The 58,679-nt window shown below is 43.0% G+C and overlaps 5 protein-coding genes across 8 annotated transcripts; 3 read left to right on the top strand and 2 right to left on the bottom strand.

Moving 5' to 3' along the window:
• The first annotated feature begins 32,262 nt into the window (after positions 1-32,262).
• On the top strand, positions 32,263-35,198 carry LOC123428426. The gene is made up of 7 exons (XM_045112629.1): positions 32,263-32,432; positions 32,695-33,030; positions 33,814-33,994; positions 34,105-34,324; positions 34,487-34,623; positions 34,723-34,758; positions 34,857-35,198. Exons 1-7 carry the CDS (start codon positions 32,359-32,361, stop codon positions 34,938-34,940), a joined length of 1,068 nt encoding a protein of 355 aa, XP_044968564.1. The 5' UTR covers positions 32,263-32,358; the 3' UTR covers positions 34,941-35,198.
• A 261-nt stretch (positions 35,199-35,459) lies between these two features.
• On the bottom strand, positions 35,460-37,695 carry LOC123428425 (50S ribosomal protein HLP, mitochondrial-like). Its single transcript, XM_045112628.1, has 4 exons — positions 37,556-37,695; positions 37,356-37,410; positions 36,603-36,706; positions 35,460-36,165 (listed from the first exon to the last, which is right to left on the bottom strand). The coding sequence occupies exons 2-4, from the start codon at positions 37,387-37,389 to the stop codon at positions 35,791-35,793; spliced, it is 513 nt and encodes a 170-aa protein (XP_044968563.1). The 5' UTR covers positions 37,390-37,410; positions 37,556-37,695; the 3' UTR covers positions 35,460-35,790.
• A 141-nt stretch (positions 37,696-37,836) lies between these two features.
• LOC123428424 (OVARIAN TUMOR DOMAIN-containing deubiquitinating enzyme 7) lies at positions 37,837-43,244 on the top strand. Of its 4 annotated transcripts, none has more exons than XM_045112625.1 (12): positions 37,837-38,038; positions 38,135-38,241; positions 38,335-38,410; positions 38,581-38,730; positions 38,905-38,969; positions 39,064-39,148; positions 39,282-39,431; positions 39,536-39,679; positions 39,787-39,904; positions 42,189-42,310; positions 42,425-42,522; positions 42,748-43,244. In XM_045112625.1, exons 1-12 carry the CDS (start codon positions 37,970-37,972, stop codon positions 42,881-42,883), a joined length of 1,320 nt encoding a protein of 439 aa, XP_044968560.1. In that variant the 5' UTR covers positions 37,837-37,969; the 3' UTR covers positions 42,884-43,244. The 4 variants fall into 4 exon arrangements, with proteins under 4 accessions (XP_044968560.1, XP_044968559.1, XP_044968561.1 ...); XM_045112624.1 differs by having other exon boundaries at positions 42,171-42,310; XM_045112626.1 differs by lacking the exon at positions 37,837-38,038 and having other exon boundaries at positions 38,159-38,241; positions 38,328-38,410; positions 42,171-42,310.
• A 1,047-nt stretch (positions 43,245-44,291) lies between these two features.
• LOC123428423 (calreticulin) lies at positions 44,292-48,135 on the bottom strand. Its single transcript, XM_045112623.1, has 14 exons — positions 47,956-48,135; positions 47,205-47,312; positions 46,837-47,029; positions 46,499-46,757; positions 46,364-46,420; positions 46,124-46,171; positions 45,954-46,040; positions 45,810-45,867; positions 45,624-45,691; positions 45,447-45,542; positions 45,310-45,357; positions 44,808-44,846; positions 44,639-44,722; positions 44,292-44,534 (listed from the first exon to the last, which is right to left on the bottom strand). The coding sequence occupies exons 1-14, from the start codon at positions 48,056-48,058 to the stop codon at positions 44,523-44,525; spliced, it is 1,260 nt and encodes a 419-aa protein (XP_044968558.1). The 5' UTR covers positions 48,059-48,135; the 3' UTR covers positions 44,292-44,522.
• Positions 48,136-48,928: 793 nt separating this feature from the next.
• LOC123428917 (beta-1,3-galactosyltransferase GALT1-like) lies at positions 48,929-54,722 on the top strand. Its single transcript, XM_045113016.1, has 9 exons — positions 48,929-49,073; positions 49,777-49,868; positions 50,408-50,465; positions 51,853-52,379; positions 52,581-52,862; positions 53,281-53,409; positions 53,537-53,716; positions 54,076-54,183; positions 54,361-54,722. The coding sequence occupies exons 1-9, from the start codon at positions 48,929-48,931 to the stop codon at positions 54,547-54,549; spliced, it is 1,710 nt and encodes a 569-aa protein (XP_044968951.1). The 3' UTR covers positions 54,550-54,722.
• The last annotated feature ends 3,957 nt before the right edge of the window (positions 54,723-58,679 follow it).

Below are 58,679 nucleotides of genomic sequence, written 5' to 3'. Positions count from 1 at the left end.
GCTTCTTGTGATAACAAGTTCTTGACTTGGAGTTTCTGTTTTGGTCTGGGAGCTAGGGGGTTGGGGATGAATCAGAATGGAAATGGGTGGAATTGAATGTTACTATCTTTGTTTTGTATTTTTTAGTGGAAGTGGAAAACGAACATAGAAATTGGGAAACAAATACGAATATGTCATGGATATACAATAGGGTACAAATTTGCACATAGGTTTCTGATTTTGGCGACATAATAAGGTATATTGATAAAGAATGGGATGGAAGGAGGATCACAAGAGTAGGGGGGTCCGTCTTTTGGTGGTAGGATTGGGTTGGGCCAAAAGTGTATATCTTGTTGGGTTGTAGTAGGATATGCATATTATACCAAAGAAATAAAATGAAAGTTTTATATGGGCGGATACGAACAATCCATCTCCCCTGGTGTTTCACTACATACACTGTTCCGTTTCCGCATCCATGAGTAACTCTCCGTTTTCATGTTTCGTAAAATTTTGTTTTGTTTCTATGTATTGCTCTATTTCCATATATTATTTGGAACGGACATGAGGTTCTCATTCGGATGATGTATGCTCGCACGCCTAGGTTACACACCGTGTTAAGGTTATTGAAGATGTTGTGTGGTAATGAGTGAAACATAAGTGGCACACAAGGGTGAACCCTATTTCGTTTTTAGATTAACAAGGAGGCTCTCCCCGACTCCACATTGATATGAAACCAAAAGGTTGAAACTTATTACAGCCATCTCGCTAAGAGGAGCAGTTTGATGTTTTTTGCAACATAAAACTAAACCTAAGAATACAAGGGATGCAGCCATCAAACACAAGGGATGAAGGCTAGAGTTTTTGTTCCATGATGTATCCCTTGTGGGGTTAAAAGATATTTAGGACTAGCTCGCAGGCCATCAAACACAAGGGATGCAACCTCGAGTTTTTGTCCGCTCGCTTTCAGAACATGACGATCTCAGAGCCCTTCCTGCACTTCATCGGGGGCATTGTGGCTCCTTGGGGAGACCAGCACGCCATGAGGATTGACACCGGAGTCATTGTTCCAACCTTGCCTTCAAGAGCCCCTTTCTTGATTGGCGACTGGAAGTTGTCCATGTCTCCAGTTATCTTGAGCTTCATCCACTGATGAGCCACTCTATCTTGTGTGCAATGTTTGCACATCAGCCACCCAAGATCAGCAGTGTTTTTTGAGTGAAAATTGTGAGAGCCTTGAGAAATCCCTCCATCCTCTCCTTGCTCCTCTCTAGAGCTAGGATCGCCCAGGTTTTGAGGGTGACGAGGATAGATCTCCAGACATATGTTAGAGACATCCATGGGGTGTTGTTAAAAATGATAGAGTTCCTATGTTGCCACAAACAACACATGATGGCAGAGCTAACAATATTTAAAGTGGAAAACTTCTTACTATAAATCCAGAGCCTAGCTACAAATTTATAATCAACTCCAATGGCAAGGTTTAACTGATCACAAGTGAAAGGCCATATGTTCCTAGCTACAGTGCAACCAAAAAAATAGGTGAGAGGAAGTCTCATCATCATAATAGAAGACACTGTATAGTGGTTTGATTATCTATCTCTTCCTTAAGTTGTCTCTGGTCATCAGTTTGTTGTTAGACAAAAGCCAAAGAAAGACATGGCTCCTAGGAGGCACAAAAACCGGTTGCACTACTCTTGAATTAATCACATGGTACAAAGAGCTAGAAGAGTAGACCCCTTTGTTCTCCAATTGCCAGACTAGGGAGTTTGGGTCACCAAGGAACACTATGCTCTTGGCTATTTCCTCTAGTTGATACCCATTTTTCCATAAGCTTATCACTAAAGTTTTCTCCTGAAGGACAGCATAAGTGTTGTGCCATTCCAAACTTCATTGATGCACTTAGTGTGTTCATTACAGATCTCATACACATTCCAGTATTTGACAGGTACAGGGGATGTGCCAAACCAAGTGTCCTCCCAAAATCTTATTTTTTTCTCTTTCCCTACGTTCCATTCATAACCAAACTTCACTGCTTGGGTATAGATCTTACCCCTTTACAAAATCTAGAGGTGCTTTGGTTGGGTTTTTGGGCAAACAAACTAGGACAATCCCTAATATATTTTTGGTCTACTATATTCCTCCAAGGTTTTCCCTCCCTCTCATAGTATCTCTTGATCCAAAAGGCTAGGAGACACAGGTTGACTTCTTGGAGGTTTGGGATTCCAAGGCCACCAAATTCTCTTTTATGCAAACCAGTTTACTAGGTGTATTTTCCTATGCCCACTACAGGAATAATCTTCTTTGCCATCTGCCATAGCGGACGGCAAAGGACCATTCCACGGACGACAAAGACCCGACGAACGGCAAACAATATCTTTGCCATCAGCCAGTTCTTTGTCGTCAGTTTGTTGGCAGTTGAAGGACCAGCCTTCCTTTGTAAGGGAGAAGCTTTCCCCTCCAGCCATCAATCTTCTTCATGATATTGTCAATGAAAGGTTGGATGTCTTCCCTTCTAAGTTTAACATAGTGGACAGGCACACCTAGATGTCTAGGGCTTCTGAATAACTTACAAATTAAGAGGCATCAATATTGATGGGGATCAGCTCACTTTGCACTAATTGATCCTCATCCCAAATACTTGCTCAAAAAAGCCAAGGACCATTTTCTAGTTAGTGGCATGGCCTAGGTCCTTATCTAAAAATAAAATTGTATCATCTGCATACTCAAGGCATGTGATTCCTCCAGGGCAGACTTTGGTACATAGCCCCTCAATCAACTGGTGACATGAGGCTTTCATCAACATCCTGGTGAGGACATACACTACACAGGAGATATGGGATCTCCCTGCGTGAGGCCTTTACCGGTGATGAAGAAGTCACTTTCCTTTCCATTGAGTTTGACACCAACAGAACCACCATGCGTGATCTGTTGTATACAGCTCAACCATTTTCCTCCAAATCCTCTAATAATAAGTAACTCACTAAGGAACTCCAAGTTAACCTTATCAAAAGCTTTTTCATAATCCGGCTTGAGCACCAGACCCTGTTTTTTGCTAGAATAAACACTAGTGCAAAAAATCCTAGCTATGGCGTGGCAGAAATGGCCTTGCTGTTGTAGACACCCGATGCCACCAATATGGCGCCACCGTTAGAATTTAGTGGTGGCGTTGGAGATGACGCCAACAGTATTTTAAATACCTATGGTGTTGGACAGGGTTGCACGACGGCACTGTCATATTTTGCTAATAAAAAATATGCCGATTTCACTAACTAAATGTGTTAGCAATTCACAAATGATCATACCATCTTCACAAACTAAAGTGTCAGCAATTCACAAAAGATAGTACCAGCTTCACAAACTAAGCGTAGTATACCAAATTCACAAAAGAGAAGTAGCAACTTCACATGTATTGATTTGCCCCTGCCGACACTACCTAGTTTCGTCTAAGGACTAACTTAAGCTCACAGGGCTTATTCCTATTCATCTGCCCCTCCATGAGATAATGGGCTTTCTCCGTCTTCAGTTGAGTCTTCTCCTTCTTTAGGACTTGTATTTCCTTCTTGAGCTTGCTTATATCGAGGTTCACGACCTGATGTTTCGAAATTGAAAATATTATGGTAGACAATTGCATTGTCATTGATAATCTTATCCTTATCCTTCTTCAGGGAGTCATTCAACTCCTCTAGGGCCTTGATGGTAGACTGACGTGACGCGATCATCTCGTGGTTGAGCACGTACACCTCATGTGCCTGCTACACAGCGGGTGCTAGAGAAAGCGGCCAACGGGTACGTATGCCTCGCAAGGGTTTCAAATTAATTAATGGTTAGATATATGGATGTTTGCAAGGCTCATGCATGTTTTTGTAACCGTAATTACATGGTTGGTGCTCACGTCGCCTTTATCTTCGGCATACCCCGACCAGTGGTCAAAGGAGCCAATCCAGATGCTAGAACCGGCCATGTTGTAGCATCAAACAGAAAACAAGCAATTTAGTTTAGTTAAGTTACTACAAAAAACAACTAAGCTACTACAAAAAATAACTAAGTTACTACAAAAAATAACTTAGTTTGTGGAGCAATTACTTTTCAACCTATTGGGATACAATTACATATTACTTGTAAAACTATAGTTGGAAACTTCTTAGAAAGTCACAGTTGCCAAATAAGATAGTACCAAGCCACACTAGGGACACACATTACATACACACTAAAAGTTTGTCAAAGGTTGCCACACTTAAGGTTAGACAAATTTGACCAATTTAGATGGATATTTGGTTCAAGCCACACATTTGGCAAGCCAAACTAGGGCCACACATTACATACACACAAAAAGAGTGGCAAGATTCCTGAGGCTTGCCAACTTGTGGCACTCATTTTGTTGAACTAACCTTATGCAAACTTGGCAAAAAAGTGTGGTTAACATGAGTTGTTTGGTTCTACAATGGCAAATGTTCCATGGTTTTATTGTTCCCATTCATTTCAAGCATCATCCTTGAATATACATGTGTGCAAGTGGTATGTGATTTGTGCTTCTTCGTACCTGCCATGGTTCTAATTAACGTTCTCTCACGGTAGCTGATACGTCCATTTTGCATCATGTTTTCATGTTGATATTTGTCGCTTCTTTGGCTGTTGTTTCACTTCACAGTACAATTCTTATGCCGTTTCTCTCTTATTTTGCAAGGTTTACATGAAGAGGGAGAATGTCCGCAACTGGAATTCTGGCCTGAAAGTGGAGCAAAGTTGAGATACCTATTCTGCGCAACTCCAAACGCCGTAAAAATCAACGAGGATTTTTTCCCGATTTATCAAAAATACTGGGCCGAAGAAGTGCCAGAGGGGCACCAGAGGGTGCCCACAAGCCTGCACGGCGCGGCCACCCCCCCAGGCCGGACCATGAGGGCTTGTGGGTAGCCCACTGGCCCCCCTCTTTTGCTATATGAAGGGTTTCGTCCAGGAAAAAATCAAGGAGGAGCTTTTTCGTGGTTTCGCCGCCGCCATGAGGCGGAACTTGAGCAGAACCAATCTAGAGCTCCGGCAGAACGATCCTGCCGGAGAAACTTCCCTCCCGGAGGGGGAAATCGTCGCCATCGTCATCACCAACACTCCTCTCATCGGAGGGGACTCGTCACCATCAACATCTTCATCAGCACCATCTCATCTCCAAACCCTAGTTCATCACTTGTAACCAATCTCCGTCTCGCGACTCCGATTGGTACTTGTAAGGTTGCCAGAAGTGTTGATTACTCTTTGTAGTTGATGCTAGTTGGATTATTTGGTGGAAGAGTTTATGTTCAGATCCTTGATGCTACTCATTACCTCTCTGGTCATGAATATGATTATGCTTTGTGAGTAGTTACTTTTTTTCCTGAGGACATGGGATAAGTCATGCTATAAGTAGTCATGTGAATTTGGTATTCGTTCGGTATTTTGATATGTTGTATGTTGTTTTTCCTCTAGTGGTGTTATGTGAACGTCGACTACATAACACTTCACCATTATTTGGGCCTAGAGGAAGGGATTGGGAAGTAGTAAGTAGATGATGGGTTGCTAGAGTGACAGAAGCTTAAACCCTAGTTTATGTGTTGCTTCGTAAGGGGCTGATTTGGATCCACTAGTTTAATGCTATGGTTAGACTTTGTCTTAATTCTTCTTTCGTAGTTGCGGATGCTTGCGAGAGGGGTTAATCATAAGTGGGATGCTTGTCCAAGTAAGGGCAGTACCCAAGCGTCGGTCCACCCACATATCAAACTATCAAAGTAACGAACGCGAATCATATGAACATGATGAAACTAGCATGACAGAAATTCCCGTGTGTCCTCGGGAGCGTTTTTCCTCCTATAAGACTTTGTCCAGGCTTGTCCCTTGCTACAAAAGGGATTGGGCCACTTTGCTGCACCGTTGCTACTTTTGTTACTTGTTGCTTGCTGCGAATCATCTCACCACACAATCACTTGTTACCGACAATTTCAGTGCTTGCAGATATTTCCTTGCTGAAAACCACTTGTCAGATCCTTCTGCTCCTCGTTGAGTTCGACACTCTTACTTATCGAAAGGAGTACGATTGATCCCCTATACCTGTGGGTCATCAAGACTCTTTTCTGGCACCGTTGCCGGGGATTGAAGCGCCTTTGGTAAGTGGAACTTGGTAAGGAAACATTCATATAGTGTGCTGAAATTTATTGTCACTTGTTGATACGTCTCCATCGTATCTACTTTTCCGAACTCTTTTGCCCTTGTTTTGGACTCTAATTTGCATGATTTGAATGAAACTAACCTGGACTGGCGTTGTTTTCAACAAAATTGCCTTGGTGTTATTTTTGTGCAGAAATCAAAGTTCTCCAAATGTCCTTAAAATTTACGGGTAGCGGTTTTGTAAAATATAAAAAATATCTACGCCAAGTTCCACCTCACGGGGTGGGCTAGTGGGCCACAAGCCCTGGCTCCGCCACCACCCCCCTGGTGGCGGTGGGCAGGCTTGTGGGACCCACACGGCTATGCCGCCCCCAACCTCAGGTCTATAAGTCCCCTTTCGTCCCAAAAAAATAAAAAAAGAAGTTTTCGTCGCGTTTGCGATACGGAGCCGCCGCCACCACCTGTTCTTCATCTGGAGGGCAGATCTGGAGTCCGTCTTGGGCTCCGGAGAGGGGAAATCATCACCATCGTCATCATCAACCTTCTTCCCTCTCCAATTCCATGAAGCTCTTTGTCGTTCATGAGTAATCTATTCGTAGGCTCGCTGGGCGGTGATGAGTAGGATGAGATCTATCATGTAATCGAGTTAGTTTTGATGGGGATTGATCCCTAGTATCCACTATGTTCTGAGATTGATGTTGCTACTACTTTGCCATGCTTAATGCTTGTCACTAGGGCCCGAGTGCCATGATTTCAGATCTGAAATTATTATGTTGTCACTAATATATGTGTGTTTTAGATCCGCTCTTGCAAGTTGTAATTACCTACTATGTGTTATGATCCGGCAACCCCGGAGTGACAATAACCGGAACCACTCCCGGTGATGACCATAGTTTGAGGAGTTCATGTGTTCACCAAGTGCTAATGCGTTGGTCCAGTTCTTTTTTAAAAGGAGAACCTTAATATCCCGTAGTTTCCTTTTGGACCCCGCTGTCACGGGAGGGATGGACAATAGATGTTATGCAAGTTCTTTTCCCTAAGCACATATGACAACACACGGAATGCATGCCTACATCACATTGACGAACGGGAGCTAGCCACATATCTCTCCGTGTTATAGCTGTTGCATGATGAATATCATCCAAACAAATCACCGACCCATTGCATACGAGTTTGTCCTACTGCTGCTGTTACTTGTCTTGCTCTGCTGCTACTCTTGCTACTACTGTCGCTTGCTACTGTTGGTACTACTGTCGCTTGCTACTGTTGCTACTTGCTACTGCTGTCACTACTGATGTTCCTTGCTACTGCCGTTACTCGCTACTTTGCTGTTACTACTTTGCTTGCAGATACTAATCTTTCAGGTGTGGTTGAATCTGACAATTCAACTGCTAATACTTGAGAGTATTCTCTCACCTCCCGTCGTGCGAATCAACAAATTTGGGTCGAATACTCTACCCTCGAAAACTGCTACGATCCCATGCGCTTGTGGGCCGTCAACAACATTCTTCTAGTTTCGATTGCCGGAGAGTGCTAACAGCATTCTTCTGGTGCCGTTGCAAAGGGGAAGAACAGTTGACATCAAGCATTTTTCTGGCGCAGTTGCCGGGGATGTATTGCTATATTCTCTGAGTCACTTGGGATTTATATCTGCTGATCACTATGAAGAATCTGAAGGATCTGAAGACCAAAGTCTTGCCCTCAACTACAAGGGGAGGTAAGTAATTGCCATCTAGCTATGCACTTGATTCACCTTCAGTTATGAGTAAGTTTGCAACATCACCTCCTGCTAGAAATCTTGATATGTCGCCTATGCTTGATGATGCTTATGATGCTATGCGTGATATTGCTAGAGATGCTATGCTTGATACTATGCGTGATGATGCTATGCTTGATACTATGCCTGATGATGCTATGCTTGATACTGCTAGAGATGTTATGCTTGATACTGCTTTGCCTGATGATGCTAGAGATGCTATTTTGCCTGATGATGCTATGCTTGATACTGCTAGAGATACTACTTTGCCTGATGTTCAACTAGGAGAGTTCCTTGATGCTCATATTGCTAGAGTTACTGTCAATGCTCGTGATGCTTCTGAAACTGCCGATACTATTGAGATAGAACCTGCTTTTGCTCCTGCTAGATCTAGCTCTCCTAGATATGAATTGCCTGATATACCTGAGGGTTACATTATGGAGGGAGAGATAGCTGAGGATTTTCTTGCGTGTAAGGATGCCTATGACGCTGAGAAATTACTTCTCAAGTGGAACGAAAAATCTCGGGAATCTAGGATGAAATATGACCCGAAGTTTGCCACTTCACCTATCTTTATCACCGATAAGGATTATGAATTCTCTGTCAACCCTGAGATAATCTCTCTAGTCGAATCTGATCCTTTTCACGGATATGAGTCTCAGACGGTCATAGCCCATCTTGCCAAACTACACGATATAGCCAACATTTTCACTAATGAGGAGAAGATCCGCCACTACTATATCCTTAAGATGTTTCCTTTCTCTCTAAAGGATGACGCTAAAGCCTGGTTCACCTCTCTTGCTCCTGGATGTGTGCGTAGTCCCCAGGAGATGGTCTATTACTTCTGTGAGAAATATTTCCCTGCCCATAAGAAGCAAGCTGCCTTGCAGGAAATATACAACTTTGCTCAACTCCAAGAAGAGAGTCTCCCGCAAGCTTGGGGGAGGCTCGTCCAGCTACAAAATGCTTTGCTTGATCACCCTCTTAAGAAGAACGAGATACTTGATATCTACTATAACGGACTTACCGATTCTTCTAGAGACTACCTAGATAGTTGTGTCGGTTGTGTTTTTAGGGAACGAACTGTAGAACAAGCTGAGACCCTACTGAATAACATCTTGATCAACGATAATGCTTGGACTATTCCCGAACCACCTCCTAAGCCAACTCCGAAGAAAAGAGGTGTTCTATTCCTCAGTCCCGAAGATATGCAAGAAGCCAAGAAATCCATGCAAGAGAAAGGCATTAGATCTGAAGATGTCAAAAATCTACCACCTATCGAAGAGATCCATGGTCTCGATAACCCGATACACGTAGTAGAAGTGAATTATGTGCGTAGGTTTGATGAGAGTGATATTCCTTTTGGTAAACCTGCTAGCCTATGCTTTGATGAATTTGACAACTTTGTTGCCAAACAACAGAGTTTCAATGATTATGTTAGCAGACATTTGGAACAAAGTACTCGTATGCTTAGCCATTTAAGTGCTAGCGTAGACAGAAATGTCAACGATCTGAAGCTTCTGAGTAAACATGCCTCTATGATTACTAATCAGGTAGAACAAGTACTTAAAGCTCAGAATGACCTGATCAATGAATTAAATGACAACTCTGTCAGAGTCATTACTAGAGGAGGCAAAATGACTCGGGAACCTTTGTATCCTGAAGGTCACCCTAAGAGAATTGATCAAGATTCTCAAGGAATCGATGTTGATACACCCAGTCATCCTAAGGAGAAGAATAAGGATGATAGAAGCTTGCATGCCAGTTCACCAAATACTGTCACGCCTGAAGAACCTAATGATATTTCTACGTCTGATGAAGAAACACAATCTGGTGATGAACATGAACCTGGTGGCACATGGACAGTGATGTTCATAATAATGCTCAACCTAGCAATGATGAGGATGTGGAGATTGAACCTACGGTTAATCCTGATAACCCACAACCTAAGAAATACGACAAGAACGACTTCACTGCTAGGAAGCATGGTAAAGAAAGGGAACCATGGGTTCAGAGACCTATGCCCTTCCCTCCTAAGCCATCCAAGAAAAAGGATGATGAGGATTTTGAGCGCTTCGTTGAGATGATAAGACTCGTCTTTCTGCAGATGCGGCTAACTGATATGCTCAAGATGTCTCTGTATGCCAAGTACATGAAAGATATCGTGACTAATAAACGGAAGATACCAGATCTTGAGATCTCCACCATGCTTGCCCATTATTCTTTCAAAGGTGGAACTCCTAAGAAACTTGGTGATCCCGGAGTGCCCACTATACCTTGCTCCATTAAAGGAAACTACGTAAGAACTGCCTTATGTGACCTTGGAGCCGGTGTTAGTGTTATGTTGCTTTCTCTTTATCGTAGACTTGAATTGGATAAGTTGACACCCACTGAAATTTCTGTGCAAATGCCTGACAAATCAACTGCTTTCCCTATCAGCATTTACGAGGATGTGCCTGTTGTGGTTGCTAACACCACTATCTTAACAGACTTTGTTATCTTGGATATTCCTGAGGACGATGCCATGGCTGTCATCCTCGGAAGACCCTTTTTAAACACTCCATGGGCTGCTATAGATTGCAACAAAGGCAATGCCACTTTCCATGTCAACGGTAATGAGCACACAGTGCACTTTCCGAAGAAACGATATCAAGTACATTGCATCAATGCTATTGAAAAGACTTCATCGATTCTTTTGGAGCTTTGAATGCCCTATTCCTCGTGTCAAGATGAAGTATGATTTTCTTGTTGGGGAAATACATATCCCCATTGAGGTGATTTAGTGGCTATTCGAAAATTCTCCGTTCTCTCTTGCGATTCGAGAAGGTTTTGTCATAAGGACTTGATCAACCCCATTGACGGATTTCTTTCGATGACCATGAAACGGATGAATCAAAGAGTCACATACCTCTATTTTGAGCTTTCACTTTCTTTTGCTTAGAAGAAAAATGATAGAATTAGTTTAGTTTTTCCTGTTTTCTGTTTTAGCGTCCCGGAGAAAAATACCTCGAAAATAAAAGTTCTCCGATGGTCCTGAAAATTTAGTATGCTTTTTTCTGGAATTATTTAAAATTTCTGGGCCTAAGAGCTGGCCTGGGGCCAGACCAGTGGGCCACAAGCCCTGCCACCGCCACCTACCCCCTGGTGGCGGGGTGCAAGCTTGTGGGGCCCACAGGCACCCCCTCCACTCATTCCAGCTCTCAGCCTCTTCTTCCACCTCCAGAAAAAATTGTTTCGTAGCTCAAACCCGTGTTCTTGCTCATTTGTCTGTGATTTTCGATCTCCTTGCTCAAAGCACCATTCTCCGAACCGTTTTGGGGAAATTGCTCCTTGGTAAGTGACACCTCCATCGGTCCAATTAGTTTTTGCTCTAGTGCTTTATCCTTCGCGTATTCTTGCTACCTTGGTGACCCTATTCTTGAGCTTGAAAAGTTGATTTTAGCTGGTCCCAAGTAGTTTTAGCGCGTGATACGGTCTCTAGGCACTAGTAGGAGTAGTTGCTACAAGTTGGGTTAATCTTTATTCGCTTTTCTTTCGAAGTCTCTAAAAATTTCAGAAATTTTCAGAGCTAGAAAAAGGAAAAGATGAGGAGGTTCTTGAGAGGCTCCTCAAGCCGTAACCCCAAGGAGGATGAGAAGAACCACCCCAAGTACGTAGTCCCTCGAGTCACAGAAGTTCAAGCGTGCGAGTGGCCAAGTGATGAATTTTTGCGCGCCGCCGGACTTTATGAAGACTTTTATTACTTGGTGGAGAACGCAGGTCCTACTGCGTTCGTTGAGGATAAGTGCTCACAATACCTCCTCCTCACCAATATTTTCGTTCAAAGCTTCAACTTTTATCCGAGGAAGAATTCTCCCATGGTTGAGTTCATGATATACGATGTCCCCCAGTGCATGACGATGTAGGATTTTTGCAATGTATGAAAATTACCTTATGTTGGGGATATCCGTAACCCTCGTCCACGGGACTTGGAGGATTTCATTGGTTCTATTGATGTTGGAGAGGAGAGAGGAGTGTCTCGTGCTAGAATTGCTAGCATACCTTTTCCTGTGCTTCGGTACTTCTCACTATTTGTGGGAAAATGTTTGATTGGCCGTGGGGAGGCTGGATCACTTAGTTCTCCAGACCTTGCGGTGTTGCGCGAAAGCCTTTATAACGATAAGACTTATAGCTTGGGCGCTATAGTAGCTCAACGGTTGAACCTGAACCGTTCTAAAGGTGTCGTCTATGGAGGTATCTATGCTACCCGTCTTGCCAGACACTTTGAGATACCCGTTAGACTGGGAGAGGAAGGAGATATGCTTCTCCGTGAGAAATATCTGGATTATGACAGCATGGTTCGCCATGATTTTCTGGATAGAGATGCTAGTAGACGGATGATTTATAACCTGGTATTTAGTCAGGGTACTCGAGAGACTATTACTTTGCCTGCTCCTTCTTTGTTCGATCTTCATGCAGGCAGGTACACTATTATGCCCGCGGACATCTACGCATATTGGGGCTTGGCCCAACCACATGCGCCCGTGCCTGAGCCGCCAGTCGAGTACCAGACGCCAGTTTATCAGTGGGAGCCAGAGGAGCTCACACAGCAGTGGCATCCACAGTCTGCTCCGGAGTATCCTGGAGCTGGTTATTTCCCACCATGGGAGTAGACCAAGATAGGCCAAAAGCCTAAGCTTGGGGGAGTACGTGTTCTCACCGACTTTACATTCATGCTTATGATTTCACTTTGTTAACCGGTGTTTACACTTCGCCACTGTATTATCCATGCTAGTTTATTTTCGTCTTCTTGTTTTCTTGTTTTGTGTCCTTTTGAGAAAACCCCAAAAGATTTTTCTTTCTTCTTTTGCTTGTTGGGAGCTTTCCCGTGTAAATAGTTTTCTTTTTCTTTGTGTAAAGGTAGAAGATATTGGTTACAATGTTTATTGGTTCTTACATGCTTACCTGTTTAGCTTTCAAAGAGCCATATTACTTTGTCTTCTCCTTTGTGTTTGCCTGCAGATTCAGCTTAGTCCAATGCGCTTATTTTCGTTTTCATCGTTCGATCGTGCAAATGAAAGGCAACAATGATGATATATGATGAAGTGACTGAGACTGAAAAGCTGGTATGAACTCTATCTATTTTTTTTTTGTAAATATGACTAGCTTGTCGACCCAGATTTAGCTTTGTTGTGAGAGAACCATGTTTGCAATGACAACTTAGAGATCATAGTTTCTGATGCCATGCTTATTTAGCTGAGAGCTTATAATGGTTTGTCTTGAATGCCAACATAGATTTTGAGATGACTATGATGTAGTATGATAGGATGGTATTCTCCTTTGAATATTTCAAGTGGCTTGACTTGGCGCATGTTCATGCATGTAGTTGAAACAAAATCAACATAGCCTCTATGATGTTCGTGTTCATGGTGATTTATATCCTGTTCATGCCTGCATTTAATGTTAGTCAAACTCATTGCATCTTGATGACTATTGTCGCTCTCTAGTTGGTCGCTTCCTAGTCTTTTGCTAGCCTTCTTCACTTGTACTAAGCGGAATACTGCTTGTGCATCCACTTCCATAAACCCAAAAGTTTTTCCATCAGAGTCCACCATACCTACCTATTTGCGGTATCTACGTGCCGTTCCAAGTAAATTTGCATGTGCCATTCTCTAAACCTTCAAGAAATAATCTGTTTTGCATGCCCGAACCGCTCATGTGGTGACAGGGGGCTATTGGTATCTTCCATGCTAGGAGTGTTATCCTCGACATGTGTTTATTCACAGTCACTCACGAGAAAGGGGCCAGTAATTGGAATGCCCAGTTCCATGCTTAAATCGAAAACATAATTGTAAAACAAGACTCCCCCCGGATTGATGTTAGTATGGACGGTACCCGAGGATTCGGCTAGCCGTGGAGTGTGATTGATTGGTGGAACTTTACTTTTCCATTTGGGAACCGCCTATAGCATGAGTAGCATGGAAGATATTGAGAACTCTTGGTCATTGCGTTGACAATGAAAGCATGCCACCCAAAATTATTATCTCTGTTTTTAAAGCTTGAGCTCTGGCACCTCTGCAAATCAATGCTTCCCTCTGCGAAGGGCCTGTCTATTTATTTTCCTGTTGAGTCATCCTCCTCTTATATAAGCACCAATTAGAGAGCACCTCTGTCATTTTTATGCTTTGCTTTTGATTGATATTGACTATGACTATGACTGGATCTTCGTTGCTATGAATTACAATGTTTAGTCAGCCCTTGATCTTTGAAAGTGCTCTGCATTTATGTTTTGCAGTCTCAGAAAGAGCTAGCGAGATACCACCTATTCATATTGCTTCATGCTTGTTTTGATTGAAGTGTTGGTATTTGAAACTCATTATTATTTGCTCGTTAGCTGATTATGCCATTGATATTAGTTTACCGTGAGACCTTTGTGTCATTTGCTTATGTGGTTAACTTGTGATCTTGCTGAAATTCTGGTTATGAGTTAGACATAGTTGCAACAACAAGATCAAACAGAGTTTGTCAAAGTTTTTCTTTCTCTCTCAGTTTGTCAACCGAGTTGCTTGAGGACAAGCAAGGTTTTAAGCTTGGGGGAGTTGATACGTCTCCATCGTATCTACTATTCCAAACTCCTTTGCCCTTGTTTTGGACTCTAATTTGCATGATTTGAATGAAACTAACCTGGACTGACGTTGTTTTCAGCAGAATTGCCTTGGTGTTATTTTTGTGCAGAAATCAAAGTTCTCCAAACGTCCTGAAAATTTACGGGGACCAGTTTTGAAAAATATAAAAAATATCTGCGCCAAGTTCCACCTCAGGGGGTGGGCCAGTGGGCTACAAGCCCTGGCTCCGCCACCACCCCCCTGGTGGCGGTGGGCAGGCTTGTGGGGCCCACACGGCTCTGCCGCCCCCAACCTCAGGTCTATAAGTCCCCTTTCGTCCCAGAAAAAATAAAAAGAGAATTTTTCATCGCGTTTGCGATACGGAGTCGCCGCCACCACCTGTTCTTCATCTCGAGGGCAGATCTGGAGTCCGTCTTGTGCTCTGGAGAGGGGAAATTGTCGCCATCGTCATCATCAACCTTCTTCCCTCTCCAATTCGATGAAGCTCTTCGTCGTTCGTGAGTAATCTATTCATAGGCTCGCTGGGCGGTGATGAGTAGGATGAGCTCTATCATGTAATCGAGTTAGTTTTGATGGGGATTGATCCCTAGTATCCACTATGTTCTGAGATTGATGTTGCTACTACTTTGCCATGCTTAATGCTTGTCACTAGGGCCCGAGTGCCATGATTTCAGATCTGAAATTATTATGTTGTCACCAATATATGTGTGTTTTAGATCCGATCTTGCAAGTTGTAGTTACCTACTATGTGTTATGATCCGGCAACCCCGGAGTGACAATAACCGGAACCACTCCCGGTGATGACCATAGTTTGAGGTGTTCATGTGTTCACCAAGTGCTAATGCGTTGGTCCGGTTCTTTATTAAAAGGAGAACCTTAATATCCCGTAGTTTCCTTTTGGACCCCGCTACCACGGGAGGGATGGACAATAGATGTCATGCAAGTTCTTTTCCCTAAGCACGTATGACGACACACGGAATGCATGCCTGCATCACATTGACGAACGGGAGCTAGCCACATATCTCTCCGTGTTATAACTGTTGCATGATGAATACCATCCAAACAAATCACCGACCCATTGCCTATGAGTTTGTCCTACTGCTGTTGTTACTTGTCTTGCTCTGCTGCTACTGTTGCTACTAGTGTCGCTTGCTACTGTTGCTACTATTGTCGCTTGCTACTGTTGCTACTTGCTACTGATGTCACTACTGTTGTTCCTTGCCACTACTGTTACTCGCTACTTTGATGTTACTACTTTGCTTGCATATACTAATCTTTCAGGTGTGGTTGAATCTGACAATTCAACTGCTAATACTTGAGAGTATTCTCTCACCTCCCGTCGTGCGAATCAACAAATTTGGGTCGAATACTCTACCCTCGAAAACTCCTGCGATCCCATGCTCTTGTGGGTCGTCAACAACATTCTTCTAGCTTCAATTGCCGGAGAGTGCTAATAGCATTCTTCTGGTGTCGTTGCAAAGGGGAAGAACAGTTGACATCACTTGTCGCTATGGATACTAATCCTTTGAGGGGCTTGTTCGGGGTATCTTCACCTCGAACGGAAGCACAAATAGTTGCTCCTCAACCTGCTGCACCTACTAAAAATATTTGCTTTGAATTTCCTTCGGGTATGCTCGAGAAACTATTGGCTAATCCTTTTATAGGAGATGGAACATCACATCCAGACTTGCATTTGATCTATGTAGATGAAGTATGTGGTTTATTTAAGCTTGCAGGTGTGCCCGAGGATGAGGTCAAGAAGAAGGTCTATCCTTTATCTTTGAAGGATAAGGCGTTGACATGGTATAGGCTATGTGATGATACTGGATCATGGGACTACAATCGGTTGAAATTGGAATTTCATCAAAAGTTTTATCCTATGCATTTAGTACATTGTGATTGGAATTATATTTACAATTTTTGGTCTCGTGACATAGAAAGCATTGCTCAAGCTTGGGGGAGGCTTAAATCAATGCTATATTCATGCCCCAATCATGAGCTCTCGAGAGAAATTATCATTCAGAACTTCTATGCTCGACTTTCTCATGATGATCGCACCATGCTTGACACTTCTTGTACGGGTTCTTTTATGAAGAGAGATATTGACTTCAAATGGATTTTATTGGAGAGAATTAAATGCAACTCTGAAGATTGGGAGCTTGAAGAAGGTAAGGAGTCAAGTATTAATTTTTCGTTTGATTGCGTTAAATCCTTTGTTGAGACAAATACCTTTAGTGACTTTAGCGCTAAGTATGGATTTGACTCTGAGATAGTAGCTTCATTGTGTGAATACTTTGCTTCTCATATTGATCTCCCCAGAGAGAAGTGGTTTAAATATCATCCTCCTTTAGTAGTCAATGTAGTTAAACCCACTCCAGTTGAAGAGAAAGTCATTGCCTATAGTGATCCTGTTGTTCCCAGTGCTTACATTGAGAAACCACCTTTCCTTGTTAGGATAAAGGATCATTCTAAAGCTTCAACTGTGATACGTAGAGGCTACATTAGAACACCTACACCCCCTGAGCAAATTAGAGTTGAACCTAGCATTGCGATTATCAAAGATCTTCTGTCTGAAGAAGTTGAGGGACATAATATTCACTTCTGTGAAGATGCTGCTAGAATTGCTAAACCTCACGTTAGAGACAAACATAGGCCTGTTATTTCTGTTAAGATAGGAGATCATTGTTATCATGGCTTATGTGACGTGGGTGCTAGTGTTAGTGCAATACCTCAATCCTTATACGATGAAATCAAAGATGAGATTGCACCTGTTGAGATAGAACCTATTGATGTCACTATTCAGCTTGCCAATAGAGATACTATCTGCCATGTGGGAATTGTTAGGGATGTTGAAGTCTTGTGTGGTAAAACGAAGTATGCTGCTGATTTCCTCGTTCTTGCTACTGCACAAGATAGCTTTTGTCCCATCATATTAGGCAGACCTTTCCTCAATACCGTCAATGCTCATATTGATTGTGAGAAGCAAACTGTCACTATTGGCTTTGAAGGTGTGTCACATGAGTTCAATTTCTCCAAGTTTGGTAGACAACCTCATGAAAAGGAGTTGCCTAGTAGGGATGAAACTATTGCCTTAGCTTCTATTGCCGTGCCTCCTACTGATCCCTTAGAGCAATACTTGCTTGAGCATGAAAATGATATGCATATGGATGAAAGGGATGAGATAGATAGAGTTGTCTTAGAACAATATCCTATCCTTAAGAATAACTTGCCGGTTGAACTGCTTGAGGATCCACCCCCACCAAAGGGTGATCCTGTGTTCGAGCTTAAACAGTTGCCTGATACTCTTAAGTATGCCTATCTTGATGAAAAGGAGATATACCCTGTTATTATTAGTGATAGCCTCTCAAAGCATGAAGAAAAGAAGTTAGTAAAAACTCTGAGGAAGCACCGTGCTGCTATTGGATATACTCTTGATGATATTAAGGGCATTAGTCCCACTCTGTGCCAGCACAAGATTAAAACCGATCCTGATTTCAAACCAGTTGCTGATCATCAAAGGAGATTGAATCCTAAGATGAAAGAAGTAGTAAGAAAAGAAATACTAAAGCTCCTGGAAGCGGGTATTATCTATCCTGTTGCTCATAGCGGTTGGTTGAGTCTGGTGCATTGCGTCCCTAAGAAGGGAGGCATTACCGTTGTCACTAATGATAAGGATAAATTGATCCCACAGAGGATTATTACTGGCTATAGGATGGTGATCGATTTTAGGAAACTGAATAAATCCACTAGGAAAGATCATTACCCTTTGCCTTTTATCGACCAAATGCTAGAAAGACTGTCCAAACACACACACTTCTGCTTTCTAGACGGTTATTCTGGTTTCTCCCAAATACCAGTTGCACAATCTGATCAGGAGAAAACCACTTTCACCTGTCCTTTCGGTACCTTTGCTTATAGATGTATGCCTTTTGGCTTATGTAATGCACCTGCCACCTTTCAAAGATGTATGATGGCTATATTCTCTGACTTTTGTGAAAAGATTGTCGAGGTTTTCATGGATGACTTCTCCATTTACGGGTCTTCCTTTGATGATTGCCTCAGCAACCTTGATCGAGTCTTGCAGAGATGTAAAGACACCAATCTTGTCTTGAACTGGGAGAAGTGCCACTTTATGGTTAATGAAGGCATCGTCTTAGGACATAAAATTTCTAAAAGAGGTATTGAAGTCGATAAGGCTAAGATTAATGCAATCGAGAAAATGCCATACCCCACAGATATCAAAGGTATAAGAAGTTTCCTTAGTCATGCTGGTTTCTATAGAAGGTTCATCAAAGACTTCTCTAAGATTTCTAGGCCTCTTACCAATCTCTTGCAAAAGGATATTCCTTTTGTTTTTGACGATGATTGTGAGGAAGCCTTCGAAATACTTAAGAGGGCTTTGATAACTGCACCTATTGTTCAACCACCTGATTGGAACTTGCCTTTTGAGATCATGTGTGATGCTAGTGATTATGCTGTTGGTGTTGTTATAGGGCAAAGAGTTGATAAGAAGTTGAATGTTATTCACTACGCTAGTAAAACTCTAGACAGTGCCCAGAGAAACTATGCCACTACGGAGAAGGAATTTTTAGCAGTCGTGTTTGCATGTGAAAAGTTCAGGTCTTACATAGTTGATTCCAAAGTCACTATTCACACTGATCATGCTGCTATTAAGTACCTCATGGAGAAGAAAGACGCTAAACCTAGACTTATCAGATGGGTTCTCTTGCTACAAGAATTTGATTTGCACGTTGTCGACAGAAAGGGTGTTGATAACCCAGTAGCAGATAACTTGTCTAGGTTGGAGAACATTCTTGATGACCCACAACCTATTGATGATAGCTTTCCTAATGAGCAATTGAATGTCATCAATGCTTCACGTAGTGCATGGTGGTATGCTGATTATGCAAACTATATCGTTGCCAAATATATACCACCTAGTTTCACATACCAGCAAAAGAAGAAATTATTCTTTGACTTGAGACACTACTTTTGGGATGATCCTCACCTTTATAAGGAAGGAGTAGATGGTGTTATTAGATGTTGTGTACCTGAACATGAACAGGGACATATCCTACAGAAGTGTCACTCCGAGGCCTACGGAGGACACCATGCGGGAGATAGAACTGCACACAAGGTATTGCAATCAGGTTTCTATTAGCCCACTCTCTTCAAGGATGCCCGTAAGTTTGTCTTGTCTTGTGACGAATGTCAAAGAATAGGTAATATTAGCAAACGTCGGGAAATGCCTATGAACTATTCACTTGTCATTGAACCATTTGATGTATGGGGCTTTGATTATATGGGACCTTTTCCAAAATCCAATGGGTATACTCAGATCTTAGTTGTTGTTGATTACGTCACTAAGTGGGTAGAAGTTATCCCCACCAGTAGTGATGATCACAACACCTCTATCAAGATGCTGAAAGAAGTTATCTTCCCTAGATTTGGAGTCCCTAGATATCTAATGACCGACGGTGTGCTTTCCTTAAAACGCTCGCTAAGTACGATGTCAACCATAGAATTGCGTCTCCCTATCACCCTCAGTCCAGTGGTCAAGTAGAGCTAATCAATAGAGAGATTAAACTGATTCTGCAAAAGACTCTCAACAGGTCTAGAAAGAATTGGTCTAAGAAGCTCGATGATGCACTGTGGGCTTATAGAACTGCCTATAAGAACCCCATGGGCATGTCTCCGTACAAAATGGTGTATGGGAAAGCATGTCATTTACCTCTTGAGCTAGAGCATAAAACTTATTGGGCAATCAAAGAGCTCAACTTTGATTTCAAACTTGCCGGTGAGAAGAGGTTATTTGATATTTGCTCGCTTGATGAGTGGAGAACTCGGCATATGAGAATGCCAAGCTGTTCAAAGAGAAGGTTAAGAGGTGGCATGATAAGAGGATAGAAAAGTGTGAGTTCAATGTAGGTGATTATGTCTTGCTATATAACTCTCGTTTAAGATTCTTTGCAGGCAAGCTTCTCTCTAAATGGGAAGGTCCCTATGTTGTTGAGGAAGTATATCGTTCCGGTGCTATCAAGATCAACAACACGAAAGGTAATTGTCCGAGAGTGGTAAATGGGCAGAGAATCAAGCATTATCTCTCAGGTACTCCCATAAATGTTGAAAGCAACATTATCAATACCATAACTCCGGAAGAATACCTAAGGGATATCTATCAGCATATTTCAGACTCCGAAAACGAAGAGGTATGTGATTCGGTAACAAAACAGAGTCCAAAACTTTTCCAGTAGGAAATTTTCTCTGTTTTGGAATATTTGAAAAAATACAAAAATTGGAAGTAGTCCAGAAAGTGTGCGAGGAGGCGACAAGCCTGCATGGCGCGGGCCCACCCCCTGTCCACGCCGTGAGGGCTTGTGGCCACCTCGTGCGCCTCCCGGACTCCGTTTTCGTGCACGGTACTCCTTCTGGTCTCGAAAAAATCATTATATATACTTTCGTTTGGTCTGACCCCTGCATCACGCAGGTTTTCTCTGTTTCTCGTTTCGAGCCTGTTTTCTGCCGTAGATCCAGGTCAAGATGTCGTCCCAGGAATCTGTGGGGGAGAACAACCTCCATCAAATCTATGGAGAAGTTCATGCTGATCTGAAAAGGATGGAGGTCATGGAGGCTAAGGGGAGGCTACCTAAAGAAATCAAGGGCAAGGCTAAGGAGAAGGATCGGGCATGGGACGAAGTGCAATCTGTGCTCAACAAGGAAGAAGTTGAAGAAGTGGATTTCCTCCAACCTTACCTCCACCTACTGTCTCCATCTTTGATTGAACTCTTGAGGTTTTGTGAAATAACTCGTGCTCGCAATACTTGTCTCACTCGTGAAGTTGTTTTGCTGGAGAAACATATCACAGATCTCCAAAGTATAAATCAAAGACCGATGGCCCTCTTGGAATCAGAGGTTGCAACAACTTCATCACCATCACCACCAAAGGAAGATAACTGAGCATTGGTATGCGCAATCCCCTTGGCTTGTGCCAAGCTTGGGGGAGTTTCCCCGGTATCGTATCACCATCACATCTTTTGCCTTTACCTTTGTTTTAGTTTTCCTTTTCAGTTTTATTGTTCTCTAGTAGTTTAAAAGTCTTAGTGTTTTAGTTTCGAGTTTTGCTTTGTGTCACCCCCGATGTATTCTTGCTCGTGAGCCATATAATAAAGAGTGTCTTAGTTGAAGGGCTTTTCCTCTTGCCATGATCAAAAGATTGATAATAGAACAAAAGCATGAAAGATCATGTAATGATCTTATGGGAAGTGATGGCTTCACATATAAAAAGAATAAGGATTGAAACTTGTTGAGGGTAGGCAAACGTAGACCTTGGTCATGGTTGCAATTAATAGGAAGTGATAAAGAAGGAGAGGTTCACATATAAATATATCATCTCTGACACCATCTATGATTGTGAACACTCACTAAACTATTACATGCCTAGAAGTAGATGTTGGACAAGGAAGACAACATAATGAATTGTGTTTGCTTGGCTCCGAACAATGTTATATGATTAGAGATCCCTTAGCATGTGACGATTGCTTCCACCTCATATTAGCCAAACCTCCCGCACTAAGTAGAGATACTACTTGTGCATCCATAAACCTTCAAACCAGTTTTGCCATGAGTGTCCACCATACCTACCTATGGATTGAATAAGATCCCTCAAGTAAGTTGTCATCGGTGCAAGCAATAAATATTGCTCTCTAATATGTATGTTCTATTAGTGTGTGGAAAATAAGCTTTACACGAACCTATGATGAGGAAGACAAAAAAGCGGCAGGCTGCATAATAAAGTTCTTTATCACAGGAGGCAATATAAAGTGACGTTCCTCCGCACTAAGAGGACACGCATCCAAACCTCAAAAGCGCATGACAACCTCTGCTTCCCTCTACGAAGAGCCTATCTTGTACCTTTACTTTTGGCCCTTGAAAGAGTCATGGTGATCTTCACCAATTCCTTATTTCGCCTTTATCTTGGCTACAGTCATATGCTTGGGAAAGATCTATATTCATATGTCAACTTGGAGGTAAGTATTCATGAATTATTATTGTTGACATTACCCTTGAGGTGAGCAGTTGGGAGGCAAAACGGTAAGCCCCTATCTTTCTCTGTGTCCAGCTGAAACTTTGATCTCATGAGTACCACGTGAGTTGTAGCAATTATAGAGAACGAAAGAATGATTGAGTATGTGGATTTGCTTTACAAGCTCTTATTTGACTCTTTCTGATGTTGTGATAAATTGCAATTGCTTCAATGACTAAAGGCTATCGGTTGTTACTTCTCGGTAAGGTTCTTGATCCATGCTTTACTTTGTGAAGAAATTATCACTTTAGCATGAGAGATTATATGTTGGTATTGCTGTTCCGATCTTGATCATGATGCATGCATGTTCGTATCTTGTTTTGTCGACACCTCTCTCCCTAAACATGTGGACATATTTATTGAGCTAGGTTTTCGCTTGAGTACAAGCGAGGTCTAAGCTTGGGGGAGTTGATACGTCCATTTTGCATCATGTTTTCATGTTGATATTTATCGCTTCTTCGGCTGTTATTTAACTTCACAGTACAATTGTTATGCCTTTTCTCTCTTATTTTGCAAGGTTTACATGAAGAGGGAGAATGCCGGCAACTATAATTCTGGCCTGAAAGTAGAGCAAAGTTGAGATACCTATTCTGCGCAACTCCAAACGGCGTAAAAATCAACGAGGATTTTTTTCCCGATTTATCAAAAATACTGGGCCGAAGAAGTGCCATAGGGGCACCAGGGGGTGCCCACAAGCCTGCACGGCGCGGCCACCCCCCCCCCCCCAGGCCGCGCCATGAGGGCTTGTAGGTAGCCCACTGGCCCACTGGCCCCCCTCTTTTGCTATATGAAGGATTTCGTCCAGGAAAAAATCAAGGAGGATCTTTTTCATGGTTTCGCCGCCGCCACGAGGCGGAACTTGAGCAGAACCAATCTAGAGCTCCGGCAGGACGATCCTGCCGGGTAAACTTCCCTCCCAGAGGGGGAAATCGTCGCCATCGTCATCACCAACACTCCTCTCATCGGAGGGGACTCGTCCATCAACATCTTCATCAGCACCATCTCATCTCCAAACCCTAATTCATCACTTGTAACCAATCTCCGTCTCGCGACTCCGATTGGTACTTGTAAGGTTGCTAGTATTGTTGATTACTCTTTGTAGTTGATGCTAGTTGGATTATTTGGTGGAAGAGTTTATGTTCAGATCCTTGATGCTACTCATTACCTCTCTGGTCATGAATATGATTATGCTTTGTGAGTAGTTACTTTTGTTCCTGAGGACATGGGATAAGTCATGCTATAAGTAGTCATGTGAATTTGGTATTCGTTCGGTATTTTGATATGTTGTATGTTGTTTTTCCTCTAATGGTGTTATGTGAACGTCGACTACATAACACTTCACCATTATTTGTGCCTAGAGGAAGGCATTGGGAAGTAGTAAGTAGATGATGGGTTGCTAGAGTGACAGAAGCTTAAACCCTAGTTTATGTGTTTGCTTCGTAAGGGGCTGATTTCAATCCACTAGTTTAATGCTATGGTTAGACTTTGTCTTAATTCTTCTTTCGTAGTTGCGGATGCTTGCGAGAGGGGTTAATCATAAGTGGGATGCTTGTCCAAGTAAGGGCAGTACCCAAGCGCCGGTCCACCCACATATCAAACTATCAAAGTAACGAACGTGAATCATATGAACATGATGAAACTAGCATGACAGAAATTCCCGTGTGTCCTCGGGAGCGTTCCTCCTATAAGACTTTGTCCAGGCTTGTCCCTTGCTACAAAAGGGATTGGGCCACTTTGCTGCACCGTTGCTACTTTTGTTAGTTGTTGCTTGGTGCGAATCATCTCACCACACAATCACTTGTTACCGACAATTTCAATGCTTGCAGATATTTCCTTGCTGAAAACCACTTGTCAAATCCTTCTGCTCCTCGTTGGGTTCGACACTCTTACTTATCGAAAGGACTACGATTGATCCCCTATACTTGTGGGTCATCAGTAGCTAGAGTTTCACTATCCTCTGCTCAAGACAGCATGTCACTTGCAGTTAGCCTCGTAATTTTTTAAGAAAAAATATTTTCTCCCTTAAGGACTTCTACTAGGTTTGTTCATGTAGTATGTTATTTGTTTGAATCTTGTCCAGACTCTCACGAAACTAAACTATTAGTAGAATTCAGATTTGAGTTTCACTCTCCTAATTTTGAAACAAAATGTGTAGCTGTAAAAGGTAAGTATTTATTTGTAGGTACTCCCCTACAACTTTCTTTTGAAGCAAATGAGATGCATGGATTTCCATACCTCGACGGAGCGGCGTAGGGCGGCGTCGGGCGGAGACGGGCGGCGTTAGCGGGGCGGCGGCAGGCGGAGACGAGCGGCATCGGGCGGTGATACGTCCATTTTGCATCATGCTTTCATGTTGATATTTATCGCTTTTGGGGCTGTTATTTCACTTCACGGTACAATACTTATGCCTTTTCTCTCTTATTTTGCAAGGTTTACATGAAGAGGGAGAATGCCGGCAGCTGGAATTCTGGCCTGAAAAAGAAGCAAGTTTGATATGCCTATTCTACGCAACTCCAAAAGCCGTGAAAATCAACGTGGAATTTTTTGGGAATATATAAAAAATATTGGGCGAAAGAAGTACCAGAGGGGCGCCACCTGGAGGCCACAAGCCTGCCAGGCCCGGCCTACCCCCCTGGCCGGGGCTGGGGGGCTTGTGGGCCCCCTGTTGCCCCTCCGGCGCTCATCTTTTGCTATATGAAGGGTTTTGTCCGGAAAAAAAAATCAGAAGGGAGCTTTTCGGAGGTTTCGCCGCCGCCATGAGGCGGAACTTGAGCAGAACCAATCTAGAGCTCCGGAAGGACGATCCTGTCGGGGAAACTTCCCTCCCGGAGGGGGAAATCGTCGCCATCGTCATCACCAACACTCCTCTCGTCGGAGGGGACTCGTCACCATCAACATCTTCATGAGCACCATCTCATCTCCAAACCCTATTTCATCACTTGTAACCAATCTCCGTCTCACGACTCCGATTGGTACGTGTAAGGTTGCTAGTAGTGTTGATTACTCCTTGTAGTTGATGCTAGTTGGATTATTTGGTGGAAGAGTTTATGTTCAGATCCTTGATGCTACTCATTACCTCTCTGGTCATGAACATGATTATGCTTTGGGAGTAGTTACTTTTGTTCCTGAGGACATGGGATAAGTCATGCTAATAGTAGTCATGTGAATTTGGTATTCGTTCAATATTTTGATGTGTTGTATGTCGTTTTTCCTCTAGTGGTGTTATGTGAACGTCGACTACATAACACTTCACCATTATTTGGGCCTAGAGGAAGGCATTGGGAAGTAGTAAGTAGATGATGGGTTGCTAGAGTGACAGAAGCTTAAACCCTAGTTTATGCGTTGCTTCGTAAGGGGCTGATTTCGATCCACTAGTTTAATGCTATGGTTAGACTTTGTCTTAATTCTTCTTTCGTAGTTGCGGATGCATGCGAGAGGGGTTAATCATAAGTGGGATGCTTGTCCAAGTAAGGGCAGTACCCAAGCGTCGGTCCACCCACATATCAAACTATCAAAGTAACGAACGCGAATCATATGAACATGATGAAACTAGCATGACAGAAATTCCGTGTGTCCTCGGGAGTGTTTTTCCTCCTATAAGACTTTGTCCAGGCTTGTCCCTTGCTACAAAAGGGATTGGTCCACTTTGCTGCACCGTTGCTACTTTTGTTACTTGTTGCTTGCTGCGAATCATCTCACCACACAATCACTTGTTACCGACAATTTCAGTGCTTGCAGATATTTCCTTGCTGAAAACCACTTGTCAGATCCTTCTGCTCCTCGTTGGGTTCGACACTCTTACTTATCAAAAGGAGTACGATTGATCCCCTATACTTGTGGGTCATCAGGCGGCATCGAGCAAAGACAGTCGGCGTCGGGCGGAGACGGGGACGCGTGAGGCGGCGGCGGGGGGATCGAGAGGACCACGGGCTGATGGAGTTGGGGATAGAGATTAACAACAAAAGGTAAATTTTTACTACGTCGGGCTGTTAAAACCGACTAGTGCTGGTGTGGGTCTAATGGGCCTGAATGCACAACGTCGGGCCTAATGTGCAACCTCAGCACTAAGATAATAACTATGACATACTAATTTAGCCCACTCCAGCACTATTTGAAAATATAGTGCTGGCATTGGTGAGAAATGGCGCGCCAGCAACGTAAGTTGTGGCTAGCAATTTCTGCACTAGTGAAACGAGTACGGGGCCTCATGGGTTGTGACTACACTTTCCAGAATGTATCTTCCTTTTAGGAAAGCAGATTGGTTACTAGCAATGAGCCTACGGAGGACTTTATTTAGTCTAATACTTTGGAGTTTTCCCTCCCATGCTAGTTTAAGGATTTGCATGGGTGGCGTTAAACAACACATGTACAAAGTCAAAGCAAGGTTTCACGAAACCCATTTTGGATATAGTGCTAGATCTATGCTAACGGGGGTAGGGTTGAGGTGTTTGGTCCGTGATGTCTAATCAGGAATGATAAAGTTGCAAAAGCGGTTGCCAAAACATTCGGTAAACTCTAAGTTCATTGATCTCATGACTCCCATAGAAATGAACCAGTGTTGATCAAACTAGAATGCAGGGATCCATGCAAACTAAAGGGTGGATTTGAATTTTTCCTTAACAATGTTGGCTTTAAGTTCAAAATCAAGGTTGGCGAGTGGATTGGAATCCTATTGTGAAGCCCAATATCTCTGATCCTAAACAATCCGATGATAAGCATGAAGATTCTAGAGAAGTACACAAGGAGTATTCGAAGAAGAATGCTTTGGGCGGGGCGTGGGATGATGAAGTTTTGCAAAACATTGGTATAACCGGTTCTTCTTCAACTGCGTGCCAACATACTAATCACAAGAAGCAAGGTAGTTGTGAGGACCTTATGTTTTTTCATTGAAGTAACTCATAGGTAGAATGTTTAATACTTTCAGATAGCTTCGAGATCATATTTCATGTGATCCAAGAAATAACCGAAGTGATAGAGACGAAGTTGTCCCTGTCTTTCGATGAGATAGTGGCTAGCATTTTTGGTGGGGTAGAGATTGTCATGGACATGGTGAGTTCACTTAAATTTTCAGTAATGTTGAATGGCAAGAAACTTCAGCAATTTACACCTTCACGAGGAATCCAACAGGGGGACACAGTTTCCCCATACTTGTTCTTGTTAGCAGGAGAGGGCCTTTCGTGCCTCCTAAAATCTTGGTGGTCTACTAGTAGTTGCCTCGGCAACGCCAATGAACCACTTGTTATTCGCAGATGACAACCTGCTATTTTTTCGGGCCAATATTATGGGAGAAAATGAGGTGAACCAATTTTTGGATACATATTGTAAAGCGTCGGGACAACGCATCAACCATTGCAAATCTTCCATCTGTTTTAGTCAGGAGGGTCCTAAAAATGAAAGAGCGGAGATCAAAGGTGTGTTGCAAGTACCTAATGAAACACTTAATGAGAAGTACATGGGCATGTCGTCTGATGTTGGATCTGCAAAAAAATGAAGCTTTCAAATTTTTGAAAGATAGACTTTGGAGTAAAATCCAAGGGTGGATTGAAAAAACTCTGTCTACAGCAGGAAAGAAGTTCTTGTCAAAGCGGTGGCACAAGCAATACATGTCTTCTCCATGTCCCGTTTTAAGCTTCCAAGAGGCTTATATGAGCATCTAAACATGTTGATTTGAAAGTTCTAGTAGGGCAGTAAAGAAGGACGCCGGAAACCTCGTTGGGTCTCCTGGAAGGACATGACACAACCAAAAGCAATGGGTGGACTGGGGTTTAAAGATTTTGAGCTATTTAACTTGTCCATGCTAGCGAAGCAAGGATGGCGGATATTGCAACAACCCGACTCTCTGAGTGCACGCATCTTGAAGAGTGTCTACTTACCCACAACTTCGATTTTGCCTGCAAATGTTGGGAACCGTCCAAGTCAAATATGGAGGGCAATAATGGAGGGAATGGAAGGGCTAAAGCTCGGGCTAATCAGGTGCATTGGCAACGTCACCGACACAAATGTTTGGGCAGAAAACTGGATTCCTACGGACGAGATGATGCGCCCATACAGAAGCAAGGTGCTGAATCCGCTGGTGAGGGTTTCAGATTTTATTGATACAACTTCAGCTACATGGAATAGACAAAAGATCAAGGAGGTGTTCCTGCCCATTGACATCCCATCGATCCTATCTATCCCGTTGTGCACCAGGAACATCAATGACTACTGGTTCTGTAACTTTGAGAGGAATGGCAAGTTCTCCGTCCGTTCGGCTTACAGGATGCTTGTAGCGACTCGCCAACACAGAGAGGCCTCGCCGAATGGCACTTTGGGACCGTCAATCTCAAGCACTCATGCACACTCGTGGAAATCTCTATGGAACACAAAGATACCGGCTAAGGTTTGTATGTTTTTGTGGTGGCTTTCCAAACTTTCACTCCCTACGAAGGACGTGAGAGCACACCACAATATGACAACCTCCAATGCTTGTGAACTCTGTGGCACCCGAGATTCATGGAGGCACTCCCTTTTTGAGTGTTCAATGTCCATGTGTGTTTGGGCCCTAGATCAGGGAGACTTTGTGGATCGCATCATATCTAATACAGAGACAAATCCAAAGCAGTGGAACTTCACATTGATGGATACATTATCACATGCCGACTTTATCTGTCTGGCGATGGCACTATGGGTTGTTTGGTCAGCACGAAGGAAGGCCATTCTTGAGAGATCTTTTCACAGTCTACATGCGACCAACACCTTCATTGTTGGATTCATTGCAGAGCTAGAGTTGCTTAACCCGAGTGATCGGGCTTCTACTCAAGTTGAGCAGCGGGTTGGTGTTGTTCAAGTAGCCAAGAAAAGGTGAACTGCGCCACCAGTGGGACATGCCAAAATTCATGTGGATGGAGGTGTACTAAGATCCAAGGGAGGCTCGGCGGCTGCTGTATGCCAAGACGAACTCGGGGACTATCTTGGCAGCTCTTCGTTGGTGGTTGCGGGTGTTCTAGATCCTTCCACGTTGGAAGTTTTAGCATGCAGAGAAGCTCTGGCCCTGGCAAAAGATCTTCTACTACAGAATTTCACCATCTCATCAGACTCCAAGCACGTAGTGGAAGACATTGCCGAGGGGAGTCAAGGTCGTTACAGGTCTATCATCACGGAGGTTAAACTTCGAGCATCAGTTTTTAATTGTAGTATTATTTTTGAAAGCCGAAATGTTAACGGCAAAGCACGTGATTTAGCTAGGTACTCTTGTTCTCTTGGTCCAGGGCACCACATTTGGTTGGCTCACTCCCATGACCCAAATTGTATCCACCCCGTGTGGACTATGATTAGTAAAGCTTAGCTTTCCCCTAAAAAAAGGCTAAACGGTTGTGCATGTGGCATGTGGCACGCCAAGGGTGGTGCTCGCTAGCGGGGCGTTTAGTTTTCGATCAACTATGTATTTTTTTTTTAGCAATTCATTTGCCAAAAAAGGTCAGAATAGCCCAAAACAACCAAAAGGACCAAAAGCACGCGGGCCAACCAGAAAATCACAAATTTAAAGTATGTTCATGTTTCAAAAGTTGTTCGCAATTCGGAAAATGTTTACAGTTCCAAATTTTCTTCACAATTAAAAAAAGTTCATAATTTTACAATTTTGATCATGAATTTGAAATTTCTTCATATTTGAAAATTTGTTCACAATACGAAAAATATTCACAATTTTATACTTTTATTCACGAATTTGAAATTTGTTCATGTTTCAAAAATTGTTCACGAAAGAAAATCGCGGTTTCAAAATTTGTTCACAATTTGAAAAATGTTCATAATTTTATAATTTGTTCACAAATCGCAGTTTCAAAATTTGTTTACAATTTCAAAAAATCTTTTCAGTTTCAACAAAAATCACAATTTAAAAAATGTTGATAATTTTATAATTTTGTTCAGAAATTCCAAAATAAATAACTTCAAAATTTGTTTGCTTATTTTCCAAAAATGTTCGCTAATTGGAAAAGTTTATAATTTCACAATATGTTTGCATTTTCTTTCACGAACTAAAAAGTTCAAGGATTTCCAAAAATATCCACTTTTAAAAAATTGTTCATACATACAGAAAATACTCAAGTTTCAAAATATGTTTGCATTTTAAAACTTTGTTCAGAAACTAAAATGAATGCTCTGGAACTTCAATAAATGTTCGTATTTTCGAAATTTGTACACAAATTAAATAACTCTTCACGTTTTCAAAAATTGTTCAACGATAAAAAAAATTTCAAGGTGAATTTAAATATTTTTTTACTTTTGTAATAATTGTTCATATTTTGAAAAAAGGTCACATTTTTACTTTTGTTCTTGTTTTTTCCAAAAATGTTCACAAAAAGTTTCTTTTGGAAATTTCACAAACTGGTTTTGAAGTTTTGTGGCCGCTGTTTGTTTCTTTTAAGTATCATTTTTTTTATCTCGCAAAGCAGAGCCACTGTAAATGGTCTGGCCCAGGTTGCTGCAGTTAGCGGCATATAGGATGTCCCGAAAAACGAAACTGCACGCCGTGATGCGCAGGAGCGGATGATAAGATGGGCTTGCGTTGTGCACTGCAAGGCGGGGCGTTTGATGTGCATCCGACAACAATAGGATCGCTCGAATCCGTTACTGAAATGAGGTGGTTCAGAAAATATCTTTTTTTTGTCTAAGTTATCATTTCTCGCATAGATTTCTACTAGCAAAAGGACCCGTGCGTTGCAACGGGATAAAAACAATTATAATCTTCAATAATGCTGATCATATTATGTCTTTAAAATTTTAGAACATTTCTTGAAATGCATGAACATTTTTTGAATTAGCAAACATTTTTTTCAATTGCACTCAAAAAATAACACACAAACTTTTTTCCAAAATCATGGACTTTTATTGTTTTCACCAACATTGTTCTCAAATTATCAACAGTTTTTTGAATATGCGAATATTTTTACAAAAATCCTGAGCATTTTTTGAATTCACAAACATTTTATATTTTCTTCAAACTTTTATTTTCAAATTCCCAATTTTATAAATTGCAAAAGTTTTTCAAAGTTCTAAATTATTTAAACTAAAAAATGGAACAAAAAATGAAAATAAAAAATGAGACTAAAAACAGAGGCACGAACCGTTTTTAAGATTTTTACATGGACTTTTTTTTTAAATCATTGACTTTTTATTTTATGGACATTTTCTCAAAGTTTAAATATTTTTTTATATGCAAACATTTTTCAAAACTCCTGAGTAGTTTTTGAATTCTAAAAAAAAATATTTTTTTGAATATTTTATTTCGAAATTCTCAGTTTCTTAAGATTGAGAAAAGTTGTTTGAAGTTCTAAATTATTTAAAGTAGAAAAATAAAATAGAACTGAAAAGAAAAATAAGAAAACTAAACTAAAAAAACAGGCGCCCACGCATGGCCTGGCCCACACAGGTGTGCTGCATCTTTTTTCAACGCTCAGAGCGTAATAAAGGAGGTGCCTACATGGGCCGGCCCAGTCAGGAGATTTTCCTGTTTGAAACGTTTTTTATGACTTATAGGTGCCATTGGTGGATAATTTTAGTCAACTTTAAGGGTAATTTGGATGACGTACAGAAGAAGCAGTATTTGCTTTATTAGTAGGTAAGATAATATTTATTTATTTTTGGAATCATTAATGTATGCTGGAGGCAACAACAATAACAAAAAGGAAACTATTCACACCTCTGCCAAGCAGGCCATCCATGGGCCCTTAGCCCGATAACAACAGACGGGCCATCCATAACCAAGCGGCTCAAGAATCTCCTGACTCAACAACACGGCGGCGCAGCGCGGCGGATGATCCATGGCGCAGCCCGTGCCCACGAACTCCCGCGGAGCCGGAGACCCCGTGACCGGCGGGGATCGTAGCGAGGGAGTGTTCGTGTAGAAATCCCTCTGTTTTATTGTTTGGAGGAAGAAATCCCTCTGTTGTATTTTAGTCCGGTTCATTCATGTCGCGAGTTCCCGGAACTAGCAGAGGTTTCGGAAGTTCCTCCGTGTGTTAGTCGGATGGATTCATTCATGTCGCGGGTTGCCCAAATATTTCTAACTTTACCCTCTGGGAACTACAGGTTTGGGAGGGAGTGTTCTACTATCCATTCATTTTTTTCTGAGACAAGTTGTGTTTTTTACAATTCAGGCACGAGGAGGAGCATCTTGCTGAACCTGCATCATCATCTGCACAAACCCTGCAACCACCGTCCTTGAAGGAGTCGCCCGGCGCTTCCTCGGCGTCGGAGGAATCGTGTGTCGCTGCCACTTCCTCCTCCATTTTGCACTCAGAGGCAGTGGCTCTGGCTCCTGGCTCACCTATCTTGTCCCGTCTACCGCGTGACTGGGGGCTCCAATTTTACATCAGGGTGGATCTTTCAGGATCTTTCCACACGTATCCTCGTTTGGACGGGCCATTCAAGAGCTTACAGGAAGCCGACGATGCTATTGACCGCCATCTTCGTCACCGCCGGCTCACCAAAATGTAAGGTTTCTCGACTTCGTTCTAGGTTTTCTCTGGTTTTTACTTTTTACCTCCCTTCTTTCGTGCTCGTACACATGCAAATATGCAATCGATTGTATTCAAACAGAGATATTACATGCTTCTATGATGTAGGCCACATAAGATAATCACATTTGTTAAGGAATATAATATAATGAATGACCCTACAGAAAAGCTCACAAGTTGATTGTACGAGAATACCAGGACGGATTAGTTTTTGAAATTTCATTAACAGAGCTTCTTCTTTTTTGTACTGTCACCTGTCAGTGAGAGAGCTGTTGTTGGTGCTTTATGTGTCAGGTTGGTTGCCTGTGCATAGCTGAAAATTAGCAAAGTGCACTTTTGTACAATTGGTTAGCTTTGAGTCAAACCCACTCAAAGCGTTCTTATATTTCTTTACAGGGAATACTAAACAACAATGATGACAGACAGGAAGTTAAGTTACATTAACTAGTCAAAACTTTGTGGTAAGAGCTCGCTGAGTAAGGTATAGGGATGCCTTTCATTTAGGCACAACTAAGTTTATTGATTCAGAGCTTATAGGCATGTAAATAATCTATTTCTGCTTTTTTTTGTGGGTGCCATGAGTTATATTAAAGCTAACTTGAGAGCTATTTGATCCCTATTCAAGAGAGTTCCATGGAAACTAGTTCACCTGATAACAATGGCAGAGTACTTAACACAAATAGTATGACTTGTTTTTTTTCCAGTACTGCCGAAATGCAATATACCAACCCTACACTACAATGCTCTGATCTAAACTAGGTGCCCGGAGCAAGGCAGCGTTTCTCGGCTGGATAAGGTGGTGCAACAATGTCTTTACTGGCCCGATGGCAGAAGGAAGAAGCGTTCTAAATCGCATGTGGTTGAGCAAAGCCATAACCGAATGTGCTTATTGGCTAAAGCTTTAGTAGACAAGCATAACGAGAATCGCAACCTTTTCGGGGTCTGCTCACTTTCCCTCTCTACTTCATTTTCCTGTCCTGCTACCAGGGTTGCTCTATATATTTTCGCTCATGTAATAATGGCTCATCTGAGCCATGCTTCTTGTTTTAGGATCTTGCACATGAGCTCAAAGACGTTGTGCAGTATCAATCAGTTTGTGAGAACCGTGTGTGGTACTATCATCTCAATATCATGACAAGAGCTGAAGGAGCTGATGGTTTCTCCCATGGCATAGACAATCTGTTCTTCGCGGAGGTCAAACGTGTGCGACAGGGACAACAAGAGGAATTGGTGGTCAGCTGTTTCTGCATGCTCAAACCGACTGATAACGGTATTCTATATATACTCATATCTGAAACTAAGAATTGGTTAGTGCAGTTTGTGGGTGGTTAAACTTGGAGTTGCATTTATAACATCTCAAACGGGTCCATTCGCTCTTGCTTCTACTTGTTTGTTACTTGCCAGTTAACTCTCTCCTTGTGTTAATATAAAGGTTGCTGCTATGGTTGTACCAACAATGGATCTCCTGATATGAAGCACCCCAGCAGCACTGATAAATACACTGCTGGTCACTTGAACGCATATCTGCCATTTGGATGCCGTACGGAGTTTAGCGACTCCGATGATGAGGTATGATATGGTTTATTTCGTGGCGAGCCTAACATTATTTTTGTTGCTCCAATTGCTAACTAGATGCGTTTATTGCCCCCCCCCCCCCCCCTTCTACAGGAGGAAGCTGAGGCTAAGCTGAGAGATATGTATGAGGTACGGCATGTCTTGCGCTGCATTCTGCCATTTGTAGCATCAACTCTGGTTCTATATACTTATCAAAATTTGCATGTTCGTGTATCTGTTTTCTTCAGGGCCTTGATGAGCCAGACTTTCTGGAGAAGCTCTTCACATTCCCCACTTATGTAACTCTGAGGAAAGATAGGAAGGGAACCTGAAGCTGAAAGACCAGACTCGAGGGCGTTAGGGCAAAATGGCATTGCACATTTTATTTATCTTCTCGTGGTTCAGTTATAATAATGTTGTAAGGCCCCCTTCAATGTTTAAGAGTTTGAGGATGCCCTCATTTAAATGAGCAATTTGTACAAGTAGCTTGTGCTTGCCTTTTGTTTTACACAAATCTGTTTGCAAGGAGTTGTGAATAAACTGAAGGTTCCACAGCTGTCAAATTTGAAACACGCCTCAGGTTCATATTACCAGTCCTAGCTTTTACGACACCGGTGAAATAAGTTCTGCATTACACATGTTTACCCTACTGAACTACCCGAGCAACTTGTTTTAGAGATCCCATCTCAAAAGCTTCGAGATCATTTTCCAAGAATATCTGGACCTCAGAGGTGTAATGGTGTATATAAGCAAAACTTCTAGAGATCACAAAACAACATAAATAATAACGTAATTAAAACATTTAGAAAACGCAGAATAGGTTAGGATGCCATGAATGTATGCACTGAATGTAGAAGAACATATAAGCAATATATATAATGTCGAGACTAAGGAGCTGTTCGGCAATCCTGCAGCTCTGTAAAATCTCAGGATCTGCGAAGCACCTCTTTCCCCGCTCTGTAATTTTTGACTGCTGCTCCATCAGCTCCGGGAGTGGAGTTGTGGAGCAGAGGGCCTCCGAACAGGCCTTAAATGCATACGCTTGTCTGGTTTGTCAACAACTCACCACAGTTCAGAGAAGAGAGATTATTGTGGATCAGGCTAGCAATAAGAGAATCAATACATCCCAGGAACAATCTTGGAGATGTCCATTTCATTCCATGGAACTAACAGATAGATATCTCAAACTATGTGCTCGGCAAGTGCCAGGATCTTGAGATGCTTCTTCTTCCTGAGCTCGTGGGGGACCGGACCAAAGACGCGGGTGCCAATCAGCTCGCCCTTGTTGTTCACGATGACGATCGCATTGTCGTCAAACTGGACCTCGCTGCCGTCGCTGCGCCCCTTCTTCATGGCAGCACGGACGACCACCCCGTAGACCACGTCTCCTTTCTTGACCTTGCCGCGAGGCTGCGCTTCCTTGACAGAACCGATGATCATGTCCCCGAGCCTCGCTCCTTTCTTCCCCCTAAGGGACTGTATGCACATAACCCGCTTGGCTCCCGAGTTGTCCACCACCTTGAGGTTTGTTCTCATCTGAATGAATGTTCTGATTTGCTGAAACCAGAGCAGGAACGCGCGTTAGCACCACTCTCTACTTGGAAAACATCTGTGACTAGGTAGACAAGTACCTCAAGAAAATTATGCATTGCTCACTTCAAGCAATTACCCTGTTAGTTTTGCATCATTTCAAACTCTTACCTTATGGCCCTCTTCCAGTTTACAGAAAACAGAGCAAAGAAAAATGCTTAGAGTTCAGCAAGTCATAGAGATCTAGCTTGTAACCCAATTGTAGACAATTAAGGCAACCAAAGAAAAATCCCAGATCTTGGCAGCAATAGTAACACAAGCTATTCAACGATTTAACAAACTACTTAGAGCAATACAGTAGAAGATATAAAACATTGTATGAAACTTTTGAGTGCTCAAGATAAAAGGTTAGCACATGACTTTAAACAAATCAAGCATTTGTGGTTTGAAGGAAGCAGCAATACCTGGCAGACAGCATCAGAACGAGATGGTCTTGCCACCGTTTCAATAGACGAGGTAGCGCCCCCGTACAGATTGTTTCCAAGGCTTCCCATCATAGCACGCCCAACTACATAGACCAAGAAAAGTGTTTGCATCACGTTATTTTGCTAAGCATCACAGGCCAAAAGCAACTGGTCAGATTTCAAAGGAATCCAGAGAGAAGATTTGACTAGAGATACAGGGTTCCCTGATACTCCCACCTGATCATTTTCTTACAGTGAGGACATCAGTCAGTCATTTTCTTATAGATTGTTTAAGCATTTAAGTTATAGAGTTAACCATAATCACAATCACCACATGATGACATCCCTATAAGCATTTAAGTTATACTAGTTGTTTAATCCTTTTCTTTGAGGCAAACACATAGTCTGAAGTTTGGTGTGGCCAAGGTTCAAGTAGCAGACCATTCAGACAGAGGTTTAACTAGTAGTATTTTTCTCCAAGGATTTAATAAATTAACAAACCGTGTTCTTCTCCCACCAATGCCGCCAATCACAGATTGCATTTTAGCAGTTTTGATCTTTGCAAAGTGTAATAAACCGATAACGCAAAAACATTACATGCCGTGAAGATGTGTGTTGGATCAAATTCCATATGAACAACTCTTGTCTGCTACTCCAATATCAAGTAAGTAACTGCTAGGAATGTCAAGTTTGGACTGACTAAGGTGGCTCAAGTAGCAAGACTTTGAGAAAAAGGGTCAGAAGTTTGGGTACCTGAAGAGCACTTTGACCTGAGGAACGCTGCCATTTCGTGCCGCCCTACGCCTTCCTGCAGAACAAAAATGGCTCAAAATTTACAGCAGCACCACCACGGAGCAATCCGCCTAGCACAGGACCGGTGGAACCAAATCTGGCGCGCGCGCGCAAAGGAATCGAAACGAACGGCAAGCCGGGCAAAGCTAGGGCTTCCTTACACCAGAAGGTCTCGCGCGGCCCGACGGATCTCCGCTCCTCGCTCGTGCGGTAGGAGAACGCCGCCGACGAGGAAGGAGAGCTCGGGGTGGCGGCTCCGGTGGGAAGAGGAGGAGAAGAAAACGGTGGGCTTCTGCCCGGTGTCGCGCGACCTAATCCCACGGCCCATGGCGGACGTGATCTCTGTCTGTGAAACGGTCACAGGGCCCGGCCCAACACGTCAGACGTGTAAACACTTCGGGTCTTCGGCCAACATATCTAAGCCCACGACCCGGCCCGGGCCGATCTTTTCCCCCTCCTCCGATCCTCTCTCTGTCCCCGTCTCCGGCGGACTTCAGCAGCCCCCACCTCCCGCCGGCCGCCGCAGCCGCAGCCGCCGACTCCTCTCCGCGCCGGCTCCACGCGAGCAGCCCCCCATGGCCCAGGGAAAGAAGAAGGCGGCGGCGGCGTCCAAGCCGCGCAAGCCGAAGCAGCGGGACGCAGCGGTAACGGACCACGCCCCGATCGACCGATGCGCCGCTTCCGATTGCTTGATCGATTTCCTTTGAGGATTCAGGCCGCCTCTGACCCTCGCTCTGCAGGAGAAGAAGATCGGGAAGAAGGCCGATATGTCGGAGTTCAGGGCGCAGCTCGGCTCCTTCGGGCTCAAGATAGTCGAGGTCACCGCCGACGGCAACTGCTTCTTCAGGTTCTGTTCGGGTTCTTTGCTCGTCTTTGAGAGAAAAAAGATGGCTTCTGCGGCTGTCTTTTGGGTTATATGACTACTCATCGTAGTCTGCAGGGCGATGGGCGACCAGCTCGAGGGCGACGAGGGACAGCACATGAAGTACCGGGAGATGGTTGTGCACTACATCGTGGTACATATGCAACCAAACCAACTCTTTCTCTTTGTGTGTAGAAAGTTACTAGTTGCAAATTGTAATGACAGTTAGGATTTCATGGTTGACAAATTAGGCGCGATGCTGAATCGCTGAAGGTGCACAGGCAACGACACTTTGTGATAATCCTTGTTATGTCCAACTTGTAGGAACACCGCGAGGAGTTTGAGCCCTTCATCGAGGACGAGGTGCCGTTCGATGACTACTGTGACTCCATGATGAAGGATGGGACTTGGGCTGGCAATATGGAGCTGCAGGCGGGTTCTCTTGTCACGTCAAGAAACATCTGCATCCATATGGTAATTTTCAGTACAAAATTTGCCTTTATGACCCCTATTATTTATGTCATGGAACCTTTTATGGCTAGTATAAGATTGCTATGCCACCTTTTATGTCCTTCGGTGCTATTTAATGGAGGATTTTCATGATATAACTTTTGATTAACAGTTGTATCATTGTTGTCTGTTTTACAGCTCAACTCACCGCGATGGTACATAAACAACTTCTCTGGTCGTGAAGCTAGCAATATGGTTCATCTGTAAGTTAATGTATTCTGTGATTAGGTAACTAACATATTAGTATTGCTGGTACTGGACATGGTCTCATGTACCTTCTAATTTGTGTGAATGTAGATCTTATCACCACGGTGAGCACTACAACAGTGTTAGGCTTACTGAAGATCCATGCCAAGGTCCTGCAATGCCAGTTGTTATCAAGGTTTTTTACTGTGAAAATTGTAAACAGTTCTGTTCTGTTCTGGGAAGGCAATGGACTACTGTTATCTTTGGGGACTACTGACTATGCTTTTGCTTACTGTGGTCGATTTATGTTTTTTATTGTTAAACCGCAGACAGATGCCAATGTAGCCAGCACAAGCAACAATGCTCAAACGAAAGCGAAAGACTTAAAGAAATCTTCAAACAGATCAAACTATGATGATACATCAGTTAAAATGGTCATGGCTGGAACTGGATGTTCTAGTGTTGCTGCTGTTCAACATGTATGAATTGTATAACTTCCAATATTGCACTGCATTTGTGTGCTTGATTTACGTTGATTGTTAACAGCTATTATCTTTGGATGTCACTAATAATTCTCTTGCAGGTTTTGGGTGAAATGGATGGCGATGTTGATTCTGCTATTGAGTACATGATTGCCGAGCGACTCGCGGCGACGACCTATGATGATACATCAGTTAAGCTGGTCATGGCTGGTACTGGATGTTCTAGTGTTGCTGCAGTTGAACATGTACGAATTGTATGATTAATTGCCATTATTGTATTGCATTTGTGCACTTGCTTTCTGTGATTATTAGCAATCATTATCTTTGGACATCATTAGTAATTGTCTTGCAGGTTTTGGGTCAAATGGATGGCGATGTTGATTCTGCTATTGCGTACATGATAGCCGAGCGATTTGCAATGAGTTCTGATAATGTGGACGGAGATCCTTATATGGACTATGCATGCAATGGTAAGCCTTGAACTACTCTCAAGTGACTAATAAATATGGCCTCTGTCTTCCCAACAGTGTTGCATAGTAATGCCACTATCTGACCCATCTGTGATCTTGATCTAAAACACCATATTGGACTCGGCGTGGCTTCTAGTAATTGCTATCCCCATCTTTGCCAAAGACTTAGAACTGATGACATTTACTGTATGAAAAATCTCTATTTTGATTATAACATAAGTGCGGTTTTTAGAGTGGATTCTTGTTCCAGTGTTCTTGGCTTCATGCCAAAAAATGAACAGGTTCACTTTCTGTTGTAAGCATTTCTCATTCACACCTCAAATTTCGAAAGATTTTAATACCGTAGATGATTTGTAGGTACTAGGTAGTAAGCTGATTGGTGCTGTAGCAATCTAGATGTTCTGTGCGTGTGCTTAATGTAACCATCTGCTGGTTACTATGAAGGAAACAATCCATTTCTGGGATCATTGTGAACACAATACTGTAGAAGACAGTTTGGAATGCTCAATCATTCATGCGTTTTTGCCAAATAATGGCTACTTTGCTGCTCTGCATGCACTTTTCATATGTTAGTTAACATTCATATAATTGGTATTTCTGTACTAAGAGCATCTCTAGTGGATGGTGTATATTTGAACGTGTATATCTTCATTTACACGTCCATATACACGTTGTTAAATTATACACGTCTCAGTTTTTCAGTGGAACGTGTAAATTAGGACGTGTATATTTCAAACGGCTATATTTCCAACGGCTATATTTTCAAACGGCTATATTTCCAACGGCCAATATTTCTGATCTATATAAAAAATGGCATGGCATGTTCAGAGGCCATGTGAACGAGCCCACTATGATCTTGGAAGCAGTTGCTTCACAAGATCTTTGGATTTGGCATGCTTATTTTGGTTTACCAGGGTCTCTGAATGATATAAATGTTCTTCAACGTTCTCCTGTTTTTACAAAGCTAGCCGAAGGCCACACTCCTCTAGTGAATTATAGCATCAATGGCCGTCAGTACACAATGGGGTATTATCTTGCAGATGGTATCTATCCACGCTGGGCAACATTTGTGAAGAGCATACCAGCTCCAACTAGCAGAAAGCATAAAACTTTTGCCAAGAAGCAAGAGGGGGCTAGGAAAGATGTGGAACGAGCCTTTGGAGTTCTGCAATCCCGTTTTGCCATTGTTCGTGGACCTGCTAAAGGATGGAAACGTAAAGAAATCAGTGATGTAATGAAAGCTTGTGTCATAATGTACAATATGATAGTTGAAGAGGAGCGACAAACTGGTCGACAAAGATGCACTTTTGACGCAATGGGAGAAAGAGTCACAGTCTCTCGTGCTCATGCAGAAGAACTGAGCTCCCGTCGTTGCCTCCCGTGGCTGCCTCTCCCCCCTCTGCCCAGGCCGCCGCCTCGCCCTCCTCTGCCCAGGCCGCCGCCCCGCACCCCGCCGCCGCCCCGCACCCCGCAGCGCCGCCCCGCACCCTGCCGCCCGCGGCGCCGCCCCGCACCCCGCACCCCGCAGCCGCCCCGCACCCTGCACGCGCCGCCGCCCGCAGCGCCGCCCCGCACAGCGCCGCCAGCAGCCCGCCCGCACCCCGCCCGCCCGCATGCCACGTTGGGACGACGCGAGCTCCACGAGCGTGGCTGGCTCATGTTTACTTCCACGCTTTCTACCGTCGTGGATGGGCGTGGATGATGTACACGTCGTTTTACACGAGCCGCTGGGGGTAAAATATGGCTGGAATGTTATATATTTGCTATACACCTCCATATAGAGGATCCACTAGAGATGCTCTAAGAGTTGTATGTGATAACCACTATAGACCTTTTGTGGGTACAAATTGCTAGTTTTTTGGTGAATACAAATTCTGGCAAGGTAATATATGTTTAGATTATATCTTTCAAGGGCTGTAGTGTAGACCTTGAATAAATACTAACGGAAGTGAACGTCAACACTTATAGCTTCTATCTGAAATTCTGAATTACCATCCTTGTTCAGCTAAGGTTTGGTTCTCTAAATTGATTTCAAAATGAAGGAACGAATATATGTTACAGAGCCTGATTAAGCGTTAGTAAATAGTAAGATGAAGGAAATTTTAGTAAACTAGGTATAGTAATGTCGTCCCTAGGAATCTCCCTATAAGAATTGTATGATATATTCTTTGTCGCATTGTGAAGTTCTGAATTCCTGAATTAACTAAGTCAGGAACAGTTGGATACTGACCCGTTCATTTACTGTGCATATTTCCTGGATCATCAGAGTTTGTATATCCCGTAGGAGATGAGCTTAAGCTTAGCACATCCCAGAATGAGGACCAAATGGTTGAGCACAAGGAAGAAGAAAGTTGTTCTGGTAAAGACGATGTGGCTCAGAAATCCAAAAATCCACATGCTAAGAAGGTAACCACTATGTGGACATCTCTTGATTAATGTTCCCAATGTTAAATTGCCTTAAATTCTTCAACTATGTTGAATTGAATGATAATGAGAATTACCCCTTGTTCTTTTATACAGGAGAACTCCAAAACCAAGGAGTGCTCTTGTGGATCTGCAAGGAAGCACAAGGCTTCTTGTAGTTTAGCCACGGCCGCACCGTCAAGAGAACCTCCAAAGTATGACTTCTGAATGTTCCCATCCTCTCTTAGCCTTGTAACTACATTTGAGCTTCCTTTCTTCCATGGCAAACATTCTTCTAATAATTTCTTCTAGAAAAAAAACATCACCAGTTTCCTTGCATGCTGCATGTCTGCTTTTTCTTTTTCCGACGTTTAATTGAGAGAGTGATAAAGTATAAAAAAAACTGACAATGTCCGCCTATGTTTGCTTGACGCCATCAGGAACAAGGGTGGTGGCCAAGGGAAGGGCCAGAAAGGGAAGGCGAAGCAAAAGAAGAAAGAACAAGTCCAGGCAGCACCCGTCAAAGAACACAAGTCTACAGTACCTGTACCAGACCTAGGGGCCCTGTGCATATGAACACTCATCAACGTCCATTGAGTCATAGGTTTTGAAGAGATGCCTGTGTTTGCCTTGCCATATGCCTGAACCACGAGGCGTCAACCAACGGGGTTGCGATTATTCCTCTAGCTCGAACGGTATCATCGAGCGAATGCCTGCCATTGCTGACTGACAGTTTGCTCCTGTGATCCGAGATCCTAGCAGTAGGATGTATAGGGGCGACGATGATGTCTGCAAATGGGCGGCATTCACATACGACACTGATTTCCATTGGTGAAACCTCAGTTATGATCAATGAGTATGTATTATCGTTGTTGTGATTCAGTTGTGTTCAATGCTATTCTGATACAGAAGAAAGAGGCATAAATAGGTTCTTTGATCTTCGAAAGTGTTACTCTAATCCCAAGCACAAATGCACCCACACAAATAGTAAATTCCAAAAAAAAAAACTCAAAGATTAAAAGAAAAAACAGTCCTGATATTTTTGTGGATGAACATCAACAAGTATTTTGGCATCCTGGCAAACATTTGCAACCAAAAGACATCCATAGTGGTTTGTGTAAAAACAAAATGAGCGCTCCAAATGCATGTTTTTTAGTCCCAATTTTTTAGTCAATGGATGTCTTTTCTAGATGATTTTTTACAGAATGTCTGAACACATGTTGATGTCCACCTCCCGAAAATTATATTTTAAAATGTCGTGTAGTATTTTATCGAATTTTACAGGATGTTAGAAATTATAGCATTTTGTTTAGGTGTACTTGAGCTTGGGTATATAAAGGGGAGGGATCATAAATCAGAAATCATTTTGATGGACATAAAGCAATTTATATGAATGAATGAGCATCTCCAGATGCAAAATTGTGATTTGGAATAAAGTATTCACAAAAAACAAACTCGAACTCTAAGGTGTTGCAAGAGGTGTTACAGTTTTCTCACATCATCAGTTAGCATTTGGTAATGCAAATTTTGCTCCCGCATAGTCATCTATTGATGTAAACTTGGCTCTAGAGGTTAAGCGATGCAAATTTGATGCCCCTTTTTAGACAATTATATGTTCTTCTCCAGAAGTCAATTCTAATCTTGCAAGACATGGTGCATTTTATAAAGGACTTGGCTACAAAATTCACCTTTAGCTCAAGAGGCTACAAAATTCGACAAGAAATAGGTTAACTCTTGTGAGAGATAACTAGGTTGCTCCTGGTTATATTTAAAGTCTCAAGCGTTGAGCAAGGATCCTTGTGGGAAATAAGGAACATCACTCGGGTTCCTAGCAACTTGTCAAATTGACGTCAATTAAGTTGCTCCTGGTTATATTTCATGTCTGAACATGATGCCAGGCCGCAACGCATCATTAGCCCAAGAGGGCGTCTCTAATTTGGCAAGTCGTAGCATGTGAGTACTACCAAAGGAAAAGATGCAGACAGGCTACTGCAAGATTTTTCTTATTTTTTTCCTCGTTTAACGACTATAAGTTCCCTTCCAGTAAAAATCGAACTACAAAAGCGCTACAAAGATCCCACGGTGATGTTGTTCTTCTACACACAGTAACTTGTCAAGTTTCTGATCACAAAAAGGGGAACATCATAATGAGAGACAACTAATAAATCCTGGCAGCAGCGCAAAGGCAAAGGCAGCCTCCTCTCTTCCTTGTCATCTAGAGCTCATCCTGGAAAAGGAAATTGCAAGGGAAAAGGGTAAGGAAACAAGAAGAGGAAAAGCAAATTATAAGACAACAAATGCATTATCAGAACAGGGAGGGGAGCAACTTACGTGCTTCTCATCATCAGAATCCTTGTCATCCTCAGCATCAGACCCAGCCTTGTCGTCCTTGTCCTCATCGTCGGCATCCTCATCCTGTGAAGAAAGTGCAGTTCAGTTAGGTCTAGTTGATCAAGAATATTCAGAAGGCAATAGCATTCAGATAGAAGACAAAGCTTACATCCAAGTCATCATCGTCCTCACCGGCCTTGGAAGCATCCTGGTAACAAACAAGTAACATTGATAATCAATAATGAGCGCACAAGGACAAACAGAACAACAAGTCCTATTGTAATAACAACAATTTAGGAGAAATAATTCCAGTCACCAAAAAGAAGAATGTTGCTATAACACAGATGACACAATCAATTAGACTTCTTGTCACATTATGATTGCATTTACTAAAGGGGGGAGATAGAGGACTACTGGTTGCATGAGCTACATCTTCAATTTAAAATTTAGCATCTGCAGGACCTCGAGGGATGCACCCAAGAAAGCAAGAAAAATGGCATGTAAACTACTCCCTCCATCCCAAAATAAGTGAATGAAAAATGACTCAATTATGTACTAACTTTAGTACAAAGTTGAGTCACTTTTGAGTCACTTATTTTGGGACGGAGGGAGTATAATACACAGATTGAGCCAATAAACTAGGGGAACATTGATGCGGCCAGGGAATTTACCTCCTCTTCCTTCTTCTTTTCAGCCTCGTCAAAAGCAGCCTTCTCAGCCTGCAAGTTGCAAGATTCAGAACCATCAGTACACACTGGATCAACAATCAAATGAGTACATGACAGATCCTAGGTAAAATGCAACATACATCCTTGTGCTTGGCCCAGGTCTCTTCGGCAAATGTCTTGGCCAAAGCAGCATCGTCAGTGATGAGAATGTTGTCAAACAACGTTCCTGACTTAACCTGCAGACACAAGAAAAGGCATGACTATATGTTCTGTCTTCCTGAACAAACTGACAGAGTTACTCGGCAATCAGAACCTACCTGCCACAGCTCGATTCCAATGTACTTCAGGCTGTCAAAAGCGTAGATGTAAGGATCATCCTGGAAGTCTGTGAAGCACAATAAAGAAACAAGAGCATGAGTCGTCATACAATTCAATACACAAAACATTTCATAATCAGAAGTTTAAGTCTGAGACACTAGGTTTTGTTCCAGGTAAAAATATACCTGGGTTGGCAATCATAGGTGCCTTCCATTTGCCCTGGTAGTTAGGGTTCTTGATTTTCTGGCATAAGAAACAAAGTTTATTAGACATCAAAATAAGCATTGCTTATAAAAGTTGTTTTTAATAGACAGAAAAAACAGGCATACCTTTTGCTTCCATGGGCCCTTGTACTCTGGGTTGGGGATGGTTGGGGCAGTCCATTCACCATCTTCCTCATCATCCCAATCCTCAGGCTGAAGTAATCGCATCAAGGAATGTTAAAACAGACTGTTGTACATCATATGACAGACAGTGCCATATCAAACTACGCGTTTACCTTCTTAGCATCAGGGTCAGTGACTTCCTTGGGAATATCATCATAGCCCTGAAAATAACCAACGATGAGTCATATATACTCATATATTGCATAAAAAGAAGATACACTACTAGAAAATGGAAATAAATTTATAGCTAACTGAGAAGTGGCAAGTGGCTGTAACACAAAGCGCTAGTTCTGATCACATCATTATTCATCAATTCATGCGAGTATCAACATTGTAGAAACAAAGAAAACTACCTCTGGCTTGACGTCCTCAGGATCAGGAATGTACTCCTTGTCATCCCAGTCCTCTGGCTGCAATCACGAGACAGATCAGCCTTTGACACTTGAAATGAGCAAGCAACAAAATTATAAGCAAACTCCAGAATGTACCTTCTTAGCTTCTGGGTCCTTGATTTCCTTGGGAGGAAGAATATCCCAGTGCTCGTAGATGCTTCCAGTTTGCTTCTCTTCATTGTCAATGAGAATGCTGTATGTAGCATCAGGGCGGATGATCAAAGTGTACACATGCGACAGCTGATCAGTCTCGCAAGGCACATCCTTCTTGATCAAATGGTTCTTGCCGTTCTTGGTAAGAATAGTGTGAACCTTCTTGGTGCTGTACCCACAGATATCGGGTCCAAACATAATGCTGTAGCACAGAAGCACAAGTTCAGTAAATTAAGCAGGAGGGTATGCACATCAGCACAAGAGCAGAAGAGAACAGCTACCCGTAGGGTGTGTCGCCACCGAATTTCTTCTGGTCAACATCACCTCCAAGCAACTTGACGTAACCACCACCGCAATCAAGCTTCTGCTCATGCTTCACCGTGAACTGCAGCACGAGTGTCTTGTCCTTGTTGCTGAACTCAGGGTACTCCGCAGAGATGGCGTAGAACCTGTAGTCCTCAGAGGTTTGGATACCTACATCCAGATTCAAGGATCAAGGTCTCATTAGTAACCGCAAGAAAAAAAAATCTCAAGAGGTTTGGATGCTACATCCAGATTCAAGGATCAAGGTCTCATTAGTAAGCCGTAAGAAAAAAATTCTCAAATCAAGTTTCCCTGAATGAGATAGACAGAGCTCTGGGTAATTCACCTTTGTCCTCAGCATCTCCATGCCATTTTCCAGATGTGTGGTTCCATTCACCAGCCATGTTCTCGTCCTTCTTCCACTCAGACTTGACCCACCGGCTTTCCCAGCCATCTGATCAGACAATAAGAATCCGTCAAGAAGGCTAAAATTAGCAGATATACAGTTCACCTTACTCGAACTAGTAATTAGGAAAAATGTAGGAAGCTCAGGTCCTGTAGAGTGCTGATCTGAGTTGACAGAGCAATGCCGTTTATACTACTATGTCCTATTTATAGATCCTACAGATACCATATGAAACCGGGATGATCTAGCATGACAAGAGTCGAACTGAAACCATGTGGTTGCCATAAACTGTTAACGGCGTCTACAATTCACATGTGGGCCACGAAGACCTGAACCTAGATTGGTTTCGTTTCACGTATGGGTGACTGCTATGAGATCAAGTTGTCACAGTGATCACGTCATGGAAGTAGAAGATACTAGTCCAACCGAAGCGAGCGGCAGATTCAGATCCTCTAGATCACATCAGCAACTATCTAGTAAAAATGGAGAAGGGAGCACAAACTCGCAGACAATTCGACATGAAACCGCACTGATCGCTAGATCCCTAACCACCGGCAACGTTGGCCGTAATGCGGCTGAACCCCACAGATCACAGATCGAAACAAAGTAAGGCCAGCAGCTCAACCACCACTAGACAGCACTGCTGGAGATGGGATCGGATCGGGCAGGGCGGGCGGCAGGGGGAGCTCACCTTCGAACTTCTCCTGGAAGAAGACGTCGGCGGCGACGGCGGCGACGGAGGCGAGCGCGAGCAGGGCGAGGACGGCGCAGGAGGAGCCACGGCGGATCGCCATCTCGGGCGGCGGCGGCGGCGCTCGCACACACCAGTCGAGACTCAAGAGCTTTTTTCCCGATCCGATCGGAACCCCCCTCCCTATCGGTTTCGCCGAAGCGCTTGCTTAATAGGGGCCCTGAGGCTGACGCGCGGGTGCCACGCTGGCGGCCGCGGCCTGCCGTCACTGGCCAATGGCGGGCGCCGGCATGGGGCGCTGGCCAGTGGGAGCGCGCCACGCGGACGTTTCGACGTGTTTGGGGCCGCTCGGGACGTGGAGAGGCGAGGCGAGGCGCGGGCCCGGCTTTATTATAGCCCGAGGTTTTTTGGGGGTTTTGGCCGGCCGTTTTGGTGCGGGTAGGTTGCGCGTGCGTGCGTGGGAGCTGGAAATGGTAAAATGCGGCGTTTCTTGGGTCAGATGCCGCGAATATGCGACGCAATCCGGGTCGTGCGTGGGCGTTGGCGTGTGCGGATAGGATGATGGATGGCATAGATGGGTGATCGGTGGGTCCGTGTGGGGCGGGACCGCATGTCAGTGGGGCGAAAGCAAAGTCACAGATCCAGGATGGATCGTCTGACAATTGTAAAATACTCTCTCTCTCTAATCTCTACTATTAAAGCACGATCGAACATCGTGATGGTTCAACCTAGCGATGGTTCGACCTCTCCCAGCGATCTTACCTCGTCTTACCCATCCCGAACCAAAAAAACGCAGAAAAAAAATATCCAAAACGACCTGCACGCCCTCCACTTTCCCCGTCGGTCTCCATCCCCAGATCTCTCTCCCCCACCCTCTCCCTCGCAACCACCCCGATGCACCCTCTCCCCGAGACCCGGCGCCACCTCCTTGTCCGTCGGAGGGCGAAGAAGGACGCCCCCCGGGATCCGCTCCATGGTCCGCTCCATGGACGTGATGGTCGGCCTCGTGGAGGAGCCCTACAAGGCGTCCGTCGCGAGGAAACGCCGTTGGACTCGGGCTGGCTCCGATTTGCGGTTAACCCCATGCTCAGATCCGCCCCTCCCTCCCCTCCGTCCAGGTCCGTGCCTCAGGTCCCGCATCCTCGCTCGAGGCTAGGGTTTCCGCGTCAGAACCCACCGGAACCGGCAATGGCGAGGTGAAGCTCGCAGGATCCGTCGCCGGCATTGCATAGGTAGGACCTTCCCATCCTTCCTTGTGTGGATCCACCCTCTCCTCCTCACCTTTTTCTCCTATCTGCCACTTTCCTGCAGGTTAACATGGTGTGGAGACCGCGATGACGGAAGGAGGGTGTTGGCCTTGCCCATCTCGAGGAGGAGGAGGACATCAGTAGTGCTTGGTGTCCTCATGATACGGGGACATCTCCCGTTTGGATGGCGCCTCGTCGACCGAGTCACTCGCGACGAACACTCGGCCGAAGACATGCCAACTCCATGAGCCAGGAGTTTGCGGCGTGTCGGTGTCCTTGGCTGGACGAGGAGCTGGTCATGGTTGGACGGGCACGGCGAGATGTGTCTGCTGCTTGAAGAGGTACTTTGACAGACTCTGATTGATGCCCGAGTGATTACTTGAGGACCCAACCATGTCTTCTTGATTCATTTTTGAGAGAGTTTTTCATTCCTACAACATTTGCATAGATTGCTTTGTTAGGCCCGACTAATCGACTAGATGGAGATCTCACACGCTCGCGACTATGGTTGTATATGCCTCAATAACCTCAATTGGTTGCCCAAATATTTCCTGTTGATGGCTGTATTCCTCAGATCTTCGACTATTGCTGCAGGAGCGCATGCATAGAAGAAGAAAAGCAGAAAGATGCATAGAAGAAGAAAAACCAGGAGCGCATGCACAGGCTGTACGTGAAGTGCTCTGTTTGGTGGTTGCAGAAAAATGCATTAAATACTAATCATGATCTAAGATTCGGATTCTGATTTTAAGGAGTACAGAAAAAAGTCAAATAAACTTATGACTATCATCGTATTCACTTTGATTTGGTTTCAGCTAACCTAACCTCTGTGCATAAATATTGCGTTAGCTGCTTGAATTTTTTTATGCACAACTTTAAAATTTATAAAGGACAACCAGGGCCTCTATAAGTTAGATCAACGAAATGGCAAGTTAGCTCCAAAAGTATCCACATAGATTAGTGGATAAATCAGAAGTTGTATCAAGTAATAACTTCAAAAAAGAAGTTACAGTGTACTTTTTACCATTTCCTATGAACATAGTAATGCAATCAGTATTGCCCCCACTCCATCAATTTATATGAGCATGTGTCTATTTACTCACCCATCCAATGTATAACTATTGCAATTATGTGCCTATATACTGTTTTCATGTAGCAATTTCTCCTGTTGTATAATCTTTTAACATTACTGGTGGTCTCGTTATCAGGGTACAGTGGTGGTTGGCATTCTTCCTAATGTGGGCTGCATCTCCTCTCACAACAACGGTCAGTAACTAGCTGTTACAGGCGGAGTTCTTCATTATCGCCCCCCCCCCTCTGTCATTTTACATGAGTATGTCTCCATTTACTCTGCCATGCCAAGTATTTTGCTTGAATTAAGTTGAATTCAGTAAGAAAACTAGGTAGCAAAATTTGGATAGATTACATCTCCAAATATATTTCTTTTGGACACATCTATCCTACAAGCTTACATTGGATTGGCAACTGTTTATTTCTTCAAAATTTTGGTGTAGTGTTGTATTTCCCAGACGAGTGTTGTAGTATGTGAAAAGTATCTTTAAACATATGTGAATAGGAGCATAATATTTTGTACGGAATATTTCAATGCTAAATGTTATGAAAAGCACATCTGCATGGTCCAGTAATTCTTTCTGTGCACACTCTAAGCACCGGCCTAGGAAATTTGAGAACCAGCTTAAGAAATTTGATGGCCCATGTATAAAAGCGTCAAGAAGACATTTGGACAACCAATTTAAATAGGGAAAATCAGCCCCGACAAAGGCATTCATGTAAAGATAATGGTACGGATTTTCTTTACACCATCCATGGCTATGGACTAAATTAAATTGATGGGGCTTAGCTAGAATCGCATGATTACTCGCCAAAAATAGCACATTCCCATCTGGTTTATGCTTTAAAACAAGCAAGCAATAACCTGAAGGAAAAAATCATATTTTCCTGTTATACAAGATTACTATTGGACTGAGAGCAGGTTAAACTAATATATTAGCGAAGATTGATAGGCTGGACCCTGGATGACGGTTAGTGTCCACCTCATGGCAATTGACTACTTGAATTTGCAGCTTTCACGAATATTAATAGGCTCGGAGAGGATAAGTATCCACCAACGTAAGTTTCCAACAACCCACATTTGATAATCTATCACGCTGTACAGAGTCATCCCACATTCGCCCGCGGATATAAGAAATCTGAGAGGCAAGGTAAGAGATGTGGTGCCAACAAAAAATAGGAGTGTGTCCAACTAATACATTTTACAAACTTACATGCAACATAGATTGCATTGTTTCTTTGCATCGACGTAAAATAGGAGCAGACCCAGCGATATCGTTCTCCTCAGCATGTACCAACATATCAAACCTAGAAATAAATAGGTGCTTAGCCATTCATCATTCGTATTAAGCAATGTAAAAGTATGGGAACCGAACCCGAGAAAATTTAGTGTACTGTGTGCTTTCAAAGAGGTGACGAAGAGCAACAAATGTACAATTAATGGAAAAGGAAACCCGATCCTACATCTTGAACTTTTTGCTATCTCTACTATTAAAGCCCGCAAAATAATCTCTACTCATTTGAATAATTCAGTCAACTGGGTATATATTTGCACCTTCTGAGTGGATTTTTAATCTACTAGACCATTTAGAGCTCCTTAGATGTGGGGAAATGTTAGTACGATGTGCAATGTCAGAAGATACCCAGATCCTTAGCCCCGACCCACCCCTGATTCGTTCCACCACTCCGGACCCGATCGGATCTAGCCGCCTCGCCCCTGCCTCAGCCCCGTCCCGAACACGCCATCCAAAAACCCACGGCCGCCTCTCCTCATCCTCACCGGCGTCGAGTGATGGTGGTGCTCGGGCGGCCCAAGAGCGGGCGCGGCGTGGGCGGGGATCCTCCTCTCCTGTTCCTCGCCGGCGTCGAGTGATGGTGGTGCTCGAGCGGCCCAAGAAGAGGGCGCGGGGATCCGCCTCTCCTCATCCTCGCCGGCGTCGAGCGATGGAGGTGCTCGGGCGGCCCAAGAACAAGGGCGCAGCGCGGGCGGGGATCCGCCTCTCCTCTTTGTATCAAGGATATCTTGCTATAACAATTCTTCGTGTTGGAGCAGAGGGGATCCATATGATTGTAGATGGGAAACATGTCACTTCCTATGCATTTCGAGAGGTGAGTTGTGTATGAGACATTCGTTTTGCTATTGCATTTTGTAACAGTGTCCTGGCAAACTGATTTTGCCACGGTAACAATTTTTTTGTTGCGTCTTACGATGGTATGTATAAGTTATTATTCCATACTCTCATTATCAAACTATTTTATGTAATTGTTTCAAAGTATGTTCTTATTACTAATGTACCACATTTTTACCAGGATTTGGAGCCTGGGTTTGTTGGTGAAGTAAGGATTGAAGGAGATATTAAATTGTTGTCTGTGCTAGCAAGTGGCTTGGCTACAACAGAGGACTTTGAGCATGTCACTGACTTGGAAATATTGAAGGCTCCACCTGTCCCTACGGATAAATCCATTGATATTTTTATTGGGATATTCTCTATAGAAAATAATTTTAAACGCAGAATGATGGTTCGAAGAACCTGGATGCAGTACGATGCTGTCTGCTCAGGAAAAGTCGCAGTTCGGTTCTTTGTTGGCCTGGTAAGGATGGAAGACATAGGATATTATATCTTACAGTAATTTGTATACCATATAGTTGTTGTACCTACATATATGCAATATGTGTATATTTGTCAAATAATAGGTGTAGAGCTGCATATGGATAGCAGCATAACACAGGCTTTATTCATACTTTTCCTCACAAACGAACATGCTTAGTCCTTACTTTGTGCGTGGGTTGGGGTGGGGGTATCATGCTTGTGCAGTGACCACCTTATTGAAGATCTTTCTCCTCTGTTGATTGCATTTGCGTTCACTGTGTACTTGCTTACCCCTCATCACAAGACAACAATTTTTGAAGTTTTGTGATAACTCTTCTTGTGTTCTATTATATACTAGAATTTCCGCTCTTCACTTCATGGTCAATACTCATGTACCCCTTTGACTTCTTTGATAAAAGCATAAAAATGAGGTGGTGAACGAGGAGCTCTGGAACGAAGGACGGACATATGGAGACATCCAATTGATGCCATTTGTTGATTATTACAGCTTGATTCTTTGGAAGACCATTGCTATTTGCATATATGGGGTATGTATCTACTTTTTGGTAGAATTTCTTTAATTTCTTTGCGGGTATTTCTTTATTTAGGAGTACAGTGGAACCCTGGGAATTCTGCCTGCAGCCTGCATTTTCTGACATCACTTTTCTCATGCAGACAAATGTGCTTTCAGCCAAGTATGTTATGAAAACCGATGATGATGCTTTTGTTCGTGTAGATGAGATACTTTTGTCCCTGCGTCAAGTAAATATCAGCCATGGGCTGCTGTATGGCCGCATCAATTCTGATTCTCAGCCTCATCGAGATCCGTACAACAAGTGGTACATAACTTCAGAGGTAACGTGTTAAACTTTTTTCCCTATTGCACAATTATGCAAACGTGTTCTTTATTTGCAGGATTATGCAAACGTGTTTTCAGCACAGGGAATCTCTTTGTTTGTGTGATTGAACCTTATTTTTTTATTACTCCCTCTGTTCCAAAATAAGTGTTCTGGTTTTAGTTCGGGTTGAACTAAAACCACGACATATATTTTGGAACGGAGGGAGTATTAAAAAATTGATGGAAACTTATCACTATCTCTGTTTTGGACTGCCATGTGTATTAGTATCATTTATCATGTAGCAGATGCTTAGCAAATTCTTCTGATGCTACCTGTTCTTAATCATCTGATTTGTTACTTCTGTCCTTTATGTAGGAATGGCCTGAAGAGAGCTATTCCCCATGGGCACATGGACTAGGATACATTGTATCTCAGGATATAGCAAAAGAAATTTACAGAAGACACAAAAGAGGGGAGCTAAAGGTACACGCCCTTCTAAAAATTTTACAAGGGTACCCTCTTTTCGAGCAGAGATAATGAATTCTCTTTAGTTGCTTCAGTCTGAAACGATACTGAAGGCAGTCTAGAGAAAACACCACGTTCTCCAGCTGTTTCTCCCTGCTGTGGCGTGGAATATTAACAAGGGATTTTGACTTGCAGGTGTTCAAGCTGGAGGATGTGGCGATGGGAATATGGATCAATGAGATGAAGAAGGAAGGCTTCGATCTCACATACCAGAACGATGGAAGGATCTTGGTGGAAGGCTGTGAGGATGGGTATGTGGTTGCCCACTACCAGGAGCCTAGGCAGATGATGTGCCTCTGGGACAAATTCCAGAAAACAAAGTGAGGAACCTGTTGCAACGAGTAAGAGTAAACGAACTTCTGTATTTTTCTAATGGCCACCACTTGCTGACACCTACGAGCTCGAGAACATCCATGAAAGAGGAGCCAGAGAGCTTCTCGCTGATGGTTTCTGATTACAATTGTCAGGCCACAATATTTTTTCTGACATCGGCCATTCTTTTGTGTCCGCATTCTGGAGTACCTCCGAGGCTTACAACCGTATATTTTTGTAGGAGATATGTAGTAGTTCCCTTCGGTTTTTGGCCATAGGTAGGATTGTGTGGCTGCTTGTAACATATTATACGAGAACGCAGGGCTACATTTTTAGGATAGTTGGAGGCCCAGCTTTAGCCAAGAAAAATCAGTGAATGCATTTTGCATCCGTTATAAAGCTATTCGAGAACCATTCCATGGTTACAAGGTGGTGTTTAGTTTATGTGTTTAATACACGTCCAGTGCATTGAAATTTATTTCTTCTTTCCAGGTCCGCATAATCACATTCGGAAAGGACTCTAGCAACAATATATTATCCTTTTGTTTAGGATTTTTTAGGACTTAATTTTTACCAGCTGCATTTTTAATATTGTACTGTATAACTGAAGCACCATCATATTTTAGTGTGTGGAATGTGCCCGTGTGACAATCATTATAGAAGCTAAAAAAAAATTCTTGAAATTTGATTGTATAATATTATATATCATTGTAAATTTTAATCTCTCGCGAGACACAGGGATTGGACAAGATACTTAGTAGTAGAGATTGTGCACGTCAAAGTATGAGGAAGATAACACGGAAAATAAAGTGTCGTGGAAGGAGGTTTCCTGTCGAGAAGAGGGAGGGGAGAGGATGACGATGAGATGTATTTATCTACCATTTTAGTACCATGAGATATCATATGTGGATAGTCTATTCCTCATGTCACATTACATTTTTCTTGATACACACATTTTGTTATTCCGTGGCAACGCACGGGTACTATACTAGTAAACTAATATAAAAGTATTTAGATTATGCTTTTATATTAGTTTACGAAGAAAGTACATAGTAAGTTTATTGTTGAATTAGTTCTTTTTAAAGATATTGTTGTACTAGGTGATCCTCTTGCGTTGTCATGGGCCAATAAGGATGTGTTTGGTAGGTCCAAATATTCAAAAAAAAGGATGTGTTTAGTAGGTTGCATTAGCCTCAACAAGGCCCTTGTGGGAAAATCTCGGCTTGTTTGATTGCCTACGTGTATTGTTTGGTGTGTATCTGCGAGCTACGTTCGCTAGGAACGTTTGAATCGGCGGTTTCTAGAGAGCCAGACTCGACCACAACATGGGAGGGGAACGTAGCGTTGAGCTCATGTGACCATGAGGATGGCGCGAGCTCTCCGCGTCTCTGAAAAATCGACGAGGGGATTTCGCCTCATCTCTTGTCGATTCGTTTGCCCGCTATTTAGCCCCCTTCAACTCACCGTCCAAACTCTCGTCATCCTTCTTCCCCCTTTCGATTTTTCCTCCAACGCGAATCGGCACCAACGAGCAGGTAAGCGGCGCTCCTTCTTCGTCTGACAGTCCTACTCGTGTCCTCATCTTCTCCAACCGTTCTCGCGTCTCCCTCGAATTGCAGTCATGGCCTCTATGAGTTTAATCACCCAGTTCTCTATGCTCGTTGTAGCTATATCTAATGGCATGCGGTGGTAGGTTTTGATGTTCAAGCATGTGGGAGGATTGATTCGTGTGTCGATCTATGAGCATGTGATAGATTGTGTGTTGTGGTACCTATTGGTGGTGGATTTATCGCATGCTAGAGTAGTATGATAGTGATGAACACAATGAATTTGTAGCTAGGTGTGATGTATGATGTTCATTTCGTAGATTGCATGTTGTGTGTGCTATGCTTACTATTAATGCATGCTATGACTGTAGGACATGGCCACACAGACCCAAGATCGTAGTCAGACCATTGTCCTATCTAAGAGCCGCCAGTTCGTTGTGTCCTATGTTGAGGACTCCCAGCCCCCTCCCCCCTCAATTAGTGCATCCTAGTTGATTCAGATATGTTCGAGGTTTCAGAATGTGGTTCTCTTTTCCTGCTAGTTGTGCTTGTTGAGCCAACTGGTGCTACTGCTACTGATGTCGTTGCACTAATGGCACCCATAAAGACAAATAAGGATGGTAGGTGGAACAACATGAAGTGGTAGTCGTTAATGCCCACGTTTGTGCCTAACAAGATTTGTGAGCTCATATTTAGTGGGGTTAGGACTCACAAGGCTTCAAGGAGGTGCACTTGAACACCATTGCGAAGTAGGTGTTCAAGTTGTGTGGCTAGAAGGTTACCTCCACCTAGGTGTACAACCACCTCGGAAAGTGGAGAGTTCGATGGATCCAAGTGTCCAAGCTCAGAACCTTAGCGGCGCCTCATGTGATCATAAACACTTGCTCGACCGTTCTGGAGGCAGAGCACTACACCGGCCACGTCGCGGTTAGCTCATGCCCCTTTGGTTTTCACACTATCAACCATTGCCTGCTCTCAACTAACAACACTGTGTTTATTTCTTAGGACCACCCTAAAGACGTTGAGTTTTTCAACACACTCATCGAGAACTATAATCAGATGCAACACATATTCTCCTTTGGGCTGGCAACTCGCAAGCATGCCATCGGCTCGGGTGAGTCTCTCGGTTCGCCCATGCGAGGATTCTTAGACACTCAGGATGCAAAGGCAGTCTTTGATGGCCCTGACAAGCCCTTTGAGCACGTCCATATGGTTGATAGCAAGAGAAAGAGGTGATGATCGCCATTAGAGAGAGCAAGTCCCTCGACGTCCACACCGATCTGTACATCACCGTCATGGAGCAAGGTGGTTTCAGCGATGAGGCCATCATGGCTTCTCTGAGCCACCTGCTAGACATCATGCTCGAGGGTGTTGGGTTTGTTGCCATGGCAGACACTCACATGTACTCCGGCTCAGGAGCTAGCTGGGCAAGCACTACTACTAGAGCTTGCTACTGGTTACCGCATGCATGATTTTGAACAACGATGGCGACGACGTTGACGTCGTATATTTTGTGTAACTAGGGCTTGAAAATTGTTTGATGGCCTGTATATATTGTTCATGTGGTATATACCAACCCCTTGGTGCACATTTTCTACTATTGTTACTTGTTCCTTATTACAAATTATCTTGCAATAAAAATATGTGTCATTGTTACTCACAACACTTGCAGCAAATACCTTGTTGAAAACCTCTTCTCATTTCCTTTTGCTCCTCTTGGGTTATACACTGTTATTTATCGAAAGGACTATGATTGATTTCCTATACTTATGAGTCATCACATTACTTCGGCGAGCTTTTCTGAGCTACCTGGTCTCACTGATCGCCAATTTGAGTGCTTGCACAACTCTCTCAAAGGGTTGCCCTATAGTTCTATCACATCGACAATAACTCATTTGGAGCTAAACTTGTGAGGCCGATGCAAACATGATTGAGACCCGGGGCAAATTAAAACAAACAACTCTTTTTATACCAAACATTTGTACTTATACAAGTGCACTTTTACTGTATTACAGTGTTGGTGAGTATAATTTCTATTACTTAATTGACATAGTTAACAATATAATGGTGTTTTTTGTGTCGAACCACATAGTAATATTTTAAATATTGTTTGTAATTGTTTGTTATTAGTTCTAATGTATTTTAATGAAAACTTTATTTCATTTAATTCAAATTGTGTGCTTCAATGAAATTAATTCTTCGATTTACTTTTTTTACTATACGATGCATGTATATATATCTTGTGTGTATGTGGTCGCGTATGTTTCAATACCATCAACTATCATGGTAAAGATCTCTAAAGCGTAATATCCAACTAATATCTTACAAATTGTTTATAGTGTTTTATTAGGTAATATATTTATATAATCTTCTACAATATAAATTTAATTGTTTGTAAATGTGCTTCAAATTACATTCAGTAAGTTGATAATATATACATGATCTTTACATGTTTACATCGATTATCGATGGCATAATATGTCGTAGACTCAATTTTACATACGCACGATCCATTTATTTTTTAGGCTTGTCTGGATGCTTGATTTCTTCTAGTGTATACAAGGGTCATGTCATTTTTCAAATAAGAAGTCATGC

Source organism: Hordeum vulgare, chromosome 2H, assembly GCF_904849725.1.
Source record: "Hordeum vulgare subsp. vulgare chromosome 2H, MorexV3_pseudomolecules_assembly, whole genome shotgun sequence".
Classification (NCBI taxonomy): Eukaryota; Viridiplantae; Streptophyta; class Magnoliopsida; order Poales; family Poaceae; genus Hordeum; species Hordeum vulgare.
The sequence above is the reverse complement of the archived record's forward strand: the minus strand, read 5'-3'. Positions and strand labels throughout refer to the sequence as shown.

Bases quoted from the DNA above. Each gene is read 5' to 3' on its own strand.
- LOC123428424 (XM_045112624.1), top strand. From the start codon at position 37,970: ATGGCCCAGGGAAAGAAGAAGGCGGCGGCGGCGTCCAAGCCGCGCAAG. The intron at 38,411-38,580 runs GTACATATGCAA...TCCAACTTGTAG, and splicing joins TGGTTGTGCACTACATCGTG to GAACACCGCGAGGAGTTTGA. The intron at 42,311-42,424 runs GTAACCACTATG...TCTTTTATACAG, and splicing joins AAAATCCACATGCTAAGAAG to GAGAACTCCAAAACCAAGGA.
- LOC123428426 (XM_045112629.1), top strand. From the start codon at position 32,359: ATGGCGCAGCCCGTGCCCACGAACTCCCGCGGAGCCGGAGACCCCGTG. The intron at 32,433-32,694 runs GTTCGTGTAGAA...TTTACAATTCAG, and splicing joins GGGGATCGTAGCGAGGGAGT to GCACGAGGAGGAGCATCTTG. The intron at 33,031-33,813 runs GTAAGGTTTCTC...GATCTAAACTAG, and splicing joins CACCGCCGGCTCACCAAAAT to GTGCCCGGAGCAAGGCAGCG.
- LOC123428917 (XM_045113016.1), top strand. From the start codon at position 48,929: ATGGTCCGCTCCATGGACGTGATGGTCGGCCTCGTGGAGGAGCCCTAC. The intron at 50,466-51,852 runs GTCAGTAACTAG...TTAATCTACTAG, and splicing joins CATCTCCTCTCACAACAACG to ACCATTTAGAGCTCCTTAGA. The intron at 52,380-52,580 runs GTGAGTTGTGTA...CATTTTTACCAG, and splicing joins CTTCCTATGCATTTCGAGAG to GATTTGGAGCCTGGGTTTGT.
- LOC123428423 (XM_045112623.1), bottom strand. From the start codon at position 48,058: ATGGCGATCCGCCGTGGCTCCTCCTGCGCCGTCCTCGCCCTGCTCGCG. The intron at 46,758-46,836 runs GTAGCTGTTCTC...TCTGTGCTACAG, and splicing joins GGTGGCGACACACCCTACGG to CATTATGTTTGGACCCGATA. The intron at 44,847-45,309 runs GTAAATTCCCTG...GTTTGTTACCAG, and splicing joins AAAAGAAGAAGGAAGAGGAG to GATGCTTCCAAGGCCGGTGA.
- LOC123428425 (XM_045112628.1), bottom strand. From the start codon at position 37,389: ATGGCAGCGTTCCTCAGGTCAAAGTGCTCTTCAG. The intron at 36,707-37,355 runs GTACCCAAACTT...TGGTCTATGTAG, and splicing joins CAGGTCAAAGTGCTCTTCAG to TTGGGCGTGCTATGATGGGA. The intron at 36,166-36,602 runs GTATTGCTGCTT...CTCTGGTTTCAG, and splicing joins GTTCTGATGCTGTCTGCCAG to CAAATCAGAACATTCATTCA.